Genomic DNA, 72,089 nt, shown 5'->3' on the forward strand with positions numbered 1-72,089 from the left:
TGGCTAATTGAAGTCATGGAAAATTAAGTAGCACTACACCACATGGCATCCAAGTGGGTCCTGCGTGGAGCCCTCATGGCTATCCATGTCATAAGTATCTTGTCAGCCACTGACTCGCTCATAGTCAGGGTCATAGGTTGATGCATTTCATCAGCTCATAAGCATCACTGGGAGGAATTAAAACATACATATAAATTCGTTTTAACATGCAAGGGTGTAGGCCACACTTTCCACCTCACCCTAGGTCTTCAATCCCGAGCTCTCCCTTATAACCATCAACAAAAATTGCTAGGATGACGAGGACTGGGCGAATGTGGTGGCTAGTGGGCATGGATAAAACATGTCAAGTATTTATCCATGCTAAGGTAATGAAATTATTACCATGTCATAAAATGTTAAGACACGGGGATGAGAACTTTCCTGTCTCCTCAGAGTCTGTCTCTCAAAAGGTATAACGGTGGGTAGCGAGGGAGACATTAGGGTGACTTAGCCCTAGGGTAGTATGGCATGAGGGCCCAATTGAGTAGGATAATGTGAGAGAACGAATTCCAAGGGAAATGGGCCCCCATCGCTGCTAACATCATCCTAAAAGTAGATCCTCGAAAGGGAATTTGAGTATGTTTCGAGGAGTAGGCTAGGGTGATGAGGCTTTAGGCTCATGTGGAAGGTAAAGTAAAAATTCCCAATAGAAGCCAAAGAGAGTGATTCATGCGATTATCGAGTTTTTTGAGGTGCTTAAAGGAGTAGTGAGGATGGGGTGGCATGTCTTAGAAGACTATAAGCATGAGCCTTGGTCACATGTGAGTGGAGTTAAGGAATTACACTGCATAGTAAGTTGAATTAATGCTGGAATTTGAATTCCAAGGTTATAGGTTATATACCATAATTGCCAAGTTCCACGAAAGGAAACTTAGTTAAGGGAAGGGGTGAATACAAATCTCTTAGGCCTATGCATGGTTTAAAAATAATGGAGAGATTCTTTCCCTGTGCTCTTATATACGCACCTTCCCTGCTTCACAACCATGATTGATGCAGGTATGAAGGGAATTAAATACCACATTTCGGTGAAGGAATCACATGTGTATATATACATACATACATACATACATACATACACATGGGGGAGGGAAAATGAATTTAAAATGGTTAAATACCTTTATTTAGAAATAATTAACAAATAAAATCATTTATTAATTATTTCACGAGAAACAAGAAAGGTGTGAAATCAAAATAATTGTTGAATTTAAGCTTCTGTGATCCATATCAAGTTATTTGAGAAGATTTTTCAGCGGAAATCACATTATAATACTTTTGTCGACATGTTTCAAACCAACGAGTGTGGTTCATCATCAGGACAAGTTGAATAATCAGATTATGACTGCATGTTAAATAGGGAGAACAGATCTTCCAATGGATATATTTGACTAGGAAATGACTATATTGAACTGGGCAATTTGACTGAGAAACGACTAAATTTGACTGGCCAACCTGACTGGACCGAGGGAAAGGAAAAGTTATTTTTGTTATAATTATTACCAAAATTATTGTTATATTTATTACCAACATTTGAATAAAGGTAAAGTTTGTATTTAAAAATTAAGAGAATGAATAAATTAGTTATTACTAGGCCTTTTCTCCAATTATAATCATATAAATAAATGGTTAGTTAATTATTATGAAAGTTAGTTTTTGTTATATTTATTACCAAAAATTGTAATCACTAAATCAAACATTAATCATTAATAACCTTAAAATTACTAATATGGAATACTAATTAAATATATATGTATATTATGAATTAGCTATATATCAAAAACCTTAAATATGGAATAATATGTAAATATATATTTTCCGAATTAAATATAAATATATAAATAAATAGTTAATTAGTTATTATGCAAGTTAGTTTCTTGTAATATTATTATCATAAACATTAATCGTAAGAAATAACTCACAAGACCCTAACCTATTAATAGACCTATCTAAAATAAAAAAACATAAATCAATGATATATATATATATCCTAGAGGTTTATTAAACCTAATAAGTTAAGTAAAGGACTAATGATTAAGATTAAGGAATCTAAAAGAATTGAGAAGAGGCAAAATCCTAAAAAATACTTAACAAAGAATATGGTTGGTTAATTCATAATTAAAAAAGGAGGGGGGGGGGGGGGGGAGGTGGGCGAGGGAATTTAGTAGTTAAAATCAATGTTTAGGAACAAAAGGAATATTTATAATTCATCTGTTCATACAATAAGGTTAATGAAAAGGATTATTCATCTGGAGGGAGTGAAAGAAACTAAAATTAGAGAGACGAGAAGGGAAAAAAGGAAAACGATCGATCAAGGTGAGGAGGGGGAAAACAAGGAAGACCCGTGCTGGGGATGGTGTCGGGGGAGGGGGAGGGTGTGGGAAGGGTAGGGAAGCGACTAGGAGGAGAGGGCAAGGATCCAACAACTACTAATTTTCTAGCCGTCATCTCTATTGAGGTTGCTCGACCTTCTTTTGATTTCTATGGCTTCCCTAAATTTTCGGTGATGAAAATGCGCCACCTTGGCAATAACATGGGACTCCTCAATGCATACATGGTGATTATCAAAATAATTATTAAATAGTGATTTAATAATTATTGTAATAACAAAAATAAGGAAACTCAAATAAATAATGATTTATTTAAATATTCCTAAGGGATTTAGTTAAATGTGACAAGAAATATTATAAAATAATGATTTAATAATAACTCCTAGAGAAAATGAAATAAATAATGATTTATCTAATTATTCTCATGGGGTTTTTTGATTTAAATCAAAAAATAATTTAATAAAAGTGGTTTATTAAATTATTTTCCACAATGAAAGTGATTTTACTATGGTAAAATTAAATTTACATAGTGTATTTTGATCCACCTATTTAGAAATGGCTAGGTGATCATTTGTTAGTGATAACATTATTATTAATGATGTGATAAAAAATACAATATAATACTCACAAGCACAAACATAAGATTATACTTATCCTATAAAGTTCTGGAAACAAAGAGTGGGACTCTAACTCTCCACCCAACCATAGATAAGCTGCAACCAAGTCTTTCTTACAACTGTCACCCCCAAGACACATTCTAGTGATTGAGGTGGAGTGTTTTTTAGGATTTTAGCCAATAGCATAGTTGAAACAAGATGCCGCAAGGCCACATTGACTTCATCCACTAGTTACCCACGTGATCATTCAAATATTTTAGGCATAATCACATTTGTGCTAGAACATCGTAGCACAAATAAACTTATCTCAGTTGCCAAGATAAGAGAGCCCACAATAAGGAAGGTTCATTAGTGGTTACGTTTCTTATGGGTAAATAAATCACTCTCTAAGTGGTTCATTAGTGAGTCAAGCACCAGAGCTTTAACCCCAAGGAAACTCTTGGTGGTTCTTCAACCCTCACAAGCACCAAAGTGTATCTTCCTAGTCTAGCAGGTTCATCAGGCCACAAGCTTCCAGTGGTTTCTTCAGCCTTATAGGCAAGCCACTTCTCTCTCTTTGTGATATTTGTTACCTAGCAAACCTCATGTTAAAAGCTTTCTTGTAATGGTGCTCTGATGTGGAGTTCAAACTTAGAAATCATGTAATGCCTCGTAGTAATAATAATAATAATAATATTTGTATATAAGTAAATAATAATAAATAATAAAGAAAAGATAATAATAGTAAATAAATAATAAATAATAAAGAAAAGATTATAATAGTAAATAAATAATAAATAATGAAGAAAACATAATAATAATAAATAAATAAATTAGTAAAAATAAAATGGAGTTTTAAATAAATATATATAAAAATAAACTATAAAAATGGTAAGAATAAGTAAAATTAACAAAAAGTGAAAATGAATAAAATAATAAAGAGTTAAATTAAGAGAAATATTGAATTAAGTATAACTTAAAACAAAGAAATAAAAGTTGACTTGTTAACACATGGATTGTGTGCATGCGGATCCCTTTCCAATCTCTTCCACTTTTGGAACAATTTGTTCTATTTAATGGATGAAGAGAGGGATGATATTATTCATTTTTGTGAACGGAGATTGTGGTAAGACAAATGATTCCCTGTAAGTAGTAGTTGATTGAAGGCTCAAGGTGGCCAAATCTAAAAACATTATGTGTAGCTGAGCCTATGGGGGGTTGGAGAGTCTTCCTCAAAACTTTGTTGTGGTTATTGAGATTCAAATATCGTTCAACTTTGAAATCACAAGTAAGGAATATCACCAATACAGTAAGTTGTCTTTGCTCGTGTTCCGAAAATTCTATGCTAATTAATTGAATGGTTTGTGTGTTGATTCTAAATTATATAATTGATATAATTAGTTGTATATTTTAATTGTGGGTTGTTACATATGGTACTGGAGCATGGTTTTAACCCTTAGACCTATAAGCCCTAACATGCATGTCTAATTTTGATATAACTTATTATATAAATTAAATTATTGGCTTTGTCAAAAATATATATTAACTTAAGTTTAATTTTATTTTATTTTTATTTTTATTTTTATTTTTAAACTTATCATTCTCCACCAACTAAGATATTAGGGAGCTTGAAACCTTTGGAATTGATAGAAATCTCTAGGGTTTACAAATTTGGTGATTTTTTGGAAACAAACTCAAAGATTAAGGAGTTTGAAACCCTTAGAATTGAAAGAAAATGCTATAACGATTTTTTTGAAACAATTTATAGGCAAAGGTCAAAACTAAATTGTGTCGTTTCTATATTATAAACATCAATCACACAACTGATGTGTCCATCCAACTTAAAAAGAAAATAAAATAAAATAAAAAAAACTTCTATCTAATTCTTATCCAGCTAGAGATAGTTACCAGAAAAGATATCCATATTTTTCCGAACCATTCATACTTTTAGTGAAAATAGTTTGCATCAGCTTACACAACATTCTGTTCAAGTTTCTCTTGACAATGTAATAATTATTTAAATTTTTTTGTTAGTTGAAAAGGATGTCTATCTCGCTTACTCAGTTACATCACAATTGAGATAGGCTATACCACTATTCCAAGACCCATTGATCCACCACAGGCTCTTTCCATTTTTCCTTGATTTAAAGTATATGGTTGATGGGAGTTTGGCTATATAAATCATTGGAACAAAATTCAAATCATGATTCTTTTATTCCTTCAAATGTAAAGAAAACTAATTGCAAGTTAATTTAAGGCTTGTTTGTTTCTTAACTAACTTTTACCAGCACACAGTGAATTACGAATATTTCGAAGAGTGCGCTCTTTAAGGTTGTGTTTTAGAAAAATACCATCTTAGCATTGAAGGGGTTGTTATTGCCTAGATAGAATGCTTCACATCAAAGATTGATTAGACTACCATTGTGTTGTTCACACCCCATTCCTATGTTCCCAAAGATTAGACTACCATTGTGTTGTTCACACCCCATTCCTATGTTCTCTTTAGGGTGGGATCGACTTGACTTATGCTGGATCTCGAGTGGTCATAAAGATGCTTATAAAATCCCTTAACAGGTTTTGGATTTGCAGAATTATTTTGATTATCTTTGAAATATATTATCAGCTAGATTGATTTGGAAGTAGGTTGGATGCAACCTACTTTGGCATTTTGGCCTTGATTCTGAGCAATATTAAGAATCCCTGTTTCAAAAGACATGCAAAGATGCCTCAAATATCCTTACACAAACATATATTCAAAACTACCCATTAACAAGCCCATCCAAGCTTTACCTCGGTTATGATCTCTAATGAATATACTCCGCTCCTACTAGTTTCCCTCCTTTTCTCGAAAAAGTTAACAAATCAATTTTTACATATATTCAAAACTACCCATTAACAAGCCCATCCAAGCTTTACCTCGGTTATGAGCTCTAATGAATATACTCCGCTCCTACTAGTTTCCCTCCTTTTCTCGAAAAAGTTAACAAATCAATTTTTATCTTCTTTAGACATCTTTTCATTGTGAAACTCACTTAAATTTCTAAATTTATGATTTCATCCAACCTCACTGCTAATAGCTATTAAAAATTTCCTATTTGAATTCTTCAAATTTAACAAATTCACTCTCAAACTCAAATTCCAACTGCGTATCCTTGAAGATTTTTCCTTTCCAGCACGATATTTTTGAAATATTTAATTCTTAGCCAAATTTCCGTACATCAAATTTCCATAAATCAAGTCAAAATTTGGATTTCATGGCTTAATATCGAAGAGGGAGCATACATTCTCATCGAAATAAACTTCTTGAATTTATATAGCATTATGCCTTTGGAAAGGTAATGCTTCAAAAAGATTTACTTTACTTCCGAATATATTCCAACGTGGTATAAAGATTTTATGAAAGTAATATATTAAATTAATGCATTTTTTTTAAATAATTATAAATCAAAGTTTTAACGATGATTTTTTTTGGAAAAGAGAAAAGTTTTAGTTTCTGTATTACTATATAAAATGGATAAAAAATAAAAATATTCTATTTATACAAGTGTGTTTAAAATATGAGTGATAATAAATGTGTAACATTGTAAAAGATTTATGTAGAGTAAATTTTAAGGTGATAAAGTAAAATGGATAAATTAAATGGTAAGTAATATGAGTTAAATATTTAGGAAATTATTCAAATTATATTATAAAATGATTTTAGGGGACAATTATTTATTAAAACATAATAAAGATAAAGAGAAAAGAGTAAAATAGAAGTTTATTAGCTATAAAATATAAGTATTGTTCGTTTATATATGTGTAGTTTGAGATACTATTATATGCATATTTAATTTGTTTTTAAATGATTTCTTAAATTTATAATAGTGATTTTAATTTAAAAGATGATATTCATAAACAATTATTTTATAAAGTTATAAATAAAATGGTAAGTTAATGAATATTTTGATTAAGTTTTACTTTTAATTTATATATGAATTAATATGTCAAAAATGTATATTTTATATAAAGTTGATGACAATATACATGTAATGATGTAATTTGAAAATGAAAAAATCAATGCTGATAGGAATTGATAAAGGTATATGATAAAATAAAGGTGAAGATCAAAGTATGAATAGCTTATTGGTGAGCCTTGATCTAAGGATGTCATTTATTAGAGAGAGGATAAATAGTTATTTTCTAGTGATTATTAATTGGTATCTTGAAGAAAACATGACACTAATAGTATTGGTTAGATAGCCTAGATCCTAGAGGGATAATGAATATTCTTATTTCATAGTTAGTATTCATTGTTTATATAAGCAAAGGAATTTGATTTTCTTTCTGATGAATCATGATAGGAATGTTTATAATGCATTATTTCTCTATCTTTGATATGTACTAAGATGATTATCATATTTATGGTGTTATGATATGAGGTTATAATGATTTGTGGTTCAATTTATTATGGGATGTCATAATATATATTTGATGCAGATATGTTGATCTGCTATAATTAACGTTGGTATTTCATGATGTGAAACATGTGGTTGTTACATGCAAAATTTATGAAATGCATGAGCATGCAATTTTTACTATTCATAATGTTTTGACGATGTTATGTATTCATGATGGTATGCATGATGTGGGATATAGATTATTTTCTATGATGTTATGATTATAACTAATTCATTGGCCACATGTTGAGATGCGATAATTGACAGGAATTCCACAAGTGGGTCGAGAGGGTCGGGTTATTTGATGATCTTGTGGGAGCCCATACTTGCGAGGGAGAATACGTAACACAATATGGGTTGAGGAAAAACTCAATCAACACTACATATGCCAGTGGTTCCTTTGTCTTGTATAGATATTGATGGATAGCTCTTGAAGGGCTATGGGACCATCTTGAGGAGGTCGAGTGCTTGATATTGGATTGGGAGGCCGAAGTCTTGAGCGGGTGTGAGGACTTCAATTCTTGGGGTTGTGCACCTTAGTGAGTGTGGAGGGAGTAGGCTAACCTTGCGAGATGCCCAAAGTCATTGAGTACTGGGACAAGATGCGTACCTCAAGGCAGATGAGGTTTAAGCCTTGGCATGAGCCTTGGGGCCAACCTGTGCTATGGTATAGACCAATGAGACTTTATGCCTTGCTCAGAAAGTTAGGAAAAATGAAAGAGATTCCTTGGGATTTCTCCGGTGATGTGTAAACTTTTGATGCCCACTGGTATACTAGTTCAAGAGAGGGTGTAGGGAAAATGTGGCGTAATAAATAACTAAATAAAAATAAAATAAATGGTTAGATAATTCAACTTAACTTCAAGATGAAGTTCCTTAAAGAGAGGGAGTATATAATGCCTTGTAATAATAGTAATAATAAATAATGAATAAAATATTATTAATATATGAGTAAATAATAAACTGGAGTTATATATATAGTACAAATAAGTAAAGTTAACAAAAAGTAAAAATGAATAAAATAATAAATAATTAAATCAAGATAAATATTGAATTAATTAAAACTTAAAACAAAGAAATAAAAGTTGGCATATTGACACATGGATTGTGTGTATGCGGATCCATTTCCAATCTCTTTCTATTTTTGGAACCATCAGTTCTATTTAACATACGAAGAGGGGAATGATATTATTCATTCTTGTGGAAGAAAAGTGCTATAAGAAAAAGGATTCCATGGAAGTAGTAGTTTATTGAGGGCTCGAGGGTGTGTCGAGAGTGGCCAACTATAGAAAGATTATGTGCAGTGAAGCCTATAGTTGGGTGGAGAGTCCTCCCCAAAAATATGTTTCAGTTAGTGGGATTTAAATAATGTTCAACTCTAAAATCACAATTAAAGAATATCACCACTACACGTAAGTCATATTTTTTTGTGTTTCAAAAATTCTATGCTGATTAGTTAAATAGTTTGTGTGTTGATTATGAATTTCATAATTGATATGAATAACCATATGCTTTAATTGCTGGTTGTTAGAGATCGAGTGCACCTCTCCTTCCCTTCAACTATGTGCACTCTCCTTGCTTCTACGGGTCCCCCAAGAGAGTGTGAGAGTTCCCATAAAAATTCCCCTATGTTGACTTTTCCTTGATTGTTCAACGACTAATTGCCTACCTCTTCCCGTGGTTCCACACAACCCCCTCCTTGAATAGTGCAACCTATTACATTCCATTAAATTTTTGTCCTATCTTTCTTGTTGTTAGAGGCTAAGGATACCTAGGCCTGTCCTTTTCTAGTTGGTTAAAATCATTGCACATTCAACCCATTTAAGACCAGTTTAGCCAACACATGTCTACCATATAAAACATTCATTCCTTGAAGCAATATCCTACCTCAAGAAATGGAATTTGTGTCCCTTTCTCAGTCAATTAACATAATTACAATTATTTACAATGAGATAAATATTTACTTAGGGGATATCACACTTTTAGGAAAGAAGACACACATTGTAGAATAAAACTCACTCTGTCACATGATCACTCTAATTCAAAGAAGAAACACTCCTGGGAACCATCAACACTGAAGTAATTGATGAAACACCCATCCAATTCAGTAAAACAACCAAAAAAATGTAACATAAATTAAATAAACATCACACTGATAAAGGGAACGGTCTGGGATCTTTGCTGTTATACATTAACATAGATTAGAATTTTGCAACTACTTAATGCATGGACAAGATTTTAATAGTAACAATAAATCACACATGAATCATATCTGAAAGGAAATAAACACAATGATACATCACCTCTAACTAGTGATCCATGTTAAGAAGGAGGGCCCTTCCTTCCTAGTAGGGGTTGGTAAATTACACAACACACAAGCTACTCAAAAGAAAGGTATGAAGCCATGAATGGTAGAGATTTGCATTAATGAAAAGTTAAAGTACATGATTATAGTGTTGGTACTCCCCTCTCTGTTCTCTTCTATGTGTGTGCCCGTGGGTAGAGAGTACATTATTTTATAATTGCAAAATACATTCCTATTTTCAAAAGACAAGATCATCATGAGAATCTCTCGATTCTCATGTGATCTAAATCAAGAATATACAATAACTACCTTTTAACAAATAACCCTAGTTGAAACCAAGCTGTAACAATTTGTCAAATATTACAATGATTTGTTAATTAAGAATCCTAGCCATTTGAACTAGGCTAGCCGCATTGTCCAAAAATGTCCCCTTCGATGGTTGAATTGCCTTTGACTAGATAACTTTCCAAATCAATCTTCATTACTAAACATAGGATAACAACATGTAGAAAATGAGTTCAACATGTATAAACAACATCAACAAGGTCTTCACTCCATTCTTTGAAAGGAAAAACTAGGAGATATAGTCTTGTAACAACACCTCAACAAGCCACACACATTGTAATAACCCTTTGTCAATTTATTGATAAAATTTTCTAAAGCAGTTAGCTCTTATTTCAGATTATAAGAAAAACTAGATAATAAGGATGACACATAAAAAGGAAACATACTTTACTTAATGATTATTGTTAGAGTGGTGAGTTAACAATGTAAACTTTGAAACGAGAACTGATATGATTACCTGTTTCGTTGAGGTAGCAAAAAAGTCAACCGATTTTGAAAAGTGGTGATGTAAAATACATATATTTTTTTTCCCGAAACATATTTTTGACACTTTAAATTTTCTTATGTATCAAATATAAATATTTGTTTTTAAATGTTAGTAATCTTCATATTGATTTTGAAACGTGCTGATGGAGCATCAACCCCTTTTTTTAGAGGGCTTATTTTTGACACTTTATATTTTCTAATGTATTAACTATATATATATATATTTTAAATGTTATATTTTTTGACACTTTAAACTTTTTTATGCCCAATTGTTTTTTAAATGTTGATTACTTAACAAATTTTCTAGTTGTCTTATTATTTTTTTTAAATGTTGATTACTTAAAAAACCAAATATTAAAATATATAGAAAAAAGACAAAAAAAAACATAAAAAATGTAATTTTTTTTAATAAACGATTAAAAAAATGTGTGTGTGTGTTTTAATTATAAAATAAATAAATTAAAATACAATAATTTTAAAAAACTATTAAAAAAACTAAAAATAATAAAAAATAATTAAAAACAAATCTGATTAAAAAAAACACAAAACTAGAAAAACAAAAATAAAAACAAACTAACAAAAGTTAAAAAACTATTAAAATTAAATTTAAAAATAAAAAAAGAAAAACATAAAAAATATAATAAACATAAAAAAATCAAATTAAAAAAAAAAAACATAATTAATTAAAAATTTTAGAACATTAATGTTAAAATCTAAAAAAAAAAAAAAAATGGAGGGTGGGGTTGAAAACCGATTTTGAGAATCGGATTTCAGCCCTGTCCACTTAAAAAAAATAAAAAAAATATTAACATTGTTTTTAATAATTTTTTTTTTAAGTGGGCGACGCTGAAATCCGATTCTGAGAATCGGATTTCAGCCCCACCCAGGGGCCTAAGGGGCTGCGACCCTAGGCGGGTAGAGTTGCACATAGCTCCACTCACCTAGGGCTGTGCTCCCGAGGCCCTTGGGCATGGCTAAAGTCTGATATCAGACTTTAGCCCCGCTGAAGGGCCCGAGCGACGTGACCCTGGGCGGGGCTGAAATCTGATTCTCAAAATCGGATTTTAGCACCCCCCCCCCCCCCTAAAAAAAATATTATTAACAAAAGAAAATTGTTAATAACTTTTTTTTCTTCTTTTATTTTTTAATTTTTAAGTGGGTGGGGTTGAAATCTGATTCTCATAATCGGATTTCAGCCCCGCCATCCATTTTTTTTAAAATCATTTTTCTTTTTCTAAGATTTTAATATTAATGTTCTAATTTTTTTTTTTTTTGGTTTGAATTTTTTGTTTTTATATATATATATATATATATATATATATATATATATATATATATATATATAAAATATGTATTTTTAAATTTAATTTTATTAGTTTTTTTAATTTTTGTTAGTTTGCTTTAACTTTTGTTTTTAAATTATTTAAAAGTGTTTTAATTTTTTTGGTTTTTTTCTAGTTTTTTTATTTTTTTAATAAATTAGGTTTGTTTAATTTTTTTTTGAATAGTTTTTTAAAATTGTTGTATTTTTATTTATTTATTTTTATAGTTTTTATAATTTTTTTTCAATGAGATAATTTTTATGATTGATTTTTTTTAAAGAACTATCATGAACATATTCTATCAAATTTAGTCCTGATGATGGACCCCTTTGGGGTTTGAAACGTCGACAGAATGAACACAATACTGTGGATGATCCAGATCATGCTACTCCAAAAAACTACCACAGAAGCTTAAAATCTAACAATTTTGTTTTTGTTTTTTGTTTTTTATGTTCGATTTTTTTTTGGTCTTTTTTATATATTTGATTTTTTTTGTCTTTTTTTTTTTTTTTTTTAAATATATATTTTTATTTACTTTTTGTTATTTTTTTAAACTTTTTTTTTTTTTTTTTTTTTGGGTTTTTTGGTTTTGTTTTGTTTTGTTTTTTTTTTTTTTTATTGTTTTCATTTTTAAATTTATGTTTTCATTATTCTTTTGAAATTTTATTGTTTTTCGGAGTCATGATAAAATATTTTACAGCATTTTTTCAAAATGTTGAAAATTTATCCTGAAAAAAAAAAAAAAAAAAAAAGAAAAAAAAAAAGGAAAAAAAGATGTTATTTCAACATCAACACATCAACAATTTTTCATTTTCAGGGTTTTTTTTTGCACAAATTTTGCACCAACAATTTTCATTTTTGAGTTGATTTTTCATGTTTTTGGAGGATTTTTTTGGCTAGAGTTCCCATTTTGAGTTTATAGTTCCCATTTCAAAGTTTACGTTGTTAGTTATGGATGTGAGGGTCAAAATGATAAGAAAATGTAAGGAAAATAGGTGTAAAAATGTGTCAATTCTATGTCACAACACGAGATATAACTATTTCATAAATGCCACAGACAAGCAAGTTACACCATGTCTTCAAAGACTTAAACCCAAGCAGTCAGGGAAACACATTATTCACTGAAGCACTCAAGCTAATATCATTTGACCACTTAGATCATATTTTAAAATTCCTTCTTTTGTTTTTTTTTCTTAGTGTAAGAATCCAAGAAAAATCTAAGGTTGTACAATTACACGTTCTGTCCATATGTAAGACTCAACCTCTTGTGGCTCATATTTCCAAATAAAAGCACAAAACATAGCAAAAATAGATACAAAAATCTATTCAAATAAGTTTACCTCGAAGCCTTAGCTGAAATCAAGATTATCTGCACCTTCATCTTTAAAGTTCGGCGAGTCTTTCTGAAAGACAAAAAATAAATGAGAATATCTATGTCATATTCACTGAGTCTATAGGAAGGGAAAAGTTTGTAATATCTAGAGATATGTTAGGTATCATAGAAAATTCATTTCTCCATTTGGGGGTGTTAGTAATAAATTGATGAAGCATAATTTCTCATATATTATTACAATGTTAGTAATATATTTTAATTTGGAAGATAATAGATAGAGTCTAGTAGAAAGAATACTCAATTACATAACTATGTCCAAATTGAAATTTAGCTTTTAAGGGATCTCTTTCTCTCTCTCTCTCTCTCTCTCTCTCTCTCTCTTTGTGTGTGCGTGTCCTATTTCAATATATGAAATAGGGAACAAACTCTTTTTGCACATGAATTCATTTATTGTGTGTGTTTAGTTTTTGTTTCATATCACTAAATCTATTATGAGAATTTGTAGAAATATAGTATTTTGTTCAAAATTAATCTTCTTTCTTTTATATAAAAATGGAATCACTAGAAATTTAGTTGTCACCAATAAATGAATATGATACTAAAGTTCTTTTTGATATTTCTTTCCTAATATTATTCATGTTAAGTATTGATGATTGGTTACAACTACATTTGGTGAATATTCACCTACATTAATATAGGTTGCATCTACTAAGTATTATGATCAAATATTTGGAAAACATCCAATATTTCACTATTTTCTACTTGAACATGATAATGTGCCATCAAATCTAAGGAACTATCACTATATTTGTAAAAAGAAAAAAAATGGAAGATGGAATACCTACCACAATAAAGGATTTTTGTAGAGAACCCAATGACTTCCCTAATACAAAATTGACTAAAAGGTTTATTTATTTTATCACACACCTTCAAGCCATAAAGGCATACTAGAATATATGTCAATGTGAACTTATAGACATGATAACCCAACTAAAATTTTCAACTATGTTTTTCATACTGAGTGCAATCGATACTAAATGGACAAAATTTCATAAGATTATGATTGATAGTGCACCTCTTACTCTAATAAATAAGCGTGAGTGGAACATCAATAATGTTATCAAATATCTTCATATTATTGTGATGTACATACACCACCCCTTCAATTTTTTTCATGATGAAGTCATTGTAAAATACCTCCATGATAAGTATTACTACTATGGGTATGCATTTTCTAACTCTAACTTATCATATATCACTTCAATATAGTAATTTCATATTTATTCTACCTCCATGTATTTACTATAAACTTGATAGGTACAAGTGGTAACTGAAGTGACCATCATCTATCCATGGCTTCTTATGTTTTGAAGGTCACCAAACATGGAAAAATTGGATTGGAAAGATGAAGACATACTTAATGCTACAAAAATATTTTGATAACCATGTGTGAGCATGTAAACCTAATGATATCAACCCTTAACAAAATTACCAACTTAATGAGAACTCTCCAAAGCTTTAATTTTTTAAGAGGTCACATTTAGTGGCTACTTTTATCCCCCCGAAACTGGCACTACTAGTAGTATCTTTGTTCCCATGAGCCCCTTCAATCATATTATCAACTTTGGGAACCTTCCACTTTTAGGTTTCTATAATATTATGATTCAATTGTTCCATATTTATTTCCATATATTCCTTATTTTCATCCATAGTTATTTCTAAATGTTCTTTATTTTTAGTCATCTTACCTTCCATCTTATGTTCTATTTCATTTTGAGAACGAACCAAATCCACCATTTCATTGACCTATCATTTACTTCACTGATTTTAATTTTCAAGTTGGATAACTAAATCTGTATCTCTTAATGTTCTTCTTGAGTCACGAAGGAACTTTCTAAAGGTTTAATGGGCGAATTCAATTTTGGATATTTCTTTCAAGTCCTAGGAAATACTTTTTGGGTAATAAGGATAAATGAGCATTAGGTGTTATAGCTCTCTAATATGTGTGGGATCCAACAACAATGATCGACCTAATATATGAAGGGAATAACTGAGGAGGCTCAATCATGCCCTTATCCATACTACCCAACTACCAAGGTACTAGAAAGTGGTCTCTCCATGTGCCATTCTCAACATGCTATAGAAATAAGATAGTTGAATCACTTATCTAAGTTAGTTTTAGGTATATATAGGAGGCTTCCTATATACCAAAAGGAACACAAAAGTGTGTAGGTATTACCTTGTACAATTAATTTTTTGCAAATATATTCTTAATAAGATAGTAAAGATGCAAATAGTGCATACACTAGCCTAAATTGGATATATATATATATATATATATATATATCCAATTTAGGCTATTGTATGCACTATTTGCATCTTTACTAATACATATATATATATATATATATATATATATATATATATATAAGTAGATTTTCTTTTTACAATATTACAATATAATATGTATATCACACGACATCCATAAACCATCAATCTATTTACTTTGTATTAGAATATAACCATAGTTCCTTAAATAGAATTACGAAACCATTGGTTGGAGCACCATGTGCTACAAAATTGTTAAAAGCGGAAAATTTGTGCCAAAAATTAGGAAAATTGGATGCAAAAAGATCACCAAATTTTTTTTTTCTTCATGGGTGTTGTTTACAAACCCCTTCGCATGGGGGCTTCACCCCATGCTATGTTGAACACAACATACAATGCATGTGGGTAGTCATGCAAAGAAATAACTTATATCCAACAAAGTGAAATTCGATATACAAGTATTATTTGATGCAATACTACTCAAAGGGTTAACAAAATGGGTTATAAGGGTTTCCAACAAGGTGAAACCATGTGTAGTTCTTGTGTGTATTCTTCCCAACCATACTAAACCCATTGAATGATATATCCTATGCTATTTAAAGATGTTGAAACACATCTCTAGAAACAAAAATGAAAAAATGAGCTTTCTAACCCCAAAAAATCTTAAAATCACCTAAGATTCCAAAATATATATCATAATTATGAGGATTCATAATCAAAATAATTTTCCACATGCCATTCTCTATGTCTCCTCATTATTCTAAAAGTTTCAAATCCCGAAACTTCACAAAACAATTCTATAGCCAAAACTCCAAGATGTCTCTTTTAGAACTGATTTTAGAATTAGTCACAAACCCTATCTTCCATTGACTATATATACTAAATAGAGATTCATAAATCGAAAGCTTTAAAATTTGTATTTCAAATATATTACAAAAATACCTCAAAATTTCATTATCTGAAATGTCTCAAAAGAAATGTTATAGTGAAAATATAAGGATAGCTCATTTGAGACTAATTTCAAGATTAGTCACAATCCCTAAATTCAAAAAGATATATCTATGAAAATATAGTAAACTAAAATTTAAATTTTGATAATATGTATTTTTCTAGTTCTCCTCAATATCCTCAAAATTTTGTTGTCTAAAACTTCCAAGAAAAAACTATAGGAAAAATTCCATGAAGTCTTGATTGAAGGCGAAAAACCCTAGGATCATAGCTATGATTCTAAATGTTATAAAATATGCACCTTTAAAATTATAAGAAGTCAATGAATACAACCCATTAGAGGAGGAAACCTCCTTTTACATTGAATTCAATACACAAGACACTATGAGATGATCCTAAGACTAGGTCTCCTTTGTGTATATATAGGAGACAAGGGGTACAATTATAATGAAAGGGTATTTTCTATCCTATGTAATTATATAAAAAATAAAGAATAATAAATAATAATTAGGGCCTTTACATAGGTTTCCAAGGGCCTTAACACATTCCCTTGCAATGCTTACACCTTATCAAGACACATTATTACACACCATGCCCCTCATTTTAGTGGAGGGTGATTCACCAATAGCATCCAAGGATTATACTATCACATCCATAATGATTAAAAATCATTCTTATAGTCTCAACATAGAATTAAAATTAGGTTACTTTATAACATATCCACATTATTCCAATGACAAGTCTTGGAGGCATACTCATAAGTATGCTATATTCTTCCATGAGGTAATCATTAATAAAATAAAAGAAAACTTAGTGTATGATAGGTCACACATAATACTCCTACTCACTTTCTAGGTGAGATTTGCATCCCATCTCTTTCTAAGGAGTGTATTACTACCCTCTTAGAGCAATATCACTCCATATGTTTCTAAAAAATCATCCGAAACAAAATTGTCTATATAACAATATTGTTACTTAAGTCATAGAAAAAAATATTTCCTCACTCCACACAATAATTCATACATGTACTTATAGTAAAATCCATGCATCTATAATAAAGATACATGTAATACGTATAAGCCTTGCCTTTGAACATTAATTTTATACTCATATATATGTATACATGCACCTCTGCATTACCTACACAAGTTCCTTCTCATTCACACATATTTACTCAAACTTGAAATCAATCTACTTTACAAAATTTTATATCCATTTATAATGAATTCATGCTTGCAAAATTATCATTTAATAAAACACTTTTTTGATACTTTCTCTTTAAACATCTTTAGAAACATGACTTCCATGCTAAAAAAAACCTAGTGTTAGCATTACCTAGAATATAGCAAGAAAATTTAAACAACTTCAACTCATACTTGAGATCAATCTGTTTTATGAAAGCTTACCATCATTCACAAGTATATTGTTCATTTAATATGGTAGTATCAACAAAAAGAGAAAATATGTCAAATATCATGTCATATATAACACTCTTGCACAATTGCTACAAGAGCATTTCATGCTAGTTCATTCTAAATAGTAGCATATGACCCACTCAAAACTAGCATTAAAAATATAACCTTTAAGATGAAGTCAACTACGTAATAATGACATTACTCAAATCATAGCAAGTACTACTTCTTGTTACTCAATCAAATCTTTCATGCATTCATATCAATAGCCATGTATGCATGTTAATAGACATATACATTTCTCTTTATGAATAACAAATTTACGCAACCAAGTTATATGCATAAGAAAATTACTCTTTCATGGGTATACATGATACTTAAGGATGTTGCTACTAAATCTCATCAACAATATGATGTAGCACCCAAGATTAATATTTTAACCATGATTAAACTGTCTCGTAATAGTCATAAGACAATTTCATTTCAACAATCATTTGCATCACCATAAGTGAAGAACATATTAGCTTTTAAGGATAGCCATTCTAAAGACAAAATTAATACCTTCAACTCATGCATTAAAACCACGCACAATGAATAAGTATCATCAATCACTAGGGTTCTTATCCTTTTAGGGGTTCATTTCATATAATATAAAAACACCAAACTCAATAATCAATAATCCACACAATTTAAACATGCTAGAGTTGCTAAAGGGTGAACATCATTAAGTCTTGATGGTAGTACCAATGCATCATCCTTTAGACATCTCCATAAGGATTATAGAACATTATTCAATCAACAATATCATATAGCATTGAGTATGGCTACAACAATTAGCATTCACATATTCAAGAATAACATGTTTGTTAGCTTAACATGGCACCAAAGTCACTATCATTCATTTCTTTTGAGCCATACAACCCCTAGTGCTATAATCAATAACCCTAGTTCATAGACCTTGTAGGTCTAGTGTTTGAACTCCTCTTTGATACCACTTTGTAGCATACCCCAGTTCCCTCTCTCCCTAAAATTGAGGTTAAAGGTACTAAATTTTTTCCTTCACCGATACATCAATTAGTTTTGATACCAATATGTAACATATCTCCATATCAACAACCAAATTTAAAGTTTACTAATCTAAAATTTTAATTGTTGGCTACAATATATAAATCAAATTTTCTCAATATAAACCATTTTAAAAATATAACAATGCAATTTGTTATTACAACTTACCAATGCACACTGATCAATTTGAATATTTCAAATGAGATTTAAACTAGTGCATTCAAAACTTGTTCTACGTGCAAAAATTATATGTTGATAACATTTATAAATTAGATTCAACTCAAATATTCACAAGAAATCTACTAATTAGTAGACTTATTCACTCTCTCAAATATTATCTAAAGCCACTATAAAGTTCAAAACAACATGTACAATGTATTTGTAGCAAATGTAGACTTGTATAAATCAGTCAAGGGATTCATAACAAACACTATTGGCGAGCTACAACAAACATAACAGGTGATTCATAGAAAATGATACATATTTAATTAAAAATATATTCTCTCTCATAAGCTACAATCTGGGCATGAAGGAAGTGTTTCATTTTCATCTCTTGGGAGAGAAAATCACTAAGGGTTTATGTCATTTGGAAACCCTAATACAACTTGTGATATTTAACCACTACGATACTCTTGCTTTATAATTCTATCAAAAGGAGGGAGTTGACCTTCTTGAGATTAATGCTTCAATTAATGGAGGTTTTGAAGTGCATGTGAGAGATGCCCATGATCATGGTTGTTTGAAATTTTTGGCTTGTGAAGCTCACTTAAGGGATGATAGAGTTAGGTTCATGGCTTACAATCCAGAGTTAGATTTATTCAAATTCATAGGTGGTTACTCTTTCTTGAAGATTTAAGATGTTGTGATGACATTTTTAATTTTTAGATAAAATCATACTTCTACATTATATAGGATTAATTCTTCATCACATCAGGTTTAGTTGAGGTGTGAATTTTGATGAGGATGTGAGATATTCTAGTTCATAGGGTTATCCTTTAAATATTGAAGGGAGAGAGAAGGTTGTTGTTCCATATGTCCATGTAAAGGTTAGAGTTGATTCAAATTTAGGGTACATAATGCAATAGAGAAATTTTGAGGTAAAAAATGGGCCTGAAAACAAAAATGTACAACAAAAATAAACTCTATAAGAATCAATAGGATTCAATATGATGATGTCAACCATAGGGGATGATTCACCATTTTGGAGTAAAATGGTAAAGGAAAGAGAAATGAAGTGATATATTATTATTGTAATTTAATATCTTATATTAACTCATAAGGTTCAAATTTCACATAGAATAGATCCAAGAAACCTAAAAGGTGCCTTAATTGTTTAATTATCAAACTTTCTATAATATAAAAAACTATTAAAGTTACAAGTTTAATTATAATAGTAATTTAATAATGTAATTTTAAGATCACTACCAAGCTAGACACCAAATTGTTTTATAATACCCCCTTGTTTGTGGAACAAGAGACCCATCTAAAACACTAATTTGAGTACTAAAGTCTACAATGTACATACTCTACCCCCTATGGATTTGAACCTATAACCAATTAAATAGAAACACATGCTTTTAATCTTGACAATAAATAAAACTAGCACAACCTTATAAATGAAATGGCTAGTAAATTGACAATCCATAATATGCATCAAAACACTTATCTGCACTTTAATGTGGAGATTATTAATCTATAAATAAGCTATACCACACGCCCAAGAAAACATAACTTAATTCATATGACACTTTTCATATTAGTTTTTTTTCTTCAATTAATCAATTTAATTAAAAGGAAAAAAAAAATATAACAACTTTTGAGATAAATCTCAACATTTGATTTGTGAATACTACTATGAATATTCTAGAATATTCCATAGAGGTTAAATCTCCACCACCCACCTAATAATTATTGATAATTAAATTAAAATTAAAATTTGAGAAGACTTATTCAAAACAGATAAACCTATGCTTAAATAAAAGATAATCAACCTTCATTAATTTTATTGATTAAAACACTTTAAATTTTATATAAATTTTCTAATTTAAATTTATTTTTATTATTAAAATAACAAAAATATATTTTTGTTTTATCTTTAAGAAATTTTATTTTTTTTATTAAATTATATTTTTAAATGATGATGATGATGATGATGGTGGTAATTGGTCTATTGGACCTATAATTTTCTTAGTTTCTAATTGTCTGGCTCCTAGTCTTTCTTGGCGACATTGGTGCTGCAACTTTCTTTTTTTTCCTCTTTCTTGGCGACATTGGTGCTGCAACTTTCTTTTTTTTTTCTACGGTCTTCCAACTTTCTTTATCTTTATCTTGCACCTCCTTCATCTCTTCTGGTTCTTGAGACATTGGTGTCTTAGCTTCGCGATCTATTGTGTTCGTCCTTTTGAAGATCAAATTTATAACCCTCAATAATCAAATTTAAAAAATTAGATCATTGGAACTTTTTATTTCAAAAAAATTCTGAAAAAAAATAAACCATCATAAATTAAACTAATAAAAACACCCAAATCAATGAAATGAAATATTTTGAATCAAATTCATTGAATGATCTATCTTTTGCCGGAGCATCAGTTATATTACATTAATTAAACACCCAAATCAATGGAATGGAATCTTTTGAATTTTTGCCAGAGCATTATGTTTGCGGAATTCATGAAAGTGGGAGGAAGATGTGAATTTAAAGTATATTACGTACATGGAAACTTGCAAAGGACCATATTCACGAGCTATGAAAAGCCAAACACTCAGTTTAAGACAGCAGAGTCATCAGCAGTGTTTACACAAGTCTGTCATCGTCCTCCATAGCGTTGGAAAGACCTATGTACTTACCAATATTAACCTCACCTGCACCACCACACACTGCAGTATTCCTGCATTCATTCATATCTATATTTTTTGTATTGTATTTCATTTTTCTATATTGAGATGGCTTGCGTTCAATGGGGCAGATGGGTCTTAAATCTTGTCCACTTTTTGTCATATAATTTTTTTCATATAAATAAATTAAAATTTTAAATACTAATTCTGAAATTAACTATATATATATATTAAAATTATGAAAATCTAATTCTCACAATATTTTTGCTTTAAAAACGATGTGTACTCATACACATACCAAAAACCATAAATAAGCTTAGTCAAAGCAAAGGGTTGGCCATTGTTTTAATACATCAGATGCTAACATATCTATGAATTCCACACCTACAAAACATTAAGGATTTGCTGTAACTAACCTTTTCAATATGTATGAATTGAATACAAAATTTCAAATCCATAAACTTTACAGCTTCATACTTGAAACATAAATGGCCGTACAAACAACAGATTTACCCGACAATGGGCATGTCATATATGTTTATGAAGGCTGCATGAAGCATCTAATACAAATCAGAAAACCTGGTACAATTATAATGACTTCAGTCTCATGGATGTGGTTAGATATGAAGGCAGCATAAAGCATCTGATACAGTCAGAAAACCTGCCACAATTATAATGACTTCAGTGGTCTAATAGTTAGATAGAAATCTCGTACAATTATAAATATGAAGTATCACCCAAAGGCCTGACAACAAAAATAATCAACTTTAACCTCTCTGTCATGTCACTTGAAACCTAAATTTTAAAGACACAACTCTAAGATAGTAATTCTATCTATTAAATTTCAAAATATTTAAAAATTATCAAAAATTAAATTAATCCATTTTGACCTACATGTACCCAACACATTAAGTGAATGGCATAAACTGTACTGCACAGTAAGATCACGTACCTTGGTTTTATGATATGCATCAAGAAGACGACCATCGCCAAAAAAATGCAGAGACCTCCAACAATGATGTAAGCTATCCCGAGAAAGTTGTTCTTCCCTCCAAGAAAATTCGTGGTAGAGAGTACCAGCTTCTTCGTGCCACCAAGAATATAAGTATTATAATTATTAAACAAATTCACTGTAATGGTATCATTTTCTTTGAGGTCCTCCTCAATCCGTCCATACAGATTCCTGAAGGTTGGAAGTGCTGCTGGTCGCATCCACACCATAAGATCCTCTTGCTCACTTAACTGCCATACTCATCCAAACGAAGCAGTAAGCAATGGTAATCATAATCACTGACTCTCTGTTTCTTTTTATTATCAAGAACAGAAAAAATATATTAAGATTAAACAGCAATATAATTTTTGTATTCAAGTTTCTCTGATCCATAATGAATTAAGTAAAGTTTTTCTGTACAAATTAAGAATTTTTTCGCTGACATTTTGGAATCGATAAGTGTGATTCATCATCAAGATCAGATGAAGAGGCAGACCATAACAAAAATATACTAAGATTAAACAGCAACATAATTTTTGTATTCAAGTTTCTATGATCCATAATGAATTAAGTAAAGTTTTTCCGTAGAAATTGTTAAACACACATGGGAGCAAGAACAATATGAAAGATAATCAGGAGAGTACATTTTTTATTAAGAGGAGACATAGATTTATAGTACAATATGTGACCGTTGGGTTTCACATCCCAGGGTCTCTTAGACTACTTTGTTTATTCAGTTTCCACACTAACCCATTGAAGATTAGGTGTCCAACATTCCCCCCTTTAATCCGAAGGGTTATATATGAGTCCAAGAAGAGAGCTGTAATACAAAATGTGCAAAAATGCATGGCAGCACTAGGCTGAATGTGCTCTATGAAATGTTGGTATAAAGGGCGGTGGTTTAAGGATGACCACCAACACTGGAACGCTTAGTGCAGTTCCCGGAACTCTTCCAAAACTGGCAAGAAGCTGAAGTCTTCTGCTAGAGGAAGTGCTCCTATTTTTTTGAAGAGGGAAACGTTCAACCATGAAAGGGAGGTCTCACCCCGCATAAAAGGGAGAACTTCAACCTGAAAAGGGTAGTCTCAACCTGTGATGGTTTAAGGATGACCAACAACTCTGGAATGCTTAATGCAATTCCTCGAACTCTTCTAAAACTAGCAAGAAGCTGGTGTCTTCTACTAGAGGAAGTGATATCAATTGTGTTCCTGGAATGCTTCCGAAACTGGCAAGAAGCTGAAGTCTTCTGCTAGAGGAAGTGTCCCAGATTTCCAATTGAAGGCATGTTCACGAGAATCTTTGTCTCTGGCTACAACTCTGAAACTGGTGTGGTAGGTTGTGGCTAAGGCTCGCTTGATGTGACTTTGAAGCTTGTAGATGACCATCATTTCCCCCCGTGTCAGATACAAGGTGAGATGATGGAGAAAATTCAACTGCAAGATTGTTCAATACTCTAGAACAAGTTCTGACATTTGTTTGGAATATCTTCTTGGCTGTTGATGCCCATTGCCAAGAAGCGATCCATCTAAGATAAATCTTTGTTCTTGCAGGACGTTTGTTTTTTAAGCATCTGTGTGAAGAATGGCTAGTTTTATGACAGTGCTTACATGGATGAAGATCAAAACAGTGATCTTTCAGATGGCCAACTCGATCACAGTGTTGGCATTTCATAATCTGTTGTTGTTGTTGCTGCTGTGGAAGAGAGGCAGAGTCTGGAACAGTTGGAGATGAACTGTCATGAGGAGCAGGTGAACTGTCATGAATGAATCCAGCACTTTGAAACTGAATGGGCTTGGAGTAGTCTAGAATATGAAAGGACAAGTCCTTGTTATATCCAAGACCAGTTCTGTGCTTGTTGTGGACAAGCTATTCCCAAGGTCTGATGATGGGCTTGGGAAGTGCAGACTGAGTTTCTGCATCTGTATTTACAACTGCTGCTTTATTTGAATGAACTGTAACATTATTGACTTGCTGCTGATGGGTGGTTGTTTCAATGTTATGAACAAAAACAGGTTCAGAATGATGTCTATCTTGATGTAGTTCTTCTTGCTGTAGCTGTGATTCAAGCTGCAAAAAATCAATCTTTTCCTGTGCATTTTGTAGACAGACCTGAATATCTGTGAGAGAAACTTTGCTGACTTTTAATGTATCATGAGTAGTAGACGACATTAGAGTTTTGAAGAACTCTAATACTTCACTGATTCTAGCCATTTGTTTTTTCAATGTCAGATTTACACCTTACAACTACTACTCAGTGTAGAAAAGTAATACGTACTCATAGCAATATCCTTTATACATGTGCAGCAAATGATCAGAGTTCAACCAGCAAGCACCGATTACAATCCATTACATGAAAATAAGAGTTTACTCATGACCAACATTATGTTCTGACAAAACAACTGACAAAAATTTTCTCCATAAAAGATTACAATCAGCCCACCAAACTCTTTATGCAGCAGTTGAAGCAAGGAATTAATGCACTATAATGAATTTTAAATACAAAGCCACACTGGGGCAGCAACAACTGCAAACTTGCTTGAATCCTTCAAATACTCCTTCACTTTCTCGGCCAGTGGAAAAGAATAGTCAAGTTCAATAGCGACTGTAACCATTTATGATAACATGTGGAACAACTACAATTGTGGGATTACAGATTCCCAGAGAAAGAATTGTACATAATCTCATAATCTTATGTGGAACAATGCAGATATATAAACTAAGTCAACGTTGCAATTTCAAAGGTTTCATAGTATAAATTCACCACCCGCTGATATAACTACGGACTAAAGACACTTGACTCACTGCTCAACGCACATACCAGAAAACAAACCCGTCTTGTGGTAATGATATTAAAAGCTCTTGGTCGCTTTGCCTTCAGTATAATATGAGAAATGCTACCAAAAATCATTAAAAATACTTTGATATCCAATGTACCACATAAAAATTCAATGCGCCATGGCAGATTCAAACTTCATTATGGACTCTGCAAGTTGTTACTTCTCTCCCCTTATAAACAACAAAAATTTCCAGCAGGCAGCGATGAGTCGCTATAGAAAATACAAAGTTGGCCTATGCAGGTCACGAACCAACTCTAGAAAGATTGCTTCAGGCCTGGAACCAACTGTCTTCTCAAATTAAAGCCATAGGACTGAAACGAAGTTTCTAAAAATGAACATGCAAGAACTCCTCGACTTCAATCATTTAACCAATTCAACTTGGCATCTCTAAAAGAGTCTGCTACAGCAAAGATAATATGGACTTGTGGAAAATACAACTCATTGTTTGATGCATTCGACCTTCCAACAGTAATTTATCAGCCACCAAAGTATGCACTCAGCCTTTATTGATGGAACCCTAAACCCGTGATTTGTCTCAAGATGGATTTTGTTCTCAAGCTGACACCACGAATCTCCAACTTCGGCCTCTCTGATGCGTATTTATCCTTGGATGGATTCTAGAAAATACGTGAAGAAGAAATCAATGCAATTACGGGGTCGAAATGCGGCTGTGAAGCTGGACAACTACCTCGATACAGACGTCATTGATAGATACATGGAGCATATATGGAAGAAACTTCCCAAGCACAAATGGGAATCATGTACTTACCTGGATTGTTTATGGTTTTCGATGTACCTGGAAGAGGCACTATCCTTCAATGTCTTGAAATGGACAAAAGCAAAACGCATTTTCACCAAACAACACGTTTTCGTTCCAATTGTTCACTGGGGTCATTGGAATCTTTTGATTCTCTATCATTTTGGGGAGGATCTCAGTTCGGAAGCAAGAACACCATGTATGTTTCTCTTGGATTCACTGAAGGAAGCCGACCCAAACCGGCTTGAACCATTGATAAGAAAGTTCCTCGTAGACCTTCATAAAGATTTGGAAGAGAAGTGCGACTTCTTATTTTAGTGATCGATCTCTGTAATAGAAATGATCCGGTCTCCTTTGGGCACTATAATTCGACAGGGAATGTAATGTATCTGCTGCTACAGCCTCCACAGTGCGCAATCTAATCGGTATATGGCTACCAGGCTATTAGGCTACCAGCGATCCGACGATCCAAACCTTTGAGGCAATGTAACGGTTGTCCAGAACCACATGCAGAGGATGAAATGTAATGGTTGACCAGCCTTCAAAGCGTTTAAATTTGTGGGTAGACTCCATGCATTTCCGGGAAGAATGCAACACGAACTCTAACATGGAATAACATTTCTCGGTTACCAATCACGAAGAGCAAGTCGTTTGTTCTGCATTAAAACACGTCTTATGTTGTATTCTTTGGTCTTTCAACGAACGTTTTCTTCAGTTATACATTACATAACCATTACATTGATCATTAAAACCTCATTCATTGATGATTAGTAGATATTGGAACGAAACGGGCATCAGGCTCGGATCAAGAAATTCTGGCATTAAAGATCTCAACTCTACAGCGTTGGGATTTCGGGCACTCAGAATGCATCGATATAATGTCTCTTCGGGTCAGAGAGACTAAAATATACCCTTGATGTCGTTTGACAGTTAAATAAGTGAGCTGAGATAACTTTAACAAATATATTTGATACTTATAGAATATCATGCACTGATGAAACAAACGTTTTAGAGAATTTCAAAGATGAAAATGGGCAATTCTTCTAAGAATCGATTGGCAATTGCATAAGAAAACTAATATGCACCATACACAATAAATTAAGAAGTGGGAACAACTTCTAGAGTATCGACCTCTTTATTTATCAGCGTTTTGCACTGGAATAAAATAATTAAACAGCAGAAATCCGACCTTTGAGTGGAGGTTGTCTTTGACTTTGCCTCGGCTACCATTAGCATTCAACATATACCGATGGGACAGCATTAACGGGCAGCGTAACGTACCATTCTGGGCGTTCATCAAACGGCTCTGCTACCATTCTGGGCAGTGTTCAAATACTAAATGTGACAGCGTTCAACACATTTATTTATTGCAGACGGCTGTGATAACAATGCAGGTCCAGAACAGCGAAATGGGTCTCAGTCACTAGCAGTGGAGCGTTAGAGTTTAAACAATGATAGAGTGACAGGTCTGACAACTTTTAATCCGGTGAGGATGAGTAGCGCTGACAGGCTTTGGGCGCCCAGGCTCTAATTCAATGTATGTTCAGAGAGCAAACGTTTATGAACAACAAACGTTTTATAGACAGACGGGATAGCCAGAGACCAAAAATAGAGACCTGCAGATTTCAGAGGTCAGGAATGTCAGGGATGGCAGAGCCAACACGCCAGGACTCTTAACTCTCAACGTTTTTGCACGGCCTTCAACACCAGCGCATGAATTAATCAACCATTCATTCAACGCACCAAAAATTATCATATGCCAGCACAAATATATACAACGAATTCAACACCAGCGCATGAATTAATCAACTAGCAATATCACTGCACCGAGAGTTCACGACCCACATAACATTAATGGTCACTGCATAGGTCTGGTGAGAGAAACACAACAAAAGGCCACAAGTAAACAGTGACTCAAATATGAGCAGGGCCAGAATTCGCCCGCTCTGATACCATGTTAAACACACATGGGAGCAAGAACAATATGAAAGATAATCAGAAGAGTACATCTTTTTATTAATAGGAGATATATATTTATAGTACAATATGTGACTGTTGGGTTTCACATCCCAAGGTCTCTTCGACTACTTTGTCTATTCAGCTTCCACACTAACCCATTGAAGATTAGGTGTTCAACAAAAATTAAGAATTTTTTGGCAGACCATAATAAAAACTTAAATAATTATTTATTTGGGTTAATAATTTTTAAATAAACAATTTTATTATTATTATTATGTTTTCTTCTCCCTAAACTAAATTACAAACAATAGATTTAAAACTTAGATTTTTCAGTTATCTCATCCTAAACTGAATTAGGAACAAAAGATTTAATACTTGGATCTCTCCGTTATCTTAAGACTCACATTACTATTTCCAACCAGCCAGCCTACTTTGTAAAAGACCTAAACAAGGATACTACTTACAGGGATTGATGGATTGAGAGTAGCACCGCCAATCAGAGTTCCGTTCTGAAAATTATTGGGAAAAGCATTTTTTCCATATTTATGTTCACGATCACTTTTGCACGAAATATTTTTCCTGTTCATTGTAAGCGATGTGTTCCCTCTGGAGAAGTTGTAAGTATCATTGAACAAACTCCAAGCTATGAGTCCACATGGAATAATTGGGAGATTGTTTACGGTTTTTGCTTCAGGGTCACAACCTGTTGTTTCATCCTGACTATTGGCATTCATTAACTGCTTGTCGTTTCTGCTATTAACGTACCTGCAAATGTTTTTTTCAATCATGGTGAATCATTATTTTGTTAGAGTAATTTGAGGAGTCTAGATTCAATGATGATAGGGAGCTTGCTCCTTATAACGACAAGGAATAAAAAAATTAGATAAATCTCATTGTATCACCCACTTAATAATTCTACTAAATAATACCAAAAACTGCAATACACTTAACATTGTATCACCCACTTAATAATTCTACTAAAAAATACCAAAAACTGCAATACACTTCAGAAAAAATATATTAAAAATATATCACATAAAAAATGGTATTGTGATCATTTGAATTAGGTTTATTTTTAATTACTAAACCATGAATCTATATTTATATAATTATAATTTATTTTCATCAAATTTTAATTTATTTAATAATTAATAATATTAAATAAATAATACTGTGATTGATTTTTGTGAAATTTGAAATTATGGACTCAAAATGGCAGGATAATAATATTGTTGTTGTTTTAACTCCCTGACATTACATTTTTAATAATGATATTGCTTTTTATGTAAGTGGAGTACCATTCACAGTTTACAAAAGTTGGCTGAGCTGTCGCACTAACAATGTGCTACCACGCAATTAATAGCAAATTACCCTGTTGAACGAATAAACCAGCATTCAAACCAGTGGTATAACACAATGTAAGGGTTATTTAAACGGTTCAACCTTATATATTTAGAAATATAATTTTATAATATAAAATTACAATTTCATTTAGTTATCAAATAAAGTTAGGAATATAAAATATTTATAGTTATATTATTACACAGTTAAGAATATAAAATATTTAAAATTATATTATAATTTTTATATAAAATCTGGGAAAATATTGTTTTTTTTCCAGTTTAATTTATATGAGTTTTATTTAATTAATTATTTTAGTTTGTTTGATAACTTAAAACTCATTCACTTAAACAATCATATTTTATTTATTAACGCAATCAAATTTAAATGTAGTTAATATAAAACTAAAATATCACATTTCATTTATTTTCAATTTAAAAAAAATAAATTATATTGATATAGCTTTTATTACAATAAATACAGACTGTATAGTAATATGTATGCACACTCACCTATGATATCTCTGATAGAAGTTATCAAGCTGTTAATACACATAAATTGGTTGTATCATATTCTTTGGCCCCTGTAGAGTGAGAGAAATATCCTATTACATTCTTTGTAAATAATATTTGTAGTTATGATAATATCTTCACATTTAGCTAGTATTTGCCACAAAGCTAACTCTATCCATTGCTATCTATTACTTGATAAATTAATGAGGAGAAACTATAAATTTATAGAATTGAATACTAGCTATCAGGAATCAAGATGAACCCCTTACTTTTATTATTTCATTGCAGTTTTTGGAATCGTACTATTTTTTATGTAGGCTAGTTTGACATAGTTGTTAACTCTATATTGCTTAGGTATGCAGTCTGTTTCATATTGGTACACAATTTCCACAACCTGAAAATGAGAACAAATCACTGTTACTTCAGACATTAAATATGAAATTGAAAATATTCGTTGTGGGTCTTCTATTAGTTAAAATAAAATAAAACTTTAAATAGACATTAATGCTGAGATGAAGAGTACATACTCTATGTGATGAAATTAGAGAAACAACTCCAACGGGGATGAAGATAGCACCCACTAATATGAAGATTGTTATGACCTAAAATAAGATAATCACTTTAGAAGGGCTATATTGTAATATATTCTAAAAGCCTTAAAATCTTGAGTAAGCAATAAATAATATATATGAATTTGAAACATACTCCGCCTTGCGAGGATAGAGGCTAAGCAAAGTCCACTTAAAATAAAATAAGCTCTGGACTTCGTTGCCTCACAGTATGATTTTATGCTTAGCATCTAAGGAATATCATACTGCCATTGACTGTGAACTTACCCATCTTGGTGTCAAAAGTGGCTTACATGAAGGGAGCTCCTATTGAGTGCACTTGGGAACTGGCAAGAAGAGAAACAGGAAACCTCTTCAATATAATGCTTAGCATCTAAGGAATATCATACTGCCATTGACTGTGAACTTACCCATCTTGGTGTCAAAAGTGGATTACATGAAGGGAGCTCCTATTGAGTGCACTTGGAAACTGGCAAGAAGAGAAACAGGAAACCTCTTCAATATAAAGTTGCCGAACTAAACAAACTATGTGATTATAAAAGGCACGGTTCTATCATCCATAGAACAATCATGTACCACAAATTACACAATACTATGGGTTGTTTCTAAACTAAGAGAATATTTTGGAGAGATGATGTGAAGAAAATATTTTGTATGATTTCAAAAGAAGCAGACTTAGAAACAATGAAATTCACATCATTAGATTTTATAATGAGGTTTGCTTCCCCTTCACAAGATAAAAGGAAAAGGGTCCTCGTAGAAATAACTGGAGATAAAAGGGAAAAGGTCCTCGTAGAAATAACTGGATATCAATGTATCTGATTGTTTAAAATTTAAAGATCACTCACCTTTTTTTTTAAATCCTCCAATGTAGGCATGGAAATATTGATGGTATGCAAATATACACAACCAATATGAAAGGAACTTAGTAAACCTAAATGATAAACTCCCTGCATTAAAAAAGGAACAACATGTATTCTGATCTGTTCTCCAATGAAAGAGTAAAAGTCATTGTTTCCAAAGGAACAACTTGCTAGAAGGTATGGAAGTTGTCTCAACCTTATGGAAACATGCAATAAGGAAAGTCATTTACTATGAACTCATAGTTGTTCATAAAGTTGCCATTTAGTGACTTTGTGGGAGGAGAAAAAGATACCTTTCAGAAAATGAAATGCAACAGAAAACATTACAACTATATTTATGTTGCTCTGAAATTTGATGAATATGAACCAAGTCAATTCGTTTAACTCAAATCCATTAAATTTTTTAAAATATTTAGAATCTGTAATCTAATTAAAATCTCATGAACATTACAAGTAGGGTTGCAGAAGTCAATTGAAAATTGTAACAGGCAAGTCCAAATGTCTGTTAGTCAATAAAAGTCTTGTTGCTTTAGCTATTAAGGTGGTTCAGGAAACTTCCCATCAAATTACTCAAAACTAGTCAAATTATTCATAATTTATAGACTTCAAGTATATAAAACTCACTATTTTGCCCATAATATTCATATTCATATAAATATTTAAATACAAACTCAAATATATAAAAACCTTACTATTTTGCTCATAATATTCATGTAAAACAGAAATATTAAAAAAAATACCACTATTTTACCTATTAAATAAGAAAATATTCCAAATATATTTATCCCAATGGCCATTGGAAACACAATTGTGTGACTTCAATAACATTTTAGAGTTGTGTGACTTCAATAACATTTAATAGAAGTCGTGTTGATTTACCTATTGTGTGCTTTCAATAACATTTAATTAAAATCCGGTTGCTTTTAATTTAGTTGTTGTGTGATTTCAGTAAACATCCCATGAGTATGTACCACTTGCTAGAGAAACCCTAATTGGCCTCCATAACACATAAGGTAAAATAGAGACAAACCGTGAAGAGAAACCCTAATTGGCCTCCATAACATATAGGGTTAAAAAAAGAAACCCGACCAATGTAAACATTATAAGTTATGCAGGATAACAATTGTATGTCTTCCTCACCCATGGAAACCTAAAACATCGCCCCCGGCTCCCCTTTTCTTGGGACCTAAATGTAACTTCATTCCTATTGGGAAAACACGCTGCAATTTACCATGTTTGCATTGATGCCTTCCCTCGGTTGTTTACTATCTTTTCATGAACATCGTCTATTTGTTTAGAATTTCACTTAGAACACTCCATGGACTTTCACTCATAACAGTACCATGAACAAAAAACCAACAAAATGAATTCAAAGGAAAATAAAATGTTAAAAATCCATTAATGACCTAAGCAAAGGGCAGGCCCTATGTTCTATGTCTTCTATGTGAATGAGCATATTGTAGGTTATCAACTTTGAATTCATCTACATCTAGGTGCACTGCAACACTCAAGTTTGGTTTATCCATTTATCAATTTTGAAATCTTATGTCGTATGTCCATATAGCCATTAACATCAACACTAGACCAGAACACACATCTAGCCATTAACATCACACTAGACCAGAAGACACATCTAGCCATTAACATCAACATCTGAGTAGAACCCATGAAATTTTGAGTAAACCAAATTTTAATAAATACTTGGTTGCTGTAAACTTCGTTAATGTTTAGACTCAATATGCAGAAGTTATTTTTTCTTAGTGTACAAACTTCCTTAATGTTTAGACTGAATATTCAGAAGTTATTTTTTCTTAGTGTACAAGTGCTTTTTTCTTAGTGTACAAGTGCAAAACGATGAGCAATTTACATTGAAATAAAAATAACAAGGAGCCACTGCTCGTGGCAGTAGTCCCTGCCGGGGTCTGCAGGTACATTGCAAATTACCTAACAGCAAATGGATTGCGCAAGATTGAAAGGACTATATGTATGCTTTTTTCGCATCATTTGCATCAGCAACAGCAATTTCTATGTCTGCCTTCTTTAGCGCAGGCGCATCATTAACACTATCGCCGGTCATTCCACATATGTGCTTTCTAGCATGCAATCGTTTAACAATCTCGTACTTATGCTCTGCAATGACCAGTCAAAATCAGGAAGGATATGGAATCAAACACTAATTAAGGAAATGAAAAAATAAAAGTATCTGAGATAAACATTTCCACCTGCAAAATAATAGTTATAATATAAACCATGCAGTAGCGGCAAAGACTCCTGTCATTGGCAACACAAACTCCTGTCATTGGCAACAAAGGTGTTTGGCAATGAGGTGTGGTTCTACTGCGCCAGGCAACAAACAACAAGGCTAAGAAAATGGTGGGATTACGCTAGACTTAAAAGAGAATTTGCACAAAATATGGGTATTGGCTACCACAACAGTTTCTCAAAGCTCATGATCTGCTCTTTCCCAGCTGACCTGCATCCGAGGTAAGACAACAAACATTTCTCAGCGTACTCTGTAACACTTCTTCGATAACAAACACTTCTTCGATAACAAAGTAGTTTATCCCATGTGAATCTTTTGCAGGTATACAGGAAATAAAAACTATAAATATATTTTTTTGCTCTATTTTTATTCCAGATCATTAAATTGTTGAAAAGCTTGATTTATTTTTAGCATGACATGATAAAATAAAGATGTACTTTGAGAATATGTATAGGAAACTAAATATTGAGAGTTTGTACAGGAAATTAACAAAAAGTCGATGTACACAAATTATTCTGTAAAAATATTGTTTAGTTGATTAAGATTGTTTATTTAATTTTATTAGGGAAGGAGCAAAAGACTAGTAAATGAAATTTCTTGCAGTATAAGCAAATAATTATAGAAAGAGTCATATTAGACTTGTATGGTATCAGAATTCGTGAAATAGTAAACTAATGTTCTTTCTTTTCAAAATATTACTTTATGAAGTTAAATGAATGTGTTAGAAGGTGTATATATATTATGTATATTATATCAAATATATGTACATTTACAAAAATGAAAGAAGGTACATACGTATAAAGAGTGTAGATTACATAGCAATTTTATAACAATTATTACTAAAGAAAACTCGTCAGAGTAATGACCATTACATGCAAATAACAAACATATGAGTTTATAAGAAGAATGCACTGAAAACCAATTATAATTGTAACATGAAAATAATTTCAGTAAAATCCGATCGAGAACTATGAAGTTATATAAATCTTTGAGAAACAATTGGTTCTTTTCAAAATATTACTTTACGAAATCAAACGAATGTGTTAGAAGGTATATACATAGTATGAATGTTATATAAAATATATGTACATTTACAAAAAAAAACATAAAATAAATGTATATGCGCATAAAGAGTGTAGATTACATAGCGAGTTTAGAAGAATTATTACGAAAGAAAACCCGTTAGAGTAATAACCTTTACATTCAAATTAAAAATATATGAGTTTATAAGAATATTTCACATGAATAACCAACTATAACTATAACATGAAAATGATTTCAGCAAAATCATATCCAGAATTATGATGTAATAGAAATATTTGAGATAAAACTTACTGTCTAGAGATCGAAATTGTCCAATGCAGGTATAAAAGCAAAGACAAACTGTATTGTAACAAGGTAAACCGTAAGAAAGTAAAGACACAACTTTTAAACAAGTTAAAGACAAAGCTTTTAACTAGACACTTGTCACACATGCAAAAATAAAGGTATAATACAAAAACATATTTCAAACATGTAGACTGCCGTGGAGCCCACAACTTTACCAGCTGCCTGCCTCTCGTCCTTCATGCATACCCAACGGCTTTACGTCTTTACCTCTGTCTCTTTTGAATGTCCAACATTACAAGGCTTAACCCTGAACCCGGGTTAACCCTGAACTCAACTCGCTCTTAGACAACTGCCTGTCTGGAATGATAAATAATGCTAGATCACTACCACACTCAGGATATCCCTGGTACCTAAGAAAGGGTTCGAGTCTAGCTGCTAGAGAAGCAAAATCATTGACAAATAAAAAGTGTCATATCAGTAGTTTCGAAAAAAATCCTTACAATTAGTCAATTTGCAGGCATTGAGGAGGGAAACATCTGGGAAATTTGAATACGCTCTCCGTATTATAATCAAATGCATTTGCTACCCAGCCAAATATTTCTCAAAGGTATTTATATTAGCCATTTCAAATAGTTCATATAGATTTATCTCCTTAAATCAAGTTTTTTGTTTTAGTAAAAGAGATCGAAAATTAAGGGGGGCGGGCCCTTCTAGCCTATGTACTCTGTAAACTCGTGTTACCATATCCATGAAGAAAATGAAACCAACACATTAAACAGAAAAGGGAATCCATGTTACTAGATGCAGGGTTCAATAAATTAGGTATTTAATCTGATTATTATTTATGTATATTAAAATACAGGTCTATATTAACAGAGGTCTATCTTAACTGGAGATGATAGTCTATTCTTAATTCTTAATTCTTAATGGAAAATTGGCATTTGAGATACTCAACAAAGGTAAGAAAACACGAAATTAATGAGAGTTTGATTACAAGAACTATCGAAAATAGAGATTCAACAAATTATAACATGACAGCAGGTAATTCAAATTACCAGGGAAATGATTAAAAACAACATGATCAACACATAAAACACATGCAGATAGAGGAAGGAGATACCTTTTGAAAACGAAGTATTTAAACAAATATGACCGAGACCGTAGATAATACAACATATCAAAATGGCTTTGGATTCTACCATCGTTTGAAAGGTAGGATGATTGGTTCTACCTAAAGGTTGTTCAATAACACTGCAAAAACATATATACACAATTACAAGCCCATACGAAACTATCAAAGCTGTTCTTAAAAGGATCTCATAATATTATGCAGTATCTCTTGAGTTCTATGACATCTGTTACTTCTAAAATCCAATTACATTACATTTATAGCGGATATCCAATGCTCTGAAACCCTAGATTCTATCTAGGAACGAACCTATTATTCAAGCAGGGTTTCAAGCGAAGACTCTGAAAGACAACATAGGCGAAAAAAAAATTAATAATCGAAGCACCTGGAATAATAGCAGTCGAAAAACTGTTAACCAACACGGTCGTGACGACGGAATAGCTATCTTACCTGCAATTTAAGGAATTACCAAACTATTACCTAGGGTTTTTAAGAAACTGAAGCTATTAAATGAGATACGAGAGCAGAAAAAAAACGGTACTTCTATACCTGAAAATTTGAGGAGCTACACAGAAACCCCGTGGAGTTCTGAACAGAAATACAGAAATAGGAAGCGAGGCATTTAGAAAAGGTTAACTCCTGCCAAACTCAGAATTTTTACAAGAAAATTCTGTCAGAGGCTATTATATTACCTGAGCCTTCGAAGTTATTTGGACCAACGCCGTGCGCTCTCAAAGGTAGCCATTCCGTGGAAACTATAAAGTAGACCAGCCCACCAATATAGAAATGATGAGGAAATAATACCGTGTAGAGCAAACCCACAATGGAACTTACAGTTTGTAATCACCCGTACCGAAGGTAAAATACCCCGCGCCAAGTGTTCATGCATCGAGTCTGCATAGTGACAGATGGATAACATGCCCGAGCATACGTATAAACCAGAACATCCAGCCTACGTATAAACTAGAACATCCAGCTTAAGAGTCTAAGCACGGGCAAGAAAAAACTTAGGATAAAATAACTTGCCCGCAATAAAATCACATCGGGGCAAGAGACGCTTGCAATAAGAGGGTGAAATCGAAAGTTTGGTTAAAACTTTTTGAAGCCAAATCGCCAGCGATAAACTTTGGTTAAAATTGTTTAAACACTCGAAATTTATGGTCAACCGAAGAACTAATACCCGGTCAACGCCTGATCGAACGCTAATAGTCCCAGGCAGGGACTAATAATAGACAGTGTAACTTAGAAATAAATATTTGATCATATATTGTATATTTGATCATATTATATATTAAAGGATGGGTGTCTTACATAATTCTTTTTTTCCAAATTATGATGTTTAAATTGATGTAAATAATCATTTCACATAAATTTTGGAAAGGTAAATAAGGACAATAACAACAAAATTGATGATTTTATAGTAATAATTATTTAAAGTTAATTTGAAATAAATATAAAATTGGGAAAAATATATAAATTAGTATTTATTTATAAAAAAATAAAATAAAAATATTTGATAAAAAATTTATAAACAAAAAGTTTTATCTATATATATATATATAATAATTAAAAATATACTTTTCTCATGTGAAAAGTAAAAATATATAAATTCACATTCCATCTCAATAAATTTGATTGAATATAAGAAATCTTTAATCTTATTATAAATATTAAAATACATACATTTCAATTAAATTTAATAATTAAAATATATTTTTTTCATCAAAAAATAAAAATTTAGAAAAAAAATATTAACATCTCAATAAATTTTAAAATTCTTAATTTCTTAAATTCTAAAAACAAATCATTTCTTCTTAATAATAAATATAATACTATAAATAATTCATTCTCATAATAATTATAACAATTTCTTCTTAATAATATTTACTTTTTTCCCTTTGGAAAAATCGTATTTTTTATTATCAAAGGAAAATTACATGCTGTAGATGCAATCCCCATATGCAGTACGTGAGACTGAGTGCCTCTCAAGTAGAGGAATACAAAAAATAACACAGTGCACTCCACCCAGGGAGGTTCTACCATTAGTAATGTTCATAATAAAGTTAACCAAAATAATACTCTACGCAGAGAGTATGTATGTCTGTCATCTTAAATACAAACTGGTAATATATAAACATAATACTATTAACAAATAACCAAAATTTAGGCTCCTGCTGTGCCAATTAAACTGTAAAGTCCATGAAAGGGCGATGGTAATACTAATAGTGTGCTCCATCCCTCTGCTCCTAGATCAGCCATGTGCCACGAGGCCTGAGCGTTGCCTCCTTGGATAACTAGTCAGCAAATGAGTTGTGTTCCCTGTAGATGTGACGAAAAACAAAGATGTCAAAAAAAGTGATGAGTCTGTGGGCCTCGTCCAGAATGGGTCTTAGAGAGTAAGCAGAACAGTTTGTTGATTTGTTAATCCAATTGCATATAATTTTTGAGTCCCCAAAAAGTTGTAGATTTCTACAATGTTTTTCCAATGCAAATTGTATGAGGTATTTAGCAGTAATAAGTTCTACAAAGTTGTTTGTGCCCCCACCCAGGCCCATTTGGATTTGGAAGTGATGGGATTTTGAAAGATATAGAATGGCTCTACCCCCACACCCAGCTTCCTGTGCTAACCCATCAAAGTATGCCCATGGTTAGAGTAGTCAATGTTTTTAGGAACAATGTGCCTGGGGGGATTGTCATTGTCTTCAAGAATGGTACGATAATCTGCCAGAAGGCGGGCAATGATGGAGGGCGAGTGAGGAACAGTATCCTGAAAAATGTATCGGTTACAAGCAATCTAGATTTTGCAGCAAATGAGGAGGGGAAGGTTCCTAGCCTTGGTCAGGGTTGCGGAGGTCCACCATGTGGTCCATTCTTCCATAATTGTCAAGCCCCGCCAAGTGCCCTGGGAGGGAATGGTCAAGAGAATATAATTCCAGAGGGCAATAGGGACAGGGTAGGTGAGAAAGAGATGGTCTGAATATTTGAAATTTCATTTACATAAACAACACCAAAAAGGTCCATACTGGACTCTTTTGATAAGATTGTCACTTGTAGGAGCCTTGTTTTTAAGAATGGACCACATGAATAATCTAGTTATGGGAGGCACTTTTAGTTTCCACATGCTTTTCCACCATTGTTCGATGGACTGTGGTCTATGGATATTAGCTAAACAGAGGTATCCCTCTTTGGGGGAGTAGCATCCATTTTTAGCAAGTGCCCAAATGATTTCATCCTCCCCTTCTACAATTATGATATGTGATTCAGTTAATGCTGCTATATAGTCCGCCCAATATTGGCCACTGTTGTGGGATGTGTAGACTATGGGCATATTTCTAGGCCTAGTAAAAAATGGTGAAGTGTCCCATGTCTGCAATGTGGTTGATATGTGTGATACCTAAATTGGAAAGATGGATCTTGAGCTCTTCAGGCAGCCTGTGGGCATTGACACACCCAATCCAAGGGTCTAACCCAATGCACATTGATGTGCCTACTTGAATTATCTAAGTGAGTCCTTCTCGGATGATTGACATAGAATTAAGCACTGCTTTCCAGATGACAGAGATCCTTGTTTTGTTCCAGGTTGGCTGTCAGAGCCAGTCCATCAAATTTAGGGGATCTATGTATTTAGAGGAAGCCACCATAGTCCAGAGGCTATTTTATGTGATCAATTTCCAGCCTAGCTTGGCTGCCAGAGCAGAGGAGAAATCTTCTAGATTTTTAATACCCGAGTCTCCCTATTTCTTCGGGAGGGTAAGCGGGAGATTTTGTATTCTGGAGAGGATTCCTCTTGGTATGAATGCCAGGGACACCCAATAGATTGGAGTGGCTTCAAGCAAAAATTTATTGAGTACAAGTCTTCCTGCCCTGGAGAGGTACTTATGGTACCAAATATTGAGTCTTCTTTCCATTTTGGAGATTAACCATGTCTAGTCTGCTATCTTGTAGCCATGGGGCTTCAACTTGTAACCCAGATATCTAAGACCGTCCTCCAACTATAGGAGGGTGAAGGGAAAGCAGTGGAGTGCATACTGTATCTCATGAGGGGTGAAACCTGTAGCAGTAATGGTGGATTTAGAATTATTGATGACCATGCCTATAGCTATTTGAAATAGTGTGATAGTTTTCTGTAAGTTAGTCAGGTCCCCTAAACCACCATTGAGGAAGATGAACACATCATCCACAAAGAGTAAATGAGTCAGAATGCAACTATCAATGATCCTGATTCCCTTAAGTCTTCCCCTGTTGTGCTCTTCTTTTATAAGTCTACTGAGCCCCTCCATGACAAGCAAAAATAATAATGGGGACAGGGGGCACCCCTGCCTAAGGCCTCTTTCAGAGTGAAAGAAAGGCGATGTTGCTCCATTGACAAGAACACTAAAAGAGATGTTTGTTATACAACACATGATCCATTTTATAAACTCATAAGGAAACCCTAGGTGGGTTAGGAGCATTCGGAGGTATAACCAACTTACCCGATCAAAGGCCTTTGAGAGATCCACCTTGAGAATCATGCCTTTCATCTTCTTCATCTGAATGGAGTGCATCACTTCTTGTGCAGTACCAACCGCTTCATGTATCTGTCGATCTTGGAGAAAGGAAAATTGTTCAGAGGATATGTGGGTGGAAAGGATGGGTCGGAGGCGGTTGGAAATGATTTTAGCAATGATTTTGTAGATGTAGTTGCATAGGGAGATTGGGCGGAAGTCATCAAAGGAGGTAGGGTTGTCTGATTTGGGGATGAGGGCGATGAAAGTGGAATTGATGGCCTCATACATTCTTCCAGTGGTCCGAAAATCTTCAATGACCTTAAGTAGATCTTCTCCAAGGATGTCGAAAAAAGTTGTATAGAACTCCACCGACCAACCATTTGGTCCAGGACTTTTGTCACGCTTGAACCATTTCAAGGTAGCCTCAAGTTCCCCCATAGTGACCTCCCTGTTCAGCTCCATAGCAGTCTCCTGATCCACAAACCGAGGAAATAGTTGTGCTACTCGAATGACTTCAGCAAGAGTGGCATTGGGAGGTGCCTGGTAGATCTGCTTGAAGTGGGATGTGGCTAGGGAGGCTAATTGCTGGAAGGTATTCACAGTATTCCCCTTCTCATTTTTCAATTTCCATATGTTATTGATAGCTTTTCGGCCATTTGAAAATTTGTGGAAAATTTTTGTATTATCATCTCCCTCCATCAACCATATTGCTCTACTTCTCAGCCTCCAGGTTTCTTCCCAATCTTTTAGAATTTTGCCTCTCTGAGATATTAATGCGGTGATCTTTTCCTCTGTTCATTAGAGGTGAAGACCCCCCCTTGTTCATATTCTAAAGCAGTAATCTCCGATTCAGTGTCCCTTAGGGTTTGATCATCCTGTTCTCTCTTGTTATGCACCTAGATTTTGGATAGCCTCTTCAGCACTTTTAGGTTATGCACAAAACCTTCAACTATATTTCCACCAGCATCAAGAGGGTGGGTCTTCTAGTATTCAGATACCATTCAAGTATAGGCTACATCCTTCAACCAAGTGGAATTGAATTTGAAAGGGGCTTTTGGTTGTTCAACCCTCCCCTTATATCAAGGTATATCGGCGAATGGTCAGATATACCTCCTGACGCAACCCATTGTCTGTAGATATAACCCAAACCCAGAAGTTGCTCCTTGATAAGGAAGTGATCTAGTCTTCTAGCGAGGATATCCTCTCCAATCCTTATGCTCCTCCAAGTAGGTAGGATTTTCACAGAGGGGATGTCAATAAGACTGTGGTTTTCCAAGATATTCTCAAAGAAAGCAGATAGGGGGTCAATCTGGGCACGATGACCCCAAGATTATGAAAATCCCAAAGAGAAATTTAGGTCCCCTCCCAGGACAATGTTGTTTGATTGCAGAAGATTGGAGGTCAATAATTGTTCCTAGAATACTTCACGGTGTTGACATGGCCCATATACATTAATAAGTTTGATGTCAGTGCCTAGTTCAGTTGAGAAAATGTCCGCCCCTATGTGCCCAATGCCTCCCCAAATATTACACAGTCTGATAGTACAGGTGTTGAAACCCATATCAATGCCACCTGAACAACCATTAACATAAAGAGCTTGGAAGGTCCAACCAGGAAGCATGGATTCTAGAAGGCGCGAAATTGCTTCAGCAAGGCCAAGGGTTTCTTGTAAAAATATGACATCCACATGTTCGGTCCAAAGAAGTCTGTGCAGAGCTAGTTTTTTCTCACGGATAACTATCTGTCGACAGTTAAATGAAAGTAGTTTCATGGGGAAGACGAGCCCAGGGTGTTCTAACAAGTTGACACCCTGAGGCAATCTCCTCCCCTTCCTGCAACTTGGCTTTGGATATAGAGGAAGGTATGCCTCTTGGAGGCTTCGGGGGGATGGGGGGAGATATGAGACCGATGCTAATGGAGTTAGGGGCTGGTGAATGGGATAGGGATCAGAGTGGATATCTATGAGAAAGGGACACTTGATCAAAATCAGAGAATAAAGATGGGGTCGCCTCTGGGAAAGATGGGGGAGTGCAGGAGAAAATGGGTGGAGGGGGATGCAACGAGCAAGCCAAAGAAATGGGAGGCGGGGGCATGAAAGAAGAGACCTGATGAAACCCCGAAGAAACATCTATGCAATCAGATGAAAAAGTGTGATGAACAGAGCAGGGGTTAGAAGAGGACATACCCGAAGATAGCGCAGCCTCCGCAGCTGCCCTTGCCCTGGTCAGAGGAGGAGAGGGTGACCGATATGGTGCTTTGTCACGCTTCTTCGGAGTCTCCTTGGCCGGGGTTTCCACTACTGCTTCAGGGTCAGAGCATTCCATTGCTGCTTCAGTAGAGGTGTGGTTTGCAGGTGCCTTAGGGTTCTTTATAGGTATTGTCCTTCCCTTTTCCGTGGAGATCTCTTTACCATTCAAGGGGCAGTCCCTGAAGAGGTGACCTACCTTGTGGCATCGCCTGCACCTAAAAGGGACCCCCTCATAATCAAGGATCTGTGTTCGCGAGAAATTCCTCCACCACAATGTGATTTGTTCCTATAACCCCTCTCTGGTGTCCAGATGGACCAAAATCCTCGCATATGCCATGATTCCAGTGGAGAGGTATGATTTGTCATACTCCAGGTAGGTGCCCAGAGAGTTCCCAATGAGTCTGAAGATATCCTCTGACCAGAAATGTAGCGGCAGGCCTGGAAGGCAGACCCATAGTGGCCCAGCACCAAGTTGCTCCCTCTTTGGGTCGAAAAGAGGGTTCCATCACCTTAGAAGCATAGGGGCCTATTCAATGTGATATAAGGATGAAAAAACCCAATTTGTGTGCTCAGCTAGGATGAAACGCAACACAAACCATCTACGAACAAAAGTTTGGATGAAAGGTAGCTTGGCCAAATGTTGCCCTCACACTTCTTCTGTCCATTGTTTTAGCCAGACCACCGAGTAGTTCCTACCCCGAACCCTACCAACCAAGACTCTGACAACAGTGTCCATGGTTTCACCCCACTGTATTTCTTCACCCAAACTGATAATAACGTCTTGTGCCTTAGATTTGACACACTTTAGCCTTTTGCCCGACATGTGACCCTCATTTGTGGAGTCCTCCTCTGGTTTGCTACGAGGAGGGTTAGGAGGGTTTGAGGGGTTCAAACCTGGCCCAGAGAGGAAGACATTTGAAAGAGGAGGTATGTTTGTAAAACTATCAGAGAGGGGAGAAGATATCAGAGCCGTGGGAGGAGGATCTTGTGCATTAAGTGAGGGTTCTCCAAGGGAGGAAGATGAGGGGAAACGTGATCTAACAGATGGAGGTAATGGTGGGCAGCCTGAGGAGAAAGCAGCAAGGTATGACCCTATGAAATAGGCCACAATTAAAGGTAGGATGATGACAGGGGAGGGGTAGTGGCAACCAGCCAGGAGGGAGGGACCGCAAGTAGGGTTATGACTGAAGAGGAGGGCCCCGAGATCGAGGGTAAGGGAGCAGTAACCTTCGATAATTCATAGCTAAAGGGGAGAAAATCATTTGTGCTCGAGTGAGGGGTTGTCCAGATGGAGACATCCACGATAGGTTCTTCAGAATAATCAACTAAGTCCAAATCCATAACCGATCCGGGAGATTCGCGCCAGCTGTCACCTTAAGTAAAAAACCATCGCTATAGGAGAGACTTACTGTAGAGAAGGAGAAGATGGTGAGGGGCACGATGGGGTCACGGTTGGAATATAGTTGATCCAAGTGACTCCAGAAAGACACACAGGACAAAGAGGGTTTATGAACGCTAAAAAATCAAAGTGTTTATAATGATGTCAACCTAGGACTAAAGCGTAGATCTCATCGTCCTGATTCCAATGGTGCGAACAACACTCCAATCTGAGTCTGATGATGAAGTTATGGCAGAAATAGTTTTCCTTAGTTCCTTTGAAAAAGGAGGATTTTCCTCTAAAAATGGATTTTAAAGCCTTATAAGGCAAATTGCAATCGGAGGAGTCCAAAGGGCAGAATTAAGGCCAAGTCTTTAGAACTCCCGTTTAGCGATCTCCGATTAATCGGAGTCGAAGGCATGCTATCAGCGATATCGGGGCTTAAGTCATGCGATCAGTGATCAGAGGAGCGATCGGATCGATGATCGGCATCAGCGATTGGCGTCGGCATATGCCAAGGTATCGGCGAAGAACCTTGGGCCATAGCGATAACGATATGTGATGCGATCTCAGTCATTGGATCGGAAGCATATCAACGGTCCATATTTAATCGGCGAAATCAGCGATCGGCAGATCGACATATCGGAAATCAACGATCGACATATTAGCAAATCGGCGATCGGCATATCGGCAAATCGGTGATCGGTAAATCGGCAATCGGCAAATTGCCAGTCAGGAGATTAGCGATTCCATATACCAAGAGGCGATGCGATAGCGACATGCGATGCAATCTAGACTGTCCGATCAAGGAACATATCAATGGTCCATATCTAATCAAAATATTGGCGATTGGCGGATCGGGGTATCGGCGATCCCATAATAAATAGGGCCATTGACAGAGCGATATGCAATTGCGATATAGCACGGACCTGATGGGTTTGTGGACCTAATTTGATATATTTTGAAGTCTGGCTTTATAGCTTTTCGGTCGGAATTTTCAATGTTTCCGTGTGATCTAGAAATGGGTCACTTAGGCTTCTTGTCTAACTTACAAGAACCTCTCCCACTTCCAAAGCTTAAATATTCCCAAGTCTTATTGATTAACTTGTGTGGAATTGATAATATGCTTGAAAATATAGGTGTATACTTATGTTTACTATTGACTATTTATGTGTTTTTAAGTCTATTTGCTTGAACTGATATAACAACAACTAAAGCAGCAGATATAATGTGGCAATAAAACAACACACATAAGACAACAATTTAATTAGGATTTCACCCAAAACTCTTGGGCTACGTCTCCATGAGCTCTAGTTGACTCAACTAGGCTCTCTGGGATTATGGCAAGGTCCTTTTATAAGCTCTTGGCTCAGCTCCACTATTTTACACAGAAACAATGGGTTTAGACACCATTTTATCCCTGGCTCTTGAAGCTCTCGGCTCTTCTGGCTCTCGGCTCTTGCTCTGGCTCTCAACTTTGGCTCTTGGCTCTGGCTCTTGGCTCTGGCTCTCTTCTAGCTCTGCTTCCTACTTCGGTTCAACTTTCTGCGCTCCTATCTCAGTACCCCCTCTCTGTCTCTGTCATTTTATGGCTTTTAAGCCAATCAGCATTGTCTGTTCGTTTCCTCTTTTGGGCTCTTTGGCTCTCAGCCTCTATCCACTCAAATCCCCCTCTGAGTGTTAGCAATCATTGTAAATGCCTTCAGGGATGGTTGCCACCTGTTCTGTAACGGAAGGACCATTGGCGCCTTTGAAATCCTTAGAATATTCATTCTCTGTTTACACAAATAAATACACTAAAACATGGGAAAATCCGCCAATCTGTCGTTTATCGGACCTGAAATATGATTAAATCTACCCTATATTCCATCAGGTCTACCTTTAAATCGCTATCGCAAGTCACATAGGTGTGGGTTCCTTTTTATTTGGGTTTATTACGAAAAATCCCAAATACAAAGAAAATCTCGACAATTTTCCCCATATCGAACTTCAAATGTTATAGTATCCACCCTAATATCGCATCGGGTCTGCCTTTGGCCGCTATCGTGCTCTCCACCGTCGATCTATGGGATCTCTGATCCAACGGTCATCATGCATTTTCGAGAGGCTTAGGAGTACGGAGGTTACCCGCCCAAAAAGGTGGTTTCCTTGTTCCTCCGCCAAGCCACGCATCGTTCATTGTGTGGGATTGAGCGGAGCCAAGCCAAAACCAATTACCGCTTGAGGCCCACACGAAACACCCCTTTACGAAACTCAATTTCTATGCAATCAGGCTTAGAATTCCCCTTCGGGTCTTTTTTATCACCTTTGTCATTTTCCTTTGTATTTCAGGTTTTACACAGAAAAACATTAATACACAAAAAATCCGAATTTCCGGATTTCAAAATTATGAATTTCGATTATGAAATCCGTCGAGTCCAGCAATCGCCGATCGCCGATTTAATCCTAGTTGTCTGTTCCTCTCACGATCTGATGGCTGAGATTTCCCATCGCAATCACTATCGCATATCACATCGCATACGACCCAAGGGTTTTGTGCATCGCCGATGCTGATTCGCAGATCCGATCATTGGCGATCAGCGTATCGCATGATTGCAATCACCAATCCAGGGTCTTGATATCGCATATGTGTCTGCCTCTGATATGATACATCGGATCGGTGGATCGAGGTTTCTTTCGCCTCTGCTTAAGTCCAGTCTTTTGCCTTTTTCTGATGCGATTTCCCTTTATAAGGGGTTTTTGCCAATTTTAGGGGATTTTGCCTCATTTTCCAAAGAAATAGTGCATCTTCTTTCTACGATAACTTCTGCATCCTAAGTCCATTTTAGCCCATTCAAGTTGCAGTAGATTCAGAAGGAAAATATCTCTGCAATGGGGCTATTCCCACAAAATTCCTTGGACTTTCATTTTCCTCTATGAGGAACAATTAGACTCAAGAGTCTATCCAAAATCCATTTTGGATCACGCCTTCCCACTAAAAGAAATTTTGTTCTCCAAAAGATTGATATACTGATCTGAACAGTACCTAAGAGTAACAACACCCTCTTCTTTCAGCCTCCACACACTTGCCTTGCATAGTGCCTCTGAACCAAAGTCTCTGACCACTTCCCTTCCTGGATGGGCTGGTCTTCCTGGGAAGAACTGTCTTCCTCCTTGCCTTCCTGCAGAACTTTTGCTGAAATGGTCATAGAAGGTAGTTTGAACTTCTCTGCCTTAATCATTGATCCAAGGTGGCTCAAACAAATGTGAAGTACATCTGCTCCACAGAACTTTCATTTGTACCTTTTTGAAAAGATGTCAACAGCAATTTCTAACAACAACAGAAATACAGACAACAACTAGATGGCTTAAACTCTTGCTTCAACAAAAGAAACAGATTTCATAGCTTGTGAACACCTCCATGTCTTACATCTGCATACAAATGATGGAATAGATAACAAGCCCACAAAACATGCCTTTAACAAATGACCCTTCAAGTCAAGCATGTAGAAAAATACCATTAGGACTCTTTTTCAAAAGATGAAACACTTCATCATTATCTCCAGGTTGGAGACCAATTTAACTTCTCCCAAGTCAACATGGAATCACATACATGTCAAAGCAATCAACCCTGCAAGTTAATTACACATACATGTTCAAAAACAAGGAAATCATCAACATCCCTGTGTTCATGCATCTCATGCTCATGCATGCATTTCATCCTTCAACTTTCACTTAAGCACACTATACTTTTGAAGCTGAAATGAAATATAATGTTGCAATAAGAAATGCAAATAGATGCATCAATAAACATGCAATCTTAATCGGATAAGAACTCTAACCGTTTCTTACCAATCCCTTTCAAAGGTACTACCTTTGTCTGCACATCAACATCATCATGTGAATCATCCTGAGACACATCATCCATGGAATCTTCCTTTCCATTTCTGCCATCTTCTCTTTCCACTTTCTTCAACTTTTGTGGAAGCATTGCTGGATTCAAAGTCCAACATTTTGCAGCAAGATGTCCTTGCTTATGGCAGTAAGTGCACTGCATGTGCATCCTCTTGACAACATGATTTGCCTTGTCCAATGGACCTTTGGCTTCTTGCTTCCTTTCCTTCAAAAGTTTCCTGTATGTGGCCATTCTCTTCCAACATCTAGAAACATCATGGTTATCCAAACCACAAAAGGAACATGCCATTCTTTTCCCATATCTATGCGGAAATTTATCATGCTTTGCACAATCAAAAGGAAAATGATTAGAACCAATTTTATACCTTTCTCTTTCACCTTTATTGCCTTCATGAGTTGGATTGAATGAAGAAGTGGCTCCCTTTGGAACACCATCAATCTCTTCAAGGTTGTCAGAGTCTACCCAACTCTCTAGTTCAAGTGTGTGCCTCTGAACACCTGCATCCCGCAAATGATGTTTCAAGCTATTGCATTCCTCCTGAATACAATCTTCACACTCTGCAATGCAACCCCTTCTTGGAGTTGTTTCAATGGACTTCATGGCAGCTTTGGAACACTTTCCATAAGACTGTCCATAGCCAAGACCCAAATACTTAGGCCTTTCCTCAACCATTATTGGTTCTACAATACCTTATGCATGCTTGCCTAAGACTCTTCCTTCATAGCCCATCTTGGACATTAGCTTGGAACCTATGCCTTTGGTATGTTTTTCAAAAGAACCAATATAAGCATTCTTAGAAGAATTTGAAGACAAACTGGAATGGTTTACCTCTTCTTCAAGCTGATACTTGACTAAGGCTTCTTGGGAAACAAAGAGCTGTGTCTCCAACTCATGCATCCTTTTCAGGTTCATATTTGCAATATGAAGTTGCCTCTCCATTCCTTCAATTTGTTAGAAAGCAATTGCTTCTCTTCCTTCATTGAATTCAACTGCTCTCTAAGTATATTGCTCTTCCTTCCATCCTCATACATTTCCCTCACTTTTTCCATCATGATGAACAAGTCTTGCTTCATGTCTCCATTAAAGAGTCTTGTGATGGAGGAGGAATTTGAGGATACACTTGTAGAAGTTGTCATTATGCCAATGAAAAAAAGAACTTCAAACAAGATTAATAAAGAGCTTATTCAGAAACCTTTTGCAGCAACCCTCCTGTGCTTCAAGAATTCCCTTGAGGTCCTTTGGGATGAGAAGAATGCCTTTAGCCATTCTTCCTTCTTGTCCTTCCTGGACTGAGCTATTAATATCCTTCCCTTCACCTCTGCAAACTCAAACAATAGTCAGTCTGCAAAACAAGCATACAATCAACCTCTGACCATTTAAACACCTTTTAGACAAGCAATCTTTGCTCTGTCAATCAAGCATTCTGATATAACCTTCTTTTAAGGTGGGGTCAATCAATCTTAGGCTCTGATACCACCTGATCTGAAAATGGGTCACTTAGGCTTCTTGTCTAACTTAAAAGAACCTCTCCCACTTCCAAAGCTTAAATATCCCCAAGTCTTATTGATTAACCAATGCGGAATTGATAATATGCTTGAAAATATAGGTGTATGCTTATGTTTACTGTTGACTATTTATGTGTTTTTAAGTCTATTTTCTTGCACTGATATAAAAACAACTAAAGCAAAAGATATAATGCAACAATAAAACAACACACATAAGACAACAATTTAATTAGGAGTTCACCCAAAAATCTTGGGCTACATCTCCATGAGCTCTAGTCGACTCAACTAGGCTCTCTGGGATTATGGCAAGGTCCTTTTACAAGCTCTTGGCTCAACTCCACTATTTTACACAGAAATAATGGGTTTAGACACCATTTTATCCTTGGCTCTTGAAGCTCTCGGCTCTTCTGGCTCTTGACTCTAGCTCTGGCTCTCGGCTCTAGCTCTTGGCTCTGGCTCTTGGCTCTGGCTCTCTTTGCCTCTGCTTCTTGCTTTGGCTCAGCTTTCTGCGCTCCTGTCTTAGCACGCCCTCTCTGTCTTTGTCATTCTGTGGATTTTAAGCCAATCAACACTGTCCATTCATTTCCTCTTCTGGGCTCTCTGGCTCTCGGCCTCTGTCCACTCAAATCCCCCTCTGAGCATTAGCAATCATTACTAAATGCCTTCAGGGATGGTGGCCACCTGTTCTGTAATGGAAGGACCATCAGCGCCTTTGAAATCCTCAGAATAGTCATTCTCTGTTTACACAGAGAAATACACTAAAACACGAGAAAATCTGCCAATTTGCCATTTATCATGTAGAAATTTTGAATAATAAACACATATTCAACATAGATTATCCTGATCATGCATTATTGCGGAATACATGCACAATACATAAGCTCCTCTATGTTGATCATCAATTTAGCAGCATCAAAAATAATGAAACATCAATAGCATGCACACATTAACATAGTATGTAACCCGAGGAAAGCTTACAGCTGAAAACCCCACACTATCTGTATATTAATGATTGAGAACATGTAACATTACATAGTACAATACTCCTCACAAGTATCTCAGTACTATCTCCACCTGTTACACACAATACAGCTCAGATCTGATCTCCAAATCTCCCCCGCTGCTTTGCCTGCCTCCACTGCACAATCCTGCAAGAGAATGAATGAATCCAAACTCGTTCCAAGTTCTATTTACCTTGGAGAATCACTCACACTGGAAATCACGTGAGCACAGGCTATATCACTAGGAATATGCAATTCTCATGGGCATACTCAATCCTTTGATTGTGCAAGATCTCATGCACAACTATAGTCACAACTGATAGGAATCTCAACCTCTAACACCTGTCTCCACTGAACTGCACATGCACTGAGTTAACTGATGTATTCTTCAGTTGCATTATGAGTTAATAATTAGTGAATTAATTAAAAACTAATTCACACAACTCATCACTTAGTCTATTGGCCAGTTAGACTAAATACAACTAGTTTAATAAAGTCAAACTGAACACAACTCCATTAACTGCTCATCCAACTCCACAGAACTCAACCACGTGAGTTCTAACTGATGTCCTACATGCAATAGCTCAACTGACCCACAAAGAAAGCATATTTCCTTCTGACAGCTTCATGTGCCACATCTGTAGCTCAAACTGAAGTGCTCCAAGAGGATAAGATAAAGTTTATAGTCTAAATATTATTACAAGACAATAATATTTAACTTTTCTATTTTTGACTAGTAGTCTAAATATAGACTCTGATCACTCCTACTATGATCCAAAAATAGAATTCCATCTATTTTTCCCAACATGACTAATCATCCATAAACAATAAACTGCAACTCATAGACCATGATCCATATGTCTAAAAATAGACATAGTCTAAAAATAGACTTTGCGCCAAAACTTGCCTGCGGGACCACTTAGTGAAGGCGACTCCTTTCCACTAAGATCCATCATCTTGTTGCATTCTCAACAAGGATTTCTTGTTGCACACTTTTCAACACTCCCTCTCAACAAGAAAGGCTTCCTCTCAAACCCGATCCTGTAACTCTGGAATGTTCTGCATGCAACACATCTGCCTGGTCCACTTTGTTCCAACAACACTTGAACAAAAACACTCCCAACTGACTACTCTATTGGGCTAGGAACATACTCTGATGCTGAAGCTCTACCTCCTACTGACAAGTGCTCCCTCTCTCACATCTGTGCTACTGCAACATCTCCATGCATCTCGCACCATTGCACACCTCTCTGTGCCACCTAGCACTGTGCAAAACACGTGTGCCTCTCGCATTGCTGCAGCCTGCATGCTATGCGATGTCCTGGGATTCCCTACACTGTCGCTCTCTCTGGCGCTCCATCCACATCTGTCTCTACCCAATCAGTCAGTTCCTTCTACTACACATTGGGGCTCTCATAGCAAGGTCTCATCCAAGAGGTTGGGTAGCTCAAGGATCCTACCCCTCCTCCTTGGGACAATCAATCCACATCACCCCACCTCCTACCTGGAGGTATAGTTGCATGTGATCCCTCAATCCACCTGGCTCGAAGTTTCCCCCTACTGGAGGTCTCTACATGAGTAGATGTCTCTACTCAATCTCCTATCAGCTTCCCTTGTTGTGGTTGCTCCACAACCTCCTGAAGCTGCTGCACCAATCGTGGCTCCTCCACAATCATCTGAGACTTCTTCTAGCTCTACATGTTAAGAGGTAATATATGCTCCCTCTCAACCACCAAGTCTCCATCAGTTGCCTCACTGCTCAAGGATTTGCATACATCTTGAACCTCAAGAGCATACAGGTTCTTGACCCGTGAACCAATCTGCTTCACCTGTCTAGTGATGATGTGTCTAAGGAATACCTTTCCCTTACTGAAGACTACATAATAGCCTCTATCTTCCAGCATCGCGATCGACACCAAGTTTCTCTTCAGTCATGGTACATACTTGACATCGGTCAAGGTAAGGCGAGCTCCATGCTCCCTCTGAAAAATAACCGTGCCTACACCTCAGACACTATACTTCTCATCATTACCCATCGCTATAAGTATCTGGAGATCTTTCTCCTCCAAAGTACTGAACAAACTTTTGTTGCCGGTCATGTGGAAAGAAGCTCCACTGTCAAGAAACCAACCACTTCCCACCATGGATGAAACCATGCATGCAAAGAGTGTGAAATCCAACTCAAACTGTGAAGCAAGTGAGGCTGCCTCACCTTCAGATCCTTCCCCGGATCCCTTCTTGAACTTCTTCTTTGGGCAATTAGTAGCATAATGGTCCAACTCATGACAACAAAAACATCTCACATTCGACTTGTCAACCTTCTTCCCATCATTGGAAGAACTGGATTCGGAAAGAGAACCCTTCACCTTCCCATTCTTCACCTTACTCACTAAGGCACAGTTCTCCTCATCATGCATGGATGAAGAACTGCCTCTGGTGCTCCGTCTGATCTCCTCTTGCACAAGATACGACCAAAGTCTCTCCCATCCTGGCAATTTCTCCCAACCATTGACAGAGTCTTGATAGGAATGCCAACTCTTTAGAAGACCAAGGAGAGCCAAGCTCACCAAGTCCTCATCATCAACAGTCACCCCCGCACTTCCCAGCTCATCCCAGCACTGGGTGAACTTTGTGAGATACCTGGGCATACTGTCTCCATTGTCACACTTAATGTTTTTGAGTTTATCTTTGAGCACCAACTTCCTCTAATCGCTCTTGCTTTGGAATATATCTGTCAACGCTTTCCACATCAAGTATGGAGAAGCCTTTCCATGGAGGCTGGACACAATGTGATCCCTCATGCCCTCCAATAGAATCCTTTGACACTTTGTTGTATTCTTTTGCCAATCCCCGACTTGAGCAACTTCAGTAGATTTTGGGACATCTGCATCTATGAACTCCTTCAACCCATTATCATCTAACACCGCCTCCATCCCGTCCTTCCATGCATTATAGTTCGAGCTATGATCAAGGGCATACTCCAATTGCAATCCGTTGAAAGAAATTTCAACTTTGACACCAAGAAAACACTGCTGCAAATTCGAATTCCACCAGTTCAAAAAACTCAACCGCTTCTGATCTAAAATTCGTGAGAACAAAGTATTTCCTGTACAGAGATCAACTATATGGGCATTCACCGGATATCTCACCTTCCAAAAGAAGGATGAATCCAAAGGCTACCTGGCCCGATTACAGACTCTGCCTGAAGAAATAAGACGTAAACACTTTCTAAATAATAGATCTGATGATCAATACCGCACCGATATCATGTAGAACTTCTTCTACAAATCACCTTGCTCCGATACCATGTAGAAATTTTGAATAATAAACACATTTTCAACAAAGATTATCTTGATCATGCACTATTGCAGTATACATGCACAATACATAAGCTCCTCTACGTTGATCATCAATTTAGCAGCATCAAAAATAATGAAACATCAATAGCATGCGCACATTAACATAGTATGTAACCCAGGGAAAGCTTACAGCTGAAAACCCCACACTATCTGTATATTAATGATTGAGAACATGTAACATTACATAGTACAATATTTCTCACAAGTATCTCAGTACTATCTCCACCTGTTACACACAATACATCTCAGATCTGATCTCCAAATCTCCCTCGTTGCTTTGCCTGCCTCCACTGCACAATCTTACAAGAGAATGAATGAATCCAAACTCATTCCAAGTCCTATTTACCTTGGAGAATCACTCACACTAGAAATCACGTGAGCACAGGCTATATCACTGGGCATATGCAATTCTTATGGTCATACTCAATCCTTTGATTGTGCAAGATCTCATGCACAACTATAGTCACAACTGATAGCAATCTCAACCTCTAACACCTGTCTCCACTGAACTGTACATGCACTGAGTTAACTGATGTATTCTTCAGTTGCATTATGAGTTAATAATTAGTGAATTAATTAAAAACTAATTCACACAACTCATCACTTAGTCTATTGGCCAGTTAGACTAAATACAACTAGTTTAACAAAGTCAAACTAAACACAACTCCATTAACTGCTCATCCAACTCCACAGAACTCAACCACATGAGTTCTAACTGATGTCCTGCATGCAATAGCTCAACTGATCCACAAAGAAAGTGTATTTCCTTCTGACAGCTGCATGTGCCACATCTGTAGCTCAAACTGAAGTGCTCCAAGAGGATAAGATAAAGTTTATAGTCTAAATATTATTATGAGACAATAATATTTGACTTTTCTATTTTGACTAGTAGTCTAAAAATAGACTCTGATCACTCCTGCTGTGATCCAAAAATAGAATTCCATCTATTTTTCCCAACATGACCAATCATCCATAAATAGCAAACTGCAACTCATAGACCATGATCCATATGTCTAAAAATAGACATAGTCTAAAAATAGACTTTGCGCCAAAACTTGCTTGCGGGACCACTTAGTGAAGGCGACTCCTTTCCACTAAGCTCCATCATCTTGTTGCATTCTCAACAAGCATTTCTTGTTGCACACTTTTCAACATATCAGACCTGAAATATCATTAAATCCACCCTATATTCGATTGGGTCCGCCTTTAAATTTCTATCGCAAGTCGCATAGGCGCGGGTTCCTTTGTATTTGGGTTTATTACGAAAAATCGCAAATACAAAGAAAATCCCGACAATTTTCCCCACATCGGACTTCAAATGTTATAGTATCCACCCTAATATCGCATTGGGTCTGCCTTTGGCCGCTATCGCGCTCTCCACCATTGATTTATGGGATCTTTGATCCAATGGTCATCATGCATTTTCAGGTGGCTTAGGAGTACGGAGGTTACCCACCCAAAAAGGCAGTTTCTCTATTCCTCTGCCAAGCCACACATCGTTCATTGTGTGGGATTGGGTGGAGCCCACCCAAAACCATTTACCGCTTGAGGCCCGCTCGAAACCCGCCTTTACAGAACTCAATTTCTATGCAATCGGGCTTAGAATTCCCCTTCGAATCCGTTTTATCGCCTTCAGGCATTTTCCTTTGTATTTCGGGTTTTACACTGAAAGACATTAATACACAAAAAATTTGAGTTTCTGGATTTCAAAATTTATGATTTTCGCTTATGAAATCCATCGGGTCCGGCAATCGCCGATTTCCGATTTAATCCTGGCCATTCGTTCCTCTCACAATTCGACGGCTGAGATTGCCCGTCGCGATTGCTATCGCATATCGCATCGTATACAGCCCAGGGGTTCTGTGCATTGCCGATGTCGATTCACCAATCCGATCATCGGCGATCGGCATATCACATGATTGCAATCGCCAGATCTAGGGTCCTAATATCACATATGTGTCTGCCTCCGATCTGATACATCAGATCGACGGGTTGGGGTTTCTTTCACCTCCACTTAAGTTCGGTCTTTTGCCTTTTTCTGGTGCGATTTCCCTTTATAAATGTTTTTTTGCCAATTTTAGAGGATTTTGCCTCTTTTTCCAAAGAAATAGGGCATCTTCTTTTTGCGATAACTTCTGCATCCTAAGTCCATTTTAGCCCATTCAAGTTGCAGTAGATTCAGAAGGAAGAGATCTATGCAATGGGGCTATTCCCACGAACTTCATTGGACTTTCATTTTCCTCTGTGAGGAACACTTAGACTCAGGAGTCTATCCAAAATCCATTTTGGATCACCGTGTATTGTCTGTTTTAACACAAAAAGGCTATTCCGAGGTTTTTGTTGTGACCGCCAGTCCTTCTATACAAATGACTTCTATTTTACATCAACAAACTGCATGTTTAAAGCAGCCTTGTCCCAAAAACGTGTTATAAAACACGATGAGTGACAAAGAGCCAAGGGAGGGGAGTGTTATGCCAAAGAGATCCCGAAAGCCTGTGCTAGAGTGCCTGAGATTCTGAAGTGCCAGAGAGCCAATGAGGAGGCTGTTCCAGATGGAGAGCCATAGCACGAGAGGGCCACATAGCTAGAGATAGCTAGACAGTGCCGCAGGTTTACTCAGAGAAGCTTGAAAGCCCAAGAAATTGAAATCCAGAGCACCGAGAACTGTAGAGCCTTAGAGCTTGATCAAGGCAAAGTGAGACAGTGAGCCAAAGAGCGAGAGAGTTAGGTAGATTCGCAGACTTGCAGCAGCATAGCTAGAGCGCTATAAAGCCAGATAGCCAGAGAGCTATATTGCAGATAGCCAGAGCAGTCTTCTTCTTGCAATGAGGCTGTGAGATTGATGTATCAGCAAGATTTAGCACTTTGACAGCTCTATTTTAGATGCCCCTCATTACTGACTATGATAAGCGAGAAAATTATCGATGCAAGGGGAGCCAAAGTCCAGATTGGTAATAGGCCCTGCCTGCACATCGACAATATGAACAAAGTTCTTCACATGGATTTTTTTTGTTAAAGATATGAACATCCACTTCTTCAGATGGCCCGTGGTGTGAGGTATATGATTATTGTTCATGTACTTCTTCTTTTATAGTATGATGCACGGATCCTTGATTGGTATTGATGCAGGATCTTGTTTATTGCATGTTGTCATGATTTCTTGCTTGATTTGATGGGGGATCTTCTATGTGATGTATTTGCTGTCATAACTCATCATGTTATGTTTTGAGATCCCTTATTGTATGTTGTTGGGATACTCTTGTTGTCATCATGCATGTTTTTTGTTTGAAATCCCTTTTATGCCATGTTGGCGGGATGATTTATCATGCATGTTTTTGTGTCATACTGATAGGAGTATTTTAATTGAGAGTTCCGGTTGTGGAACATCTCTTAGAGCCACTCCTGTTTGAGGACATTTTTCCTTGAGCCACTCCTGCATGAGGGAATTTTTCCTTTTATGATTGCAACATCATCACTTGTGTACATCATCATTATTGACAACACTTAATGCAGTAGCCTACACCATCTTGACACTGGGTCCTGGAGACATAGTCCCTCCTACATGAACTCCGTTATCAATGCTTATGTTTTCATGTGTGGATGATTGTTATGTTCCTCTTGTTTTCCGCATATAGATGTATTCATTAATGTTCTTTTAAAAAAAGCAATTTAACACATCAAGAAAGGAAAAGGTCTTAGAAGGGTCCTTCGTCACACCCAGACCTAAATCAAGTGGTATCAGAGTGGTCTTTACGTGTATGTGAATTGTAGTGTGAACAATGATAGAGGATGAAAGAGCAATGTACGAGACCATGCTTAACATTTCCAAAAAAGTGGAAATCGTATATGAAACTCTACAGAAAGAGACAGAGGAAAAGGAGTGGTTGCAGCTTTAGTTGTAAGCCACAGAAGAGGCCATGGAAGAACTCAAGCAAAACAAACATAATCTTCAAACAGAGAATGATGAATTGAATATGTTTCTACATGAAGAGAAAGAGGAAAAACAAAGTTTGCTACGACAGCTGCAAACAAAGGACGATGCCTTGGAAAAGCTACAGTGAGACCCTTGTGAGGTAAAAAGTAGTTCTCCATCTTCATGTATGTTTCCTGATGATGATTTCGCTATTTTTGAAAATCATACCATAGGAATTGGCTCCAAACTATTGAAGAGAATGGGGTATGAAGGAAAAGTCTTGGGCGTTAATGGCCAAGGAATTGTCAATCCCATCAAAGTAGAGGAGTTACCTCGTCAGGCAGGACTTGGGTATGTCAGCAAAGAAATTGGGGAAGGCACTGAGACAGTTAGCGAACCACCAACAACGGATGATGAGCAGCCCTCATCAGTTCTTTCCAAATCGAAAGAGGAGGTAAAAAATGCTAATTTCCTTTCGATTTCATCTTCTCATAGTATCATGTCTGTTGGAGATTTGGAGATCCCAATTACAGGGACAAACATGAGGCTCCTTACAAGGATGAGGTAAGAGGAGAAAGAAGAACTTGGTGTTAATAACCAAGACATGACTCAACCTTTGAAGGTTGTGCATGAACATTGATTTGCAGGCTTGAGATACACTAAAGGAGAATGATAAAAGGTGTCAGATTCGTCCGAGACATCGTCGAGGAAAGAGAATGATGGGAAAAAATCCCCATCATCCCACGGTAGTGCCCATTGCAGGGAGAGAGCCAAGGCAAGCTCTCATCACCATACTGACATCAAAGACAGCAAAGGAAAGTATAATCACTTTCGATCTCTGAATGTTCATTTTGATTATGATCATGTTGTTAATAATGAACGAAGATCAATGCATTGAAAAACATGTACCTTTTGTGGTTTACCTAACCATACCTTTTCTAAGTGTTGGAAAAGAATGGCAACATTCATGAGGCGTGAAAGACCCTCTCAATAGCATGAAAGGAAATAGGTTAAGCAGATATGGAGGAAGAAAACCTATTGTAGTCATTGCGACAGAAATGGCCATCAAAGAGCCACTTGTTGGAGGCTCCATCCAGAGCAACGCCTCAAAGACAAAGCGTCGGTGCGTGAACCACGAAGAGCAGTTGTTAGACAAGCAAAATCACCTCAAGGAGGTGACCCATTCACCTTGTTAAGTGAAAAATGGTTTCTAGACATGTGGTCGTTTCATGGTCATTCTTTTGTAAATCATTTGTTGCATTTTAAAGTGTAAATGTGATAATGTGTTTCCATCACTTGGTCAGCAACAATGATGTTTGGTCATGTTTTGAGTCGTATTTTACACTATGAAAGTGATGTTATGTTTCCATCACTTGTCGATGTAATCATGTGTTGCAGTGATGATGTGTTTTCCATCACTTGTTGAAGGAACCATGATAGGTTGGCCTTGTTGTCATAGTTGGAGTATTATGTCCATCTTGTTGTAAACTTGACCACTAAGTATGTGTTATAAACTCATGGCAAGTGTGGGATTTTTGGGTCTTTAGTTGGTCATGTCATTCAAGCATGTAATTTGCAAAACAATGTACTACAGGTCGCAGAGGTAGCAGGTGTCAGCTCGTCGCTTAAGGCTATAAAGAACAAAGGTGAAGTAGATGGAAGCAAGACCTTTCTAGGACACTTGTGATGTAGACAGGGTACATAGAGAGTTACAGATTATTTTTCATGCTTTTGGAGGACCAAAACCTCCTCAGTGGGGAGGATTGATCCAGGTGGCTCTAGAAAGACACACAGGACAAAGAGGGTTTATGAATGCTTGAAAATCAAAGTGTTCAAAATGATGTTGACCTAGGACCAGAGCATAGATATCGTTGTCCTGATTCCAATGGTGTGAATGGCACTCCAATTCGAGTCTAGATGATGGAGTTATGACAGAAATAGTTTGCCTTAGTTCCTTTGAAAAAGGAGGCTTTTCCTCTAAAAATGGGTTTTAAAGCCTTATAAGGCAAATCGCAATCAGAGGAGTCCAAAGGGCGGACTTAAGGCCGGGCCTTTAGAACCCCCGATCAGTGATCTCCAATTAATCAGAGTCAGAGGCATGCTATCGGTGATATCAGGGCTTAAGTCATGCGATCGGCAATCAGCATCGGCATATGCCAAGGTATTGGAGAAGAACCCTGGGCCGTAGCAATAGCAATATGCGATGCGAACTAAGCTGTTGGATCGGAAGAATATCAATGGTCCAGATTTAATCGGTGATATCGGTGATCGATAAACCGGCATATCAGCGATTGGCGATCGGCATATTAGCAAATCGGTGATCGGCGATCGGCATATCGAAAAATCGACGATCGGAAAATTGGCGGTCAAGAGATTGGCGATTCCAGATACCAAGAGGTGATGCGATAGTGACATGCGATGCAATCTGGACTGTCGAATCAAGGAACAGATCAACGGTCCATATCTAATTGGCATATTGATGATCGGCAGATCGGCGTATTGATGATCAGCGATTGGTGATCCCCTGTTAAACAGGGCCATTGATAGAGCGATATGCGATTGCGATATAGCATGAACCTGATGGGTTTATGGACCTGATTTGATATATTTTGAAGTCTGGATTTATAACTTTTCGGTCGGAATTTTCTTTGTTTCTGTGTATTATCTGTTTTAATAGAAAAAGTCTATTCCAAGGTTTTTGTTGCACCCACCGGTCTTTCTATGAAAACGACTTCTATTTTACATCAACAAACTCCACATTTGAAGCGGCCTTGTCCCAAAAACGTGTTATAAAACACGATGAGTGACAGAGAGCCAAGGGGAGGGGAGTGTTGTGCTAGAGAGAGCCCAAGAGCCTGTGCTAGAGTGCCTGAGAGTCTAAAGTGCTAGAGATCCAATGAGGAGGCTACGCCCGATGGAGAGACGCAGCATGAGAGGGCCAGATAGTCAGGGATAGCTAGACAGTGCCGCGGGTTTACTCAGAGATGCTTGAAAGCTAGAGACTCGAGAACTGTAGAGCCTTAGAACTTGACTAAGGTAGCACGAGACGGTGAGCCAAAGAGCCATAGAGTCAGGCAGAGCCGCAGACTTGCAGCGACATAGCCAGAGCGCTAAAAAGCCAGATAGCCAGAGAGCTATATTGCAGATAGCCAGAGCAGTCTTCTTCTTGCAATCGATGCTGTGAGATCGATGTTTCAGCAAGCTTCAACACTTTGACAGCTCTGTTTCAGATGCCCCTGATTACTGATTGTGATAAGCGAGAAAACTATCGATGCAAGGGGAGCCAAAGTCCAGATTGGTAATAGGCCCTGCCTGCGCATCGACAATGTGAACAACGTTGTTCATGTGGATTGTTTTTGCTAAAGATATGAACATCCACTTCTTCAGATGGCCCGTGGTGTGAGGTATATGATTATTATTCATGTACTTCTTCTTTTACATTATGCTGCATGAATCCTTGATTGATATTGATGCAGGATCTTGTTTATTACATGTTGTCATGATTCCTTGCTTGATTTGATGGGGAATCTTCTATGTGATGTATTTGCTATCATAACTCATCATGTTATGTTTTGAGATCCCTTGTTGTATGTTGTTGGGATACTCTTGTTGTCACCATGCATGTTTTTGTGTCATACTGATAGGAGTCTTTTAATTGAGAGTTCCGGTTGTGGAACATCTCTTAGAGCCACTCCTATGTGAGGGAATTTTCCTTGTATGATCGCGACATCATTGCTTGTGTACATCATCATTATTGACAACACTTAATGCAGCAGCCTACACCATCTTGAAGCCGGGGCCTGGAGACATAGTCCCTCCTGGACAAACTCCATTATCAACGCTTATGTTTTCATGTGTGGATGATTATTATGTTCCTCTTCTTTTCCGCATACAGATGTATTCATTAATGTTCTTTTAAAAACAACAATTTAACACATCATGAAAGTAAAAGGTCTTGGAAGGGTCCTTCGTCACACTCGGACCTGGATTAATGATCAGGACCATGAATGGTAAATGGGATGGTGCATAGAAACGACGTTCGAAAGGTACGACAACTGGGAGATGGCAAAGCTAGTCTAGTCCGTGGGGGAGGGTTCAACAGAGTTCTTCGGACATACGCTAGCTCGTGTCAGATAAAATGCGTAGAGGTATTAGGCGTTCCATCGAGGCTATCCCAATTCTAATAATATTTACTTAATAAATATTATTAATAATAATTTATTTATTTTCATAAATAAGTATTGTTTTTATAATTAACTAATTATTTAAAATGTAAATATTGCTTTTTATAATTTATATTAATTATTGTTATTAATAAGTCAAGTCCAAGTAGCACAACTAGTTGAGGATGGGCCTCGCCAACAAGGCCACCTAGGCTCAAACCTCACAGAGGTTGTTGTGCCTGTGATAGGGGGAGGAGACATGCTAAAATCCAGTCAACTTAGGCCTAGTGTGGCCCATGCTGGATGCAATACCCAAGTGATTTTGATGACTTAGATTCCATTGGGTCACAGCTTCCCAAGCCACAGGTCAAGCCTAGAGGAACATAGACAACTTGGCAAACAAAAAAAATTATTGTTATTAGTAATAATAATATTAACAATACTATTTTGCAATATGGGATGACAAAAATTGAGACGTGTTTGACGCATTTGCAACGAATGCTAACATATGACAGATGGGAAGGAGGAAAGATTGTCAGTCTTCTGATTTTATAAGGTGTAAGATCAGGGGATCGGTGCGACGTGCGAGCCTTCATTCATCCTCCATGGGAATGTGTGCTTGTAAGGTAAGTTGGTTAACGACGAATGTCAGGTTTATGGAATGTTATATTGTATTGGTAGTGTGGAGGTTGGCAGATTATGGTTTGAGCAGTGTTAGTGTGTCTGGGTTTTTCGACCCTCGGTTAGTCTCAGAGTGGTGGAGAAAACGATGCCATCGCTTCCTCCACCATGAAAGGTCAACAAAAGCTTCAAGTTCTTCTGCCTATCCCTGATTCCTTACTTTTGTCAGGGGATTGAGAGCATTTTGCATGCAATTGGTCTCGGAGGTTGCAGGGATGTCTGGTGGAGTTTGTATCAACTCTTAATTGGCTTGGGTTTGTCTCTCAAGTGTCTGTGCTCTGGTGTCAAGTCCTTATGCATGAGCATCTATTCCTAGGTGCTTCCCTTGTGAGTGGAGTGGAATAACCATCAGTTTCGCTGGCACGAATCTTATTTGTGGGTATGCTCACCTCTCTCTTAGCTGGTGTGTGGTGGTTTTCAATTTTGGGGGGAAGGCTTCTGCTAGATAATTTGGAGCTGGCATCTGACTCGCTTTGCTTCATGACTTCTCAAGAGGTTCCATAGAACGTTGTCGGTCTTGTCTTGGGGATGTCTTCTTTGGCACTCATTATACGACCTGTGTTGCGTAATTCTCGCTCCCAACCCATGCAGAGGGGAGCTTCGCCCAATCAGGGTGGTTCCAACATTGAGCTGAAGGTGGCACTGATGGGTAGGATTGTTGAAAGACCCAAGTGGGGTGGACGTGTTACTAGGGGTGTGCCGAGAGCATCATTAGGAGCTCATGGCCGTAGAGGTGGTGTGAGCTCTGTGCGGGGTGGATGTTTAGCTGGAGTCGATAAGAGAGGTAGTGTGGATCATTTGGATGGAGCAAGTGTGCGGGGTCAGAGCTGCAGGTAGGGGCGTGCAGGAGTTGCTGGCTGACAGATTCACTATAATTCTTTTTGTGACCTGCTTCAGTCTATTCTGGATCACTTGGAAGCATATGACATGACCTTAAAGGAAGAGAATGAGGCTTTCATCACCACCCTAAATCAACTGCATTACTTTCAATGCCATGTTAGAGAAAGGATTGTGGTTGTTTGGCAGCGTCAAAATCTGCTAGCTGAAAAGGTCGAGAAGCTCAAATCGTGGTTGGCTCACTTAGAGCAACATGTTCAGTGTTCATATCACCCTCCTCCCCCTCTAGGGACTGGGCCAGACAAGCCAGGGTCAATTACGTGATGATTAAGAATGGTCACATGTGTTATTTTGGTTCTATTTGTCTTTTGGTGCTTTTGGCCTGCGAGGCTTTTGACTTCTAATCTGTCTTTTCTACTGTTTTTTTTGTAATATGGTGATAGGATTGATTAACAAACTCGCTTGTGTGAGACTACTTGCATTTTGGTAATCATGTACTCTTCTTTTGATTAATGAATAAATCCTTGACTTTCCAAAAAAAATATTAACAATAATATCTTATGTTTAATAATAACAATTAAGTAATAATAATTAATTAATAATTAATAACTAAAAATACTAATTAATTAATTAATAATATTAATTAATTATAATTAATAATATTAATTAATTATAATTAATCAATAATTATTAACCTTGATTCACATTGTTAAGCATGGTTGACCAAAGTAGACAATGATTGATTTTCATATTGAGAAAATTCTATGATAAACCCTAAAATAACTATTATAAACCAAGTAAATAAATCTTATAATGAATATATAAAATAATATTAAATTTAATTATTAGTAATATTATTTATTAATATTAATTAATGTTAATATTAGTATTTATTAATATTAATAAATTAATATTTATTTAATAATATATATATTATTATTATTATTATTAAAAATACTAGTAATATTAATTAATAATAATAGTCATAATAATAATAATAATACTAATATTATTATTAATATTACATTTATATTATTAAATTCTATTATTGTTTTCTATTAGATTTGCTAATATTATTATTCATGTTCATGTGATTGATATAGATCTACTAGCCTATATCAATCACATTTATTAATGTGATAATTTTAAATTATAAAAAAAATTGTGTTCATAAACACCTAATAGGATACCATTTATTTTTTTATTTGTGATTAATATATACATTATAAACATAATTTCTTATAATAAATAATTAAATTAATTTATGTGTTATTAATGGATTTAAAAAAAATCTTAATTAATTTATAGGTGTTAATAATCTATTTTCAGAAAAAGATTAATTAATTCGTCAGTATTCTATATTTTATTAGGAGGGTTTGTCTGTTATGTTATGATATGAGTGGATGTGATCCAATATTAAATATGTTATTATATATGTCAAAAAATATAATAACCTTGTTAAATTCATTGAGTACTATTTTTTTTTAATTGTTTTTAGTGAGATTTTTTGGAAGTTTTTTTGTCAGTATTTTTGGTCTAATTTCTTTAAAATTCTGTAGGCATTTATTGAAATCACAAGCTTGATGGGTAACCCCTACCCAATCAAAGTGCCCTATAAGTTTTTCGAAGTGTTGAATCCATATATAATAAAAAACCAGTTTAAATAACATAAATCAAGATTTCACCTCAAATGGGAAAGTCCAAAAATCACACTAAATACCACTCTCTTTTTTTTCCATTGATATTTCTCCAATACACTGTGGATTCAATTACCGTAATTTCATATGAAAATCAAATAGATATTTAATCAGATATTGATAATAGTTGATTTCATATGAAAATCAAATAGATATTTAATCAGATATTGATAATAGTTGAATAATAAGTTTGAAGGGACACTGACTACTCGTGTACATAAATGACATTGGTTTCAACTTAAAATCAAATAGATATTTAATCAGAGATTGATAAAGTTTGAACGTATACTGACTATTCGGTTACATAAATAGTTGTTGTTGGGAGGAAGATTGATTTTAGCCTACTGATGCATTTATATCTGATGCTAAACAAATTATTAAGAAAACTTCATTATATCAAATAATATTTCTATATATGGGATGCATTTATATTTGATGGCTAAACAAGTCATTAAGAAAATCAATTCCCAGAAGAAAGAGGAAGGTCAATGGGGTTTAAACAACATCATGTAATTTGGATGGGCACTGGTTATAAAGAATTTCTAGAAAAGTTATACTCAGATGTAATCTTTGGCAACAAATCATTAAGAAAAGCAATCTAAAAAATCTGTCACTTCATGAATAATTTGGATGGGCACTGGTTATAAAGAGTTTCTAGCAAGTTATATTCAGATCTAGTCTTTGGCAACAAATCATTAAGAAAAACAATCTAAAAAATCTGTCACTTCATGAATGGATTAAGTATGGGGCCGAGACTCCACCAAAAAATGGTTCATACATATGGTATTGCTTCATGGAATTAAAATAGTGGCTTCTCCGTAATCTGCGCTGGGAGATTGGTTTGGGAGTTGCAGTGGAAATAGTGATGGATCCAATTAGAAGTTTTCAGGGAAATCACTCTGTCTATTGTTATCACCCAGTGCCTTCACGACATGAGTAAAATTTGCCTAATTCAAATTCAGATGATAGGGATGCGAAATATCTATATTCTACTTGGATAAGCTCTAGTGAGTTGGGATTAAATGGAGGCTTTAGGAGAGATATGGGAAAAATATTTTTTAATTTGTACATTGCGAAGATCTCTTTGAGGGATAAGGCTGATTTGTTTAAATGGGACGGGAGGTTAGTGCGGGAATTATCTCTATTGAAGAAGTCTACAAACATATAACTCTTGATCAACCAGGTTCAATGGAAAAATGGTGGTTTCTGAAGGTATGGTCTTGGCATATGTGCCAAGAAACTCAAATATTTCGGATGGCTGGTGTGGCAAAACAATATTCTCACATGGAAGAATCTATGCGAGTACGGTTTCAACAGGCCTTGTAGATGCATTATGGATGCATTGTGTTGGGGAAGAATCAATGTAAGTAGGGTTTCAACAGGCCTTGTAGATGCATTATGTGTTGGGAGTGAATGTGAGAACGTCCCAAATTTATTTTCCAATTACCAATATGCCATGACCACTTAAATTTGTGTTCTATAAAAATTAAACATCAATGCAGGGTGGGTCTATATATTTATTGAAGAATCCTATAAAGAGTGGAAGTCAAAACACTTCTTTCCTTTATTTTTGAAGGCATTTGGAGATGCAAGAATGCTGTCATACTCTTATATCATATTGAGATAAAAATTTAAAAATATCTACACATATTTCAATAAATATAGATATGTGGTAATAAAGGAAATAAAAAAAAAATTCTATCCAAAAAAACTGTTAACCTCGGAGCTATATTATTATTTTAATTGGAACTTAAACAATTGACTGTTGGATTTAGAGACGTCTAATTGCAATAATTAAGTTGGACATATAGTGCATCATGATTATAATGTCAATTACTGTCAATAAGATTACATTCATATGCCAAATAATGTGATTAATTAAGTCATGGCATTAAACGCATTTAAAAATAAGGATTTGGATTCAAATACATGTAGATTAATGTTAATCAATTATGATTGTTAATGGACCGATTATAGTTGATTAAAATAAATAGCAATATTAAATTTGAGCTGAATAAGGAAATCAAAATCTGATTGATTGATTGATTGATTTCAATCAATCTGAAATTTCAGACAGACTTGTTTCAGCTAAATTTTAGGCTGCCCTAGGATTGGGGTTTTGCAGTGCTATAAAAGGGCTGAGTCTCCAAGGCTTGCAATCAACTCATAAAGATTGTCTGCTCCATTGAAGACTGGAAGGATTGCAAGCTCTTGGAAGGATTCAAGAGCCAACAACTCAAGCAAAGACCAGGAGCATTTGAACATGGAAAGTAAGTTCCGCTGTGCATTATTTTTAATTTCTTACAAAGGAGTAGATCTTGGTTAAGAGTTTAAAGTAATTAGGAAAACTCAGAAATTAAAATCTTACAATTGGTATCAGAGCACCCTTATGTAAGAAATCCTTGGCTAACTCTGTGGTTGCGTACAAGTTGCAAACTCTATTTTTTTTTTTTTTTTTTGGCTCCATTTTCTTGGGTTTTGAATGGTTATGGCTAAAATGCGGCATTTTTTTTTTGGGGCGTATTTTGAGTTATTATAGCACTGCTTTAATGGCTTTAAATAGCTGCAGTAGTTTGTATGACCCAGGTTTAATGGGAAGCTTGTATAGTTGTTCATGGCAGGTCTGGCGTTGTTTAAAGTTGTATTTTTTTTTAATCAAGCGAAAATTTGGCCTGATACTGAGATCTAGGGTTTTTATTGGCCTTGAAAGAGCTACGTTAGGCCATTTTTTCAATCAGGCGGCTGATCTGTAGCTTTTACCAATGGGCGCCACAGGCTTCAGTTATTAAAACAGAGGCTAATGTGCATGCATATTTCTAAAAAATACGGTTGCCTCCGAAAATATTAGTCCTTAATTCTTTGAGCGTTTAATGGCTCTTCAAATATGAAAAATTTCTGATTATTATCACTTGTTTTTTTTTTTTTACATACTTTCTCTGCGGAAATTTCACTGCAGAGCAAACATCATACAACTAACTGAACAAAGCAAAAACAGAAAAAATAGCTAGACTTGGAATAAAAGTATGAGTAATGGCCAATTGGTAATTTAAACCAGTTCCCATGAATCCATTGTCACATACTGGCCAATAATATCGCTAATTCAACAGCATTGGTGCTAGGATCGAGTTTCAAATCTATCAGGCACATCGTGAAAAGGGCCAGGTGCTGTTTATTATTTTGAAAATTATGCTCTGGTGAGTTGAAAAAAAAAAAAAAAAAAAATTAATGGTTAATCTTGTACAAAATTCTTATTTACTTTTAAAAAAAAAAAAAAAAAACCATGTAGAGTTTCAGCCAAGCACAACACCGGCATTGATTTATAAAATTTAAAGGGTAATGAGGATGATTCAAGGGTAATAAGGGATGGTCCGAGAGCTTGAGTGTAATGCCCGAAGTTTTTTTTTTAAAGTCCAAAAATGTCTATCATGTTTCATTTCTGACATGTAACATCTTTATATAAAAAGTACAGATATTTAGATTTAGTGTGTGGAATTTGTAGAAACTCTAAATATTTTCACATATCCATGACAAGGTTTGTATATGTACCAATGCCTGCCCTGATATATATAGTGCTAAAGGTTTTATATTTCTCATGCAGTGATCACTTTACATTTATAGGATAATTACTATAATTACTATGCTATATTTAGGCTAATTATTAGGATTTAGATATTGTTTAAAATTGGTATTAACACCAATTAAAGGGTATAATACTGAATTCTAAATTGATCACAATTATGGCATAAAATTTTTTTATTAACGTTAATTACTGATATAATACCAAATTCGGATTTTATCACAATAATGCTAATTATGGCATAAAATTTGTATTAACGTTAATTATTGATGTAATACTAAAATTCGGATTTGATCACAATGATGCTAATCATGGCAACCATAAAATTATTTAGTATTCTCTAAATAAATTATTAAAGCATTTCTAAAAGGTAATCATTGTAGAAACTGCTAAAGTCTAATAATTATTTTGATGAATATGGTTGACATATTAAATTTAAAAGGTGTCATAAGATACTGTATTCTATATAGGACGATTAGATTCTATAGGTACAGACATAATTTTGGAATCTAACTAAAGACGGTGTTTGGTATACATGTGTTGTTTTCGCATGAGTCAAGCATTGATGTTCGCAAACGAACCGCTCTCTGTAAGACGATTGCAAGGATGACTCATGACAAGTTGAAGCAACGTGCTGGCAATGGACGTGGGTGTTAGCTTTCCCAAAGGAGGGTTGGCGCCTGCTAAGTTGTTTGGCGCATAAGGGTTGCCTGAAGGTAATGATTGCACCCAAAGGTGTTTCATTACTGAATGGTGTTTTGGCTAAAGTTTTAATGGAGCAAATAGTTTTACACATGCTTTTAGATAGATTTTAGAATTATGATTAAATCGTGACGCATCGTATCTAAATTATTTTCTTGTTCTTGAATTTTTCAGATCCAAACATAATGTTAAGTCTAAGTCAGATTAAGCCCCTCATGGGGAACAATTTCAAACAGTGGGAGGAAAAGCTGAAATTAGTCTTAGGGATCATGCAATTGGACACAGCACTGAGATTTGATCGCCCCAAGCCTAATAAAGAGAGTGAGGTAACTCCTCAAGAGAAGGCTGATATTGCTAGATGGGAGCATTCAGATCGCATGTGCATAATGGTGATGAAGCAAACGATCCATGAGACTTTTCGAGGCATCATACCTGATACAGAGACAGGCGCTATTGAATACCTTAAGGCCCTTGAAGAAAAATTCACAAAGAGTAAAAAGACTGATGTTAGTACACTCTTTGTGAAGTTGGCAACAATAAAATACAAGGGAAAAGAAGGGGTTAGAGAGCATGTTATTGAGATGACAAGACTGCAACGTGCCTTGAAAGGGCATAATTATGACATCTCTGATGAGGTTCTCATTGAGTTCATTTTTCTGTCTCTCCCGTCTAACTTTAGTCAATTCAAGATGACTTATAATTGTCAAAAAGAGACGTGGACACTACCTGAGTTTGAGGCTCGGTTGGTGCAGGAGGAAGAGAGACAGAAAATGACTAAGGGAGAAAGTGCTCATGTAGTAACATCTAATCCTAAGGGTAAAGGCAAGAAGCGCAAGTTTACTGCCAAGGAAAAGGGACCTACCAAGGTAGCTGCAAACAATACCGCGCAGAAAAGCAAGAAGGAAGATACTTCTGCGAAAGCAGGAGAAAGGAACTGTTTTTTCTGCAAAGCGCCAGGACATACAAAGAAATTCTGCACCAACTATCATGCATGGTTGGCAAAGAAAGGTATGTCTCTTGCTTTGGTTTGTTCTGAAGTTAATTTAAGTTCTGTATCTAGATATACTTGGTGGATAGATTCAGGTGCAACGACTAACATCAATATGTCGATGCAGGGTTGCCTAAGCCATCGCAAGCCAAGTGAGGCAGAGCGCTACGTTTACGTAGGAAATGGCAATAAAGTAGAAGTGGAAAGCATAGGAAAATTTAGATTATTATGTAAGACAGGATTTTATTTAAGTTTTGATGCTTTAGTGGTTCCATCTTTCAGAAGGAACCTAATTTCTATATCTTATTTGGACAAAAATGGTTATGTATGTTCATTTGGTAATGGAAATTTCAGTTTGTGTCAAGATTCTAAGCTTCTTGCTTCTGGTATCCTGTCTTCTTATGATAATCTTTATTTTTTAGATATAGACACTTCACATTCAGAGGCACTGCATATAGATAATAGAAAACGTAAATTAACTTGCGAGAAATCTGCAACATTATGGCACAAGCGATTAGGACATATCTCTATGAAAAGGATAGAACGTCTAGTGTCTAATGATATTCTCCAACCTTTAGATTTTACAAACTTAAGTGATTGTGTAAATTGTATAAAGGGAAAACAAACTAATAAACGTAAGTATGATGCAAAAAGGTGTAATGATGTCTTAGAATTAATTCATACGGATATCTGTGGTCCTTTTCCAAAGGCTACAAGAAATGGTGACCGTTACTTTATCACATTCATAGATGATTATTCAAGATATGGTCATATTTACTTAATAAAAGAAAAGGCGGAAGCATTAGACGTGTTCATAAAGTTCAAAACGGAAGTTGAGTTACAACTTAACAAACGTATAAAGTCCATTCGTTCTGATCGTGGTGGTGAATACTACGGTCGTTATGATGGATCAGGAGAACAGCGTCAAGGTCCCTTTGCAAAATACTTAGAGGAATGCGGAATTGTGCCTCAGTATACGTTGCCAGGTTCGCCTGCAATGAATGGTGTTGCTGAGCGACGAAATCGCACCCTTAAAGACATGGTGAGAAGTATGATTGCTCGTACAACTCTACCTGAGAATTTGTGGGGAGAAGCCTTAAAGACTGCAGCATACATACTTAATAGAGTGCCTACTAAAGCAGCTAACAAGACCCCTTACGAGTTATGGGTTGGGCGCAAGCCTAGCTTGAATCATTTGAGAGTTTGGGGATGTCCATGTGAAGCTAGACCTTATAAGCCAAGCAAAAAGAAACTGGACGAAAGAACCGTTAGTTGTTACTTTATAGGCTATTCTGAACGATCTAGGGGGTTCAAATTCTACAATCCAACAG

At 35.6% G+C, this 72,089-nt stretch overlaps 1 pseudogene; it reads right to left on the reverse strand.

The window, feature by feature from the left end:
• Nucleotides 1-22,494: 22,494 nt before the first annotated feature.
• LOC149227349 (ALA-interacting subunit 3-like) lies at nt 22,495-43,138 on the reverse strand (annotated as a pseudogene).
• Between the last annotated feature and the right edge of the window lie 28,951 nt (nt 43,139-72,089).

This window comes from Pinus tabuliformis, chromosome J (genome assembly GCF_031772625.1).
Source record: "Pinus tabuliformis cultivar Carrire ecotype Pingquan chromosome J, CPIR1, whole genome shotgun sequence".
Taxonomy (NCBI): Eukaryota; Viridiplantae; Streptophyta; class Pinopsida; order Pinales; family Pinaceae; genus Pinus; species Pinus tabuliformis.